We start from the raw sequence: 72,089 nt of genomic DNA on the forward strand, positions 1-72,089 counted from the left end.
TGTGACTTTGAGAAAGTTGCATAAAATTTGAGTCACACTCCTGCCATTTATCAAGTAGATATAACAGTGCTTAACTCAAGGGATATGGAAAGAGCACTGTGTTTTACAGAAAAGATACTTTAACCATGTTCAGCCTCATCTTCTGGCTCTGTACGGGCGTTTTATCTCTGTCCATTCTGGGTTGAGTAATTAACATGGAACCCAACTGGATGGGTGCACTTAGGCTGTCAAACATTGTGAGTTTGATTCCGTCCTTTACGCAACAACTCTATATTACTCTCCTATTGAGAAAAACTCTACTAGGAGTAGGTATTACTGTTCCTTTTTTGTACAGAGATGAAAATTCTCTATGCACCTGAAAAGCAGTTTGTTTCTGGCAAACTGCTCGTGAAACACCTGCATGCAAAATACATATGGGAAGTCTTTAATGGCTCATATATTGGCAGCATATTTTTCCTGGCAGTTTCTTTAGGGGTAATGAATTGGGAAAATGTGTCTCTTACAGAAACTTAATGACTATTCCATAGCACAAGTACATAGGAAAATTATGAGGAAACTGATAATTTTAAGACCTGTGTTTAATTCCAGCCAAAGCAACAACCTGATATATGTTTGTGAGAAAAGTAGAAACATTGGTTGACCAAAATTAATGGAAATATGCTTGATTGCAGATTTAAAATAATGTGCAGCAAGTTTTAAATCATGAAAATATTCCTCAAAGGCACTGAATGAATCCCAGACAATATCCCTCTATTAAACATTGACTTGGTGTAGACATTTTTTGGAGAATTTCTAAAATTTTCAATGCAGTTGATACCAGTCTATGGTACCTAATGAAACACTTTGGTGTTTGTGTGTCAAGATGAAGAATTCTGAATCTATATAAGAAAGAATGTGGCAGAAATAATTTAAGTTCTTTAATATATTCAAGAGTAGCTAATATTACATTATTCTTTTTAAATATTTTATTAAAGATTCATAGAGAATCCTGTGTGTTTAGGATCAGGAATACCTGGCTGAGCTGCTTATTAGGTATTTACAGCTTGACAAGTTATTTACCTTTTCCAAGCCTTATTTATTTTTTTAACAGCTTTGTTGAGATATGCTATATAAAAACTGCATATATTTGACATGTACATTTTTATAAGTTTGGACATATGCAAATTCTTTCATTCCTATAAGGGCAACTATTCTCAGCTCATGGTTTTGTGTGCACACATGTATGTGTATGAGGATAGGAAAAATATGTTTTAATATAAAAATGCATATGTAAGATATTCAAAAAGTAGCAGACATTTTATAGTGAATTTTTAAAAACCTGAAAAATAAACTTAGCTATTTAATTGGAGGAAACATAATATCAAATATCTTGAATAATAAACTTAATAACTGATTTTCTGGAAAATAATTTTATTTCACTTTCAAGTATTTTTACTAGTTATCTTTTAATCAACCAGTGAAATGACCTATTATGTGCCAGCTGGTGTAAGGGGTATGAAGTTTACATAAAATATGTTTTTACCTCTCAAGGAAATTATATTCTTGTTGAAAAGACGAGAATTAGACTCAAACAATGAAATAGCAAGACAATGGAATAAAGTGCAGGGCTGTTTGGAACAGAATATGCAGGCAATGTGAGCGAGAGACTAGCAAAATTAATGTAGTCCAGAGTCACAAAGGAAGGCTGCTTTCAACTAAAACTCTAATATTTTTAGCTTACCAATATACTCTATTAGTTTCTCTTTCCTCTTCACGTGCTTATCTTGTAAAAATACATTTATTTAAAAAATAAACATATAGGTTGCTGACCTTGGAATGGTTGTGTATGATTATTGATGAGACAACTGTCAATTAAATAAAGTAGTCTTATTAGGAAAGGGCAATTTTGACAGTGTGCTTGTAACTAGAGACATGTTTATGGATCCCAGTAGTTGATGTTCCCTAATAAAAGGGCAATGGTATATGAGCATACATAACTTATACAGATACATATTTCTAAGTGGGGTCACTATTTGCCACTTGCATGGGATAATTCTTGATTGTGAAGGACTGTCCATGTATCACAGATCTTTACCATCACTGGTTCACATTCACTGAATGACAGCAATGTACTCCATCACTGTCACAACCCAAGCCACCTAAGTTTCCAAATATCTGTATATTATCCAGTGATATATGAATGCTATAAGAGAAATCTGTCCACATACATTTTGAGGACAATTTTGGACACACACACACACTAACCTTGCTGCTTTTATGTGAAATTTTATCCATCATCTATGACTATATTTCCCTCTCCATAGCACCCACACATTAAAATAATATCTTTCAAACCGATAGAAAAGATTCAATCAAAATAACTAATCTAAAACATTCTTATCTCTTGTCAGCTTTACTTATAATACTTCAGGGCAATATTCTTTCATCTCCATGTTTTAACATAGAAAATCCCATTGAAGGGATACTGTTGACACAATATCTCCTATTTCATTTTCATAACTTACTTTTTTTCTGTATCACTCATGGTGCTGTGTTTGCTCATATGGTTTTAATTTTATTTTTTTGAGCTCATCATCAGAAAGTTTTCTATTTTGATGTTTGTGTTTCACACTATCAGACATACTAGAAAAAATGCTTAGAAGGCAATAGTGGAGGAGAAACTAGGAAAGACTGAGAATTTAGAACAGTCTTAATGTGGACCATGGGGTCTGGTTGCTGCTACAGTTTCATATAAGGTGAACCAAACTTATCAAAAACAGAGGTTCAAACCACCTCAGCTCAAAAACTGACAAATTAAAAGAAATAAGTTCCTCAGTGGTAACATCTGGTAAATTGGACATTGGACTAACCATACATCAACTCATTTAAATTAAATCTGTGGCATAGCCCCAGCTTAACTCCCCTTCAGGTGGATTCACAGTAATCAGCAACTCAACCTAGCTGCCGAAAAGAGGAAAGGACTGAATCCTCTATAACAAACAAGAACAAAAAGCTGCATTATCAGTTTCCATCACTCCTTCATACACATATATGAAATTTTTAAAAATATGGTACACACAAAGGAAACAGGAAAATGTGACACATAAAAGAAAACACAGTCAAAAGAGGCAGATAACCAACATATTGGAATTACCAGGTGATAACTGTAAAACAAATATTTAAATATATTAAATAATGTACTGGAGGGGATGGACATAAAGTGTGGAAGAATGGGAAAATTCAGAAGAAAAATGGTAACCACTAAAAATGAACCAAATAGGAATTTTTCTACTGAAAATTAAAATGCCTGAAATAAGAAATTTACCATATGGCTTAAAAATGGGTTAGACATTGCAAAAATAAGGAATAGAAAACTTGAAAAAAGGTCAACAAAAATTATCATCTATACAGCACAGAAAGAAAACACTTTAAAGAAGAGCCTCAGTCATCGATAATGTGACTAACCATCAACTGGTCTAACACAATAAAATCCAGAATAAACAGAGAGAGAAAAAGAAGAAGAAAAGTTTTGAAGCTATGATAGAAAAAAACATTTCCAGATTAGAGTAAAAACAACAATTTACATCTCCAAGAAGCTCAGTTCAGTGAACTCAATTCTGAATAAACATAACTGATACACTTTTAGCCAGACTCATCAAGAAAAAAAGGAAAAGTGCCCAAATCAATAAAATTAAAAATGAAAAAGGAGAAGTTACAAATGACACACCAGAAATATAAAGAATCATAAGTGACAACTACAAGCAACTATACCCCAATAAAATAGACAACCTAGAAGAAAGGGATAAATTCTTAGAAAGGTACAATCTCCCAACACTGAACCAGGAAGAAGTAGAAAACATGAACAGAAAAATTACCAGTACTGAAATTGAATCAGTAACTTTAAAAACTCCCAACAATCAAAAGTTCAGGGCCAGATGGCTTCAAAGGTAAATTATACAAAACATTTAGAGAAGAGTTATCATCTATCCTTCTGAAACTATTCAAAAAAATCACAGAGGAAGGAACACTTCTGAACTCATCCTATGAGGTCAACATCACCCTGATACCAAAATCAGACAAAGATACCACAAAAGAAGAAAACTACAGGCCAGTATCACTGATGAACATAGATGCAAAATTCCTCAATAAAATATTAGCTAACTGAATCCAACAATACATTAAAAGGATCACACACCATGATTGAGTGGGTTTATCCCAGGGATGCAAGGAGTTTTCAATATCCATAAATCAATCAGTGTGATACACCACATTAACAAACTGAAGAATAAAAACCATATGATCATCTCAATAAAGAAAAAGCTTTTGATAAAATTCAACATTCATGCATGATAAAAACTCCCCAGAAAGTGGGCATAGAGGAGACATACCTCAACATAATAAAGGCTGTATGTAACAACCCCACAGCTAACATCATACTCAATGGTGAAAAGCTGAAAACATTCCCTCTGAGATAACGAACAAGACAAGGATGTCCATATTTGTTTATTTATTTATTTACTTAAATAATATTTATTTATTTATTTAACATAGTTTTGGAAGTCCTACCCACAGTAATCAGAGAAGAAAAAGAAATTAAAGGAATCCAAATTGGAAAAGGAGAAGTAAAACTGTCACTGTTGGCAGATGACATGATACTATACATAGAAAATCTTAAAGATGCCACCAGAAAACTATTAGAACTCATCAATGAATTCTGTAAAGTTGCAGGATACAATATTGATGTACAGAAATATGTTGTATTTCTATACACTAACAATGTACTATCAGAAAGAGACACTAAGGGGAAAAATCCCATTTACCACTGCATCAAAAAGAATAAAATACCTAGGAATAAACCTACCTAAGGAGGAAAAAGACCTGTACTCTGAAAACTATAAGAAACTGATGAAAGAATTTTAAGACACACAAACACATGGAAAGCTATACTGTGTTCTTGTGTTAGAAGAATCAATATTGCTAAAATGACTGTACTACCCAAGGCAATCTACAGATTCAATGCAATTCCTATCAAATTAACCAATGGCATTTTTCACAGAACTAAAACAAAAACTCTTAAAATCTGTATAGAAGCACAAAATACCCCAAATAGCCAAAACAATCTTGAGAGAGAAGAACAGAGGTGGAGGAATCATACCCCCAGACTTCAGACTATACCACAAAGCTACATTAATCAGAACAGTATGGTACTGGCAGAAAAACAGACTTATAGATCAATGTAACAGGATAGAAAGCCCAGAAGTAAACCCATACACTTTTGGTCAATCAATCTATGACAAAGGAAGAAAGAATATACAATGGAGAAAAGACAGTCTCTTCGATAAGTGGTGCTGGGAAAAACTGGACAGCTACATGTAAAAGAATGAAATTAGAATATTCTCTAACACCACACACAAAAATAAATTCAGAATGGATTAAAGACCTAAATGTAAGACTGGATACTGTAAAACTTCTAGAGGAAAACATAGGCAGAACACTCTGACATAAATTGCAGCAATACTATTTTGGATCCCTCTCTTAAAGGAAATAAAAGCAAAAGTAAACAAATGGGACCTAATTAAACTTAAAAGTTTTTGTGCAGCAAGGAAAACCATTGACAAAATGAAAAGACAACCTACTGAATGGCAGAAAATATTTGCAAATAACATGACTGTTAAGGGATTAATATCCAACATATATAAACAGTTCAAACAACTCAATATCCAAAATCAAACAATCCAATTAAAAAATGGTCAGGACTAAATAGACATTCTTCCAAAGAGGAAATGCAGATGGCAAACAAGCATATGAAAGGATGCTCAACATCACTAATCATCAGGGAAATGCAAATAAAAACCACCATGAGGTATCACTTCACTCTTGTCAGAATGACTATCACCAAAAAGAACACAAATAACAAATGTTGGCTGGCAAGGATGTGGAGAAAAGGGAACACTTGTACACTGTTGGTGGAAATGTACATTGGTGTGGCCACTCTGGAAAACTGTATGGAGGTTTCTCAAATAACTAAAAATAGGACTACCATATGACCAAGTGATTTCACTCTTGGGTACATATCTGAATAAAACAAAAACACTAATTCTAAAAGATACATGCATTCCAATACTCATAGCTGCATTATTTACAGTTGCCAAGATGTTGAAGCAACCTAAGCGTCCATCAAGAGTTGAAAAGATAAAGAAGAGATGGTATATATGTATAAAACAGAATATTACTCAGCCATAAAAAATGAAATTTTGCCATTTGCAGCAACATGGATGGACTGGGAGGGTATAATGCTAAGTGAAATAAGTCAGGCAGAGAAAGACAAATACTGCATGATATAGCTTATATATGGAATCTAAAAAATACAAAACCACTAGTAAATATAACAAAAACATAGCAGATTTACAGAAACAGAAAACAACTAGTGATTATGATGGTGGGGGCAATATAGGGGTGCAGGCATGGGATGTGCAAACTTTTGGGTGTAAGATAGGCTCAATAATGAATTGTACAACACAGGGAATATAGCTAATATTTTGTAATAACTGTAAATTGAAAGTAACCTTTAAAAATTTTATAAAACATAGAAATAAATTTTAAAAATAAATTCTATATCCAGTAGAAAAAAAAAGTTTCACAATGAAGGCAAAATAAAGATACTTTCAGAAAAAAGACAAAGCTGAGGGAATTTTCCCCATAAGACTCCCCCTTCCACACATTCACAAAATATATTTAATGAACTACCAAAGAATGTTAGTGAGGATAGAGAAAAATTTTACAAGATATAAACTTGGATATATTTTAAGAAATGAAAAGCACTGGATAGACTATATATTTTAACAGATATAAAACAACAATAATAGTTTTATTACTTTTTTTTAAGTTTGTGGACTACTCAGGTAAAGATAATTAGAATTATATTATTTTAACTGCTCACTATATAAATATTTGTGGACTGCATCTAAAGCAATACTTAGAAATAAACAAATTCACATGCATATATTAGAAAAGAATATAGTTAAATTAAGTGCTCTCAGTTTCCACTTCAAGAAGGAATTAATGAAATGATAAAAATAAAAGTATAGAAAACTGAAATAACAGAAAAAAATAGAAATGAAAGAATATCAAGAAGCCAAAAAACTTTTCTTTGAAATGATCAATATAATTGATAAACGTGAGTAAAAAAATTTTTTAAATAGATAATAAATACTTGATTATCAGGAATAATAGAAGAGGTATCACTGAGAATGCTACTGATAATATATTATAAGAGCCTATAATGAAAATTTATGCTAATTAATTCAATAAACTTAGACAAAATAGACAACTTCAAAATCACTACTTAAAAAAAACTGTCAAGAAAAATTACAAAATGTACAATATCCTGTATATTTAAAAAACGAAATTCTCAAAATTTTCACAAACACAACTCTATATCCAGATTATTTCATTGATGAAATTTACAAAACACGTAAGGAAAACTACTAACAGTCTTACAGAAATTATTGAAAGAGGAGGAAGAAACATGCACAAAGGGAAAAAAGGGGGGAAAAAAGAAAAAAGAAACAATGGCACATTTCCTTCTCATTCACTTAAGTCTCTAATATAGTAAGAAATTTTACTTAGTGACACTGTGAAAGAGCTCATTCAATGATGGCTCTAGGTAAAAATTCCACCAAGTCAAAGACCTGCTCATAACTGACCCCTTTTACTGACATTATGCAGTGTGGTGGCCAGAAATAAATAGTAAGTGATCAGTTGGAATTAACACTCATTCTACTCTAGGACTTTATTGATTGACCTAGTAACAAAAGCAATTATCGATAATACAAGTAAAAGTTTAGGAAATTTTTTAAAAAAAGCAAAGGACATAAAAGCAAAAATAAACAAATGGGACCTAATTAAACTTAAAAGCTTTTGCACAGCAAAGGAAACCATCCACAAAATGAAGAAAACCTACTGATTGGGGGAAAGTATTTGCAAATTACATAACCGTTAAGGGATTAATATCCAACATATACAAACAGTCCATACAACACCATATTCAAAAACAAGCAACCTAATTAAAAAATGGACAGAAGACCTAGATAGATATTTTTCCAAAGAGGCAAAGCAGATGGCCAACAGGCACATGAAAAGATGCTCCACATGCTAATCATCAGGGAAATGCAAATCAAAGCCACCTGAGAGATCACCTCACACTTGTCAGAATGACTACCATCAAAAAGAACACAAATAACAAATGTTTTGGCTAGGATGTGGGCAAAAGGAACCTTTGTACTCTGTTGGTGGGAATGTAAATTGATGCAGCCAGTGTGGAAAACAGTATGGACGTTTCTCAAAAAACTAAAAATGTAATTACCATATGATACAGCAGTTTCACTCCTGGGTATATATTCATAAAAATTATAAACACCATTTCAAAAAGAAACATGCACACAAATGTTCATAACAGCATTATATGTAACTGCCAAAAACTGGAGGCAACCTATGTCCATCAGCAGATGAAAGGATAAAGAAGAGGTTGTACATACATTCAATGGAACAGCACTCAGCCATAAAAAAGAATGAAATCTTGCCTTTTACAGCAGCATGGATGGACTTGGAGGGTATTATGCTAAGTGAACCAATTCAGACAGAGAAGGACATATACTGTATGATATCACTTATGTGTGGAATCTAAAAAAATACAACAAACTAGTGAATATAGCAAAAAAAGAAGCAGGCTCACAGATATAGAGAACAAACTAGTGGTTACCAGTGGGGAGATGGAAGGGGGAGGGGAAATAGAGGGGTAAGGAATTAAGAGGTACAAACTATTACTTATAAAATAAGTTATAAAGATATATTGAACAACATGGGGAATACAGTCAATATTTTATAGTAAGTATAAATGGAGTATGACCTTTAGTAAGTGTGAATGACTATTGTACACCTGTAACTTATATAATAAATAAATAAACAATTAAATAAATGCTTCTGTTTACCAAGGTCCACGTTTTACTGCTGTTAGTGTTTAAAAATAAGCAAGGAAATATAATAATAATGTAGATAATACATCTACTAACCTCAGAGCTGTGGTTTCTGTACAAAATGAAATGAGTAATTTAAAATATCTGTTGCTGAAAGCAGGTGTTAAAAAGTATTCAACAGGCTAAGTCAAATAAAGAAACATGTTTTAATAAAAATATGACACACTGTAATGTGTGGTTGGGGTCCAGCTGGATAGATCTCTAGGACTGGGAAATTAAACTAACACAACATTGTTAATCAACTGTAGTCGAATATAAAATGAAAACTTTAAAAATAAAAAGAGAAAAGATGGCGGAAGAGTAAGACGCGGAGATCTCCTTCCTCCTCACAGAGACATCAGAAATACATCTACACGTGGAGCTTCTCCTGTAGAGCACCCACCGAACGCTGGCAGAGGACCTCGGACCTCCAAAAAGGCAAGAAACTCCCCACATATCTGGGTAGGGCAAAAGAAAAAAGAATAAACAGGGACAAAAGAATAGGGATGGGACCTACGCCAGTGGGAGGGAGCCGAGAAGGAGGAAAGACTCCCACACACTAGAGGCCCCTTCGCGGGCGGAGACTGCGGGCGCCGGAGGGGGAAGCTCCGGAGCCGCGGAGGACAGCTCAGCCACAGGGGTGCGGAGGGCAAAGCGGAGAGATTCCCGCAGAGGATCGGTGCCGACCGGCGCTCACCAGCCCGAGAGGCTTGTCTGCTCGCCCGCCGGGGCGGGCGGGGCCGGGAGCTGAGGCTCGGGCTTCAGTCGGATCCCGGGGAAAGGGCTGGAGTTGGCAGAGTGAAGACAGCTTGAAGGGGGCTAGTGCGCCACGGCTGGCCGGGAGGGAGTTCGGGAGAAGTCTGGAGCTGCCGAAGAGGCAAGAGACCTTTTCCTCCCTCTTTGCTGCCTGGGCGCGAGGAGAGGGGATTAAGTGCGCCGCTTAAAGGAGCCCTAGAACCGGGCGCGGAGCTGCCGAAGAGACAAGAGACTTTTTCTTGCCTCTTTGCTTCCTCGGGTGTGAGGTGAGGGGATTAAGAGCACCGCGTAGAGGAGCTCCAGAAACGGGCGCGAGCCGCGGCTGTCGGCACGGACAGTAGAGACGGGTGTCGGACGCTAAGGTTGCTGCTGCCACCACCAAGAGGCCTGTGTGTGAGCACAGGTCACTCTCCACACCGGCCCTCCTGGGAGCCCGTGCAGTCCGCCACTGCCGGGGTCCCGGGATCCAGGGACAGCTTTCCCGGGAGAACGCACGGCGCGCCTTGGGCCTGTGCAGCGTCACGTTGGCCTCTGACGTCGCGGACTCGCCCCGCCCCCGTGCCACTCCCTCCCCCCAGCCTGAGTGAGCTGGAGCCCCCGAATCAACTGCTCCTTTAACATCGTCCTGTCTGAGCGAAGGGCAGTCGCCCTCGGACAACCTACACGCAGAGGCGGGACCAAGTCCAAAGCTGAACCCCAGGAGCTGTGCGAACAGAGAGGAGAGGGAGAGATCTCTCCCAACAGCCTCAGAAGCGGCGGATTAAAGATCCACAATCAACTTGAAGTGCCCTGCATCTGTTGAAAACCTGAATAGACAACGAATCATCCCAAGTTGAGGAGGTGGACTTTGGGAGCAAGATATACTATTATTTCCCCCTTTTTTTTTCTTTTTGTGGGTGTGTATGTGTGTGCTGCTGTGTGAGATTTTGTCTGTATAGCTTTGCTTGCACCATTTGTCCTAGGGTTAGACTGACCCATTTTTCTGTTTTTTGTTTCTTTGTTTGTTTGTTTGTTTTTGTTTTGTTTTTTAAAAGGAAATTTTTCTTCTTAATAATTATTTTTTATTTTAATAACTATACTTTATACTACTCTGTCTTCTCCCTTTCTTTCTTCCTTTCTTCCCTCCTTCCCTCCTTTCTTCCTTCCTTCCCCCTTCTTTCCTCCCTTCCTCTCTTCCTTCCTCCCTTTCTTCCTCTGCACCTTCCGTCCTTGCTTTCTTGCTTCCTTCCTTCATTTCTTCCTTCCTTTCTTCCTTCCTTCCCTCCCTCCCTCCTTCCTTCCTTTTCTTTCCTCTCTATTTATTCTACCTTTTATTTTGAGCCGTGTGGATTAAAGGTTCTTGGCGCCCCAGCCAGGCACCAGGGCGGTGTCCCTGAGGTGGGAGAACCAACCTCAAGACACTAGTCCACAAGAGACCTCCGAGCTCCACGTAATATCAGACGGCGAAAATCTCCCAGAGACCTCCATCTCAACACCAAGACCCAGCTTCTCTCAAGGACCAGCAAAGAACAGTGCTGGACACCCTATCCCCAACAAAGAGCAAGACAGGTCTACAGCCCCATCCATTAGCAGAGAGGCTGCCTAAAATCATAATAAGGTTACCAACATCCCCAAACACACCACCAGACGAGGACCTGCCCACCAGAAGGACAAGATCCAGCCTCATCCACCAGAACAGAGGCACTAGTCCCCCCAACCAGGGAATCTACTCAACCCACTGAACCAACCTTAGCCACTGGGGACAGCCACCAAAAACAACAGGAACTACGAACCTGCAGCGTGCAAAAAGGAGACCTCAAACACAGTAAGATAAGCGAAATGAGAAGACAGAAAAACACACAACAGATGAAGGAGCAAGATAAAAACACACCAGACCTAACAGATGAAGAGGTAATAGCCAATCTACCTGAAAGAGAATTTAGAATAATGATGGTGAAGATGATGCAAAATCTTGGAAATAGAATAGACAATTTGCAAGAAACAGTTAACAGGGACCTAGAAGAAATAAAGAGGAAGCAAGCAACGATGAGCAACACAATAAATGAAATTAAAAATACTCTAGATGGGATCAATAGCAGAATAACTGAGGCAGAAGGACGGATAAGTGACCTGGAAGATAAAATAGTGGAAATAACTACTGCAGAGCAGAAGAAAGAAAAAAGAATGAAAAGAACTGAGGACAGTCTCAGAGACCTCTGGGACAACATTAAACGCACCAACATTCGAATTATAGGGGTCCCAGAAGAAGAAGAGAAAAAGAAAGGGACTGAGAAAATATTTGAAGAGATTATAGTTGAAAACTTCCCTAATATAGGAAAGGAAATAGTCAATCAAGTCCAGGAAGCACAGAGAGTTCCATACAGGATAAACCCAAAGAGAAACACGCCACGACACATAATAATCAAACTGTCAAAAATTAAATACAAAGAAAACATATTAAAAGCAGCAAGGGAAAAACAACAAATAACACACAAGGGAATCCCCATAAGATTAACATCTGATCTTTCAGCAGAAACTCTACAAGCCAGAAGGGAGTGGCAGGACATATTTAAAGTGATGAAGGAAAAAAACCTACAACCAAGATTACTCTACCCAGCAAGGATCGCATTCAGATTTGATGGAGAAATTAAAACCTTTACAGACAAGCAAAAACTGAGAGAGTTCAGCACCACCAAACCAGCTCTACAACAAATCCTAAAGGAACTTCTCTAGGCAAGAAACACAAGAGAAGGAAAAGACCTACAAGAACAACCCGAAACAAGTAAATGGTAATAGGAACATACATATCGATAATTACCTTAAATGTAAATGGATTAAATGCTCCCACCAAAAGACACAGGCTGGCTGAATGGATAAAAAAACAAGACCCATATATATGCTGTCTACAAGAGACCCACTTCAGACCTAGGGACACATACAGACTGAAAGTAAGGGGATGGAAAAAGATATTCCATGCAAATGGAAATCAGAAGAAAGCTGGAGTAGCAATTCTCATATCAGACAAAATAGACTTTAAAATAAAGACTATTACAAGAGACAAAGAAGGACACTACATAATGATCAAGGGATCGATCCATGAAGAAGATATAACAATTGTAAATATTTATGCACCCAACATAGGAGCACCTCAATACATAAGGCAAATACTAACAGCCTTAAAAGGGGAAATCGACAGCAACACAATTATAATGGGGGACTTTAACACCCCACTTTCACCAATGGACAGATCATCCAAAATGAAAATAAATAAGGAAACACAAGCTTTAAATGATACATTACACAAGATGGACTTAATTGATATTTATAGGACATTCCATCCAAAAACAACAGAATACACATTTTTCTCAAGTGCTCATGGAACATTCTCCAGGATTGATCATATATTGGGTCACAAATCTAGCCTTGGCAAATTTAAGAAAATTGAAATCGTATCAAGTATCTTTTCCGACCACAACGCTATGAGACTAAATATCAATTATAGGAAAAGATCTGTAAAAAATACAAACACATGGAGGCTAAACAATACACTACTTAATAACGAAGTGATCACTGAAGAAATCAAAGAGGAAATCAAAAAATACTTAGAAACAAATGACAATGGAGACACAACGACCCAAAACCTATGGGATACAGCAAAAGCAGTTCTAAGAGGCAAGTTTATAGCAATACAATCATACCTTAAGAAACAGGAAACATCTCGAATAAACAACCTAACTTTGCACTTAAAGCAATTAGAGAAAGAAGAACAAAAAACCCCCAAATTTAGCAGAAGGAAAGAAATCATAAAGATCAGATCAGAAATAAATGAAAAAGAAGTGAAGGAAACAATAGCAAAGATCAATAAAACTAAAAGCTGGTTCTTTGAGAAGATAAATAAAATTGATAAACCATTAGCCAGACTCATCAAGAATAAAAGGGAGAAGACTCAAATCAATAGAATTAGAAATGAAAAAGGAGATATAACAACTGACACTGCAGAAATACAAAAGATTATTAGAGATTACTACAAGCAACTGTATGCCAATAAAATGGACAACCTGGAAGAAATGGACAAATTCTTAGAAATGCACAACCTGCCGAGACTGAACCAGGAAGAAATAGAAAATATGAACAGACCAATCACAAGCACTGAAATTGAAACTGTGATTAAAAATCTTCCAGCAAACAAAAGTCCAGGACCAGATGGCTTCACAGGCGAATTCTATCAAACATTTAGAGAAGAGCTAACACCTATCCTTCTCAAACTCTTCCAACAGATAGCAGAGGGAGGAACACTCCCAAACTCATTCTATGAGTCCAACATCACCCTGATACCAAAACCAGACAAAGACGTCACAAAGAAAGAAAACTACAGGCCAATATCACTGATGAACATAGATGCAAAAATCCTCAACAAAATATTAGCAAACAGAATCCAAGAGCACATTAAAAGGATCATACACCATGATCAAGTGGGGTTTATCCCAGGAATGCAAGGATTCTTCAATATACGCTAATCAATCAATGTGATACACCATATCAACAAACTGAAGGAGAAAAACCATATGATCATCTCAATAGATGCAGAGAAAGCTTTTGACAAAATTCAACACTCATTTATGATAAAAACCTTGCAGAAAGTGGGCATAGAGGGAACTTTCCTCAACATAATAAAGGCCATATATGACAAACCCACAGCTAGCATCGTTCTCAATGGTGAAAAACTGAAACCATTTCCACTAAGATCAGGAACAAGACAAGGTTGCCCACTCTCACCACTCTTATTCAACATAGTTTTGGAAGTTCTAGCCACAGCAATCAGAGAAGAAAAAGAAATAAAAGGAATCCAAATAGGAAAAGAAGAAGTAAAGCTGTCACTGTTTGCAGATGACATGATACTATACATAGAGAATCCTAAGGATGCTACCAGAAAACTACTAGAGCTAATCAATGAATTTGGTAAAGTTGCAGGATACAAAATTAATGCACAGAAATCTCTGGCATTCTTATACACTAATGATGAAAAATCTGAGAGTGAAATTAAGAAAACGCTCCCATTTACGATTGCAACAAAAAGAATAAAATATCTAGGAATAAACCTACCTAAGGAGACAAAAGACTTGTATGCAGAAAACTATAAGACACTGATGAAAGAAATTAAAGATGATACAAATAGGTGGAGAAATATACCATGTTCTTGGATTGGAAGAATCAACATAGTGAAAATGACTATACTACCCAAAGCAATCTACAGATTCAATGCAATCCCTATCAAATTACCACTGGCATTTTTTACAGAACTAGAACAAAAAATTTCACAATTTGTATGGAAACACAAAAGACCCCGAATAGCCAAAGCAATCTTGAGAACGAGAAATGGAGCTGGAGGAATTAGGCTCCCTGACTTCAGACTCTACTACAAGGCTACAGTAATCAAGACAATATGGTACTGGCACAAAAACAGAAATATAGATCAATGGAACAGGATAGAGAGCCCAGAGATAAACCCACACACATATGGTCACCTTATCTTTGACAAAGGAGGGAAGGATATACAGTGGAGAAAAGACAGCCTCTTCAATAAGTGGTGCTGGGAAAACTGGACAGCTACATGTAAAAGTATGAAATTAGAACAATCCCTAACACCACACACAAAAATAAACTCAAAATGGGTTAAAGACCTAAATGTAAGGCCAGACACTATCAAACTCTTAGAGGAAAACATAGGCAGAACACTATACGACATAAATCACAGCAAGATCCTTTTTGACCCATCTCCTAGAGAAATGGAAATAAAAACACAAATAAACAAATGGGACCTAATGAAACTTAAAAGCTTTTGCACAGCAAAGGATACCATAAACAAGACCAAAAGACAACCCTCAGAATGGGAGAAAATATTTGCAAATGAAGCAACTGACAAAGGATTAATTTCCAAAATTTATAAGCAACTCATGCAGCTCAATAACAAAAAAACAAACAACCCAATCCAAAAATGGCCTGAAGACCTAAATAGACATTTCTCCAAAGAAGATATACAGATTGCTAACAAACACATGAAAGAATGCTCAACCTCATTAATCATTAGAGAAATGCAAATCAAAACTACAATGAGATATCATCTCACACCGGTCAGATTGGCCATCATCAAAAACTCTAGAAACAATAAATGCTGGAGAGGGTGTGGAGAAAAGGGAACCCTCTTGCACTGCTGGTGGGAATGTAAATTGATACAGCCGCTATGGAGAACAGTATGGAGGTTCCTTAAAAAACTACAAATAGAACTACCATACGACCCAGCAATCCCACTACTGGGAATATACCCTGAGAAAACTATAATTCAGAAAGACTCATGTACCAAAATGTTCATTGCAGCTCTATTTACAATAGCCAGGACATGGAAGCAACCTAAGTGTCCATCAACAGATGAATGGATAAAGAAGATGTGGCACATATATACAATGGAATATTACTCAGCCATAAAAAGAAATGAAACTGAGTTATTTATAATGAGGTGGATGGACCTGGAGTCTGTCATACAGAGTGAAGTAAGTCAGAAGGAGAAAAACAAATACCGTATGCTAACACATATATATGGACTCTAAGGGAAAAAAATGTCATGAAGAGGTTAGTGGTAGTACGGGAATAAAACACAGACTTACTCGCGCATGGACTTGAGGATATGGGGAGGGGGAGGGGTGGGCTGTGACGAAGTGGGGGAGTGGCAGGGACATATATACACTATCAAATGTAAATTAGATAGCTGGTGGGAAGCTGCTGCATAGCACAGGGAGATCACCTCTGTGCTTTGTGACCGCCTGGGGGGGTGGGATAGGGAGGGTGGGAGAGAGGGTGATGCAAGAGGGAGGAGATGTGGGAGCATGTGTGTATGTATAACTGATTCAGTTTGTTGTAGAGGGAAAACTAACACACTGTTGTAAAACAATTATACTCCAATAAAGATGTTAAAAAAAAATAAATAAATAAAATAAATAAATAAATAAATAAAAAAAATAAAAAAAAAAAGAAATTCGATATATACTAAAAAAAATAAATAAATAAATAAATAAAAAATAAAAAGAAAGGGAGTGATCGGAAAATTAGTTTTGTTTATACCTTTCCCATCTCACAAAGATTTTATTTATCTTGACTGATCTGGACGTCCCAGATTAAGGGTTGTACTGATGTGTGCAAATCAAAGGAGTCATCGATGAACTTAACATGGTATCTACAGAACTACATACAGCATGATGTATTCCTGAGGGGATCTTGGGTTGGGTCAAAACCTCACCTCATATATCCAGATTTGTACTAACAGTGAATGGATCCTGATTATCTAAAGGCAGGGGAAATCCTGTAATTCTTTACCCATCAAATCCTTCAATATCTTCCAGGGATGGATCAGAGAGAGAGAGGCCCACGTAATACTGATAATACTCCTCATTTTATGGATACACTGTATAGTCAAAACCAAACTCCATATCAAAGTAGGGAAAATATGATTTAAGAACGAACCTCAGTGGAAACCAAGAGAAATCATGGCAAATGGTAATGAAGCTTGTATGTGTGCTTAATTCATAGGAAGGATGCAATAATGAGAGCATTTAAAAGCAAAACTCAACGCACTGCATTTGCTAATACACATTACATTTGCTCAGATCTGCTGTTAATTTTTAGCTGATGCTAATAAAAACCACTACTGATTTTGTCCAAAAATTGGTAAACTGAACTATGCTGATTTGTGGTCACTGAGTAAAAACTCTGTCCAAATAATCTAGAGAAAAACATGACTTGCTAACCACAGATGACTTAGTTGACTAGTAGCCAGTTGCAGTGATAACTTGGTGCATGATTTTTGGTCTATGTTACTATCTTTTTTTCAAGTAACATGATGGAAATATGACGTTTGAATTATAAATTTTATTGTGGTTATAATGCTTTCAAATAAAGTAGAAATGTTACTCAGATGGTCCTATACCATTTACCAGTTTTGTTCCTTTGGGGGACACTTATGGAAAGTCTTTTGACACCCAGATTGTGGAATATGACAAATAGAGTTTCAAGGAATATAAAATTTTTAATCAATACTGTGAAAGTAAATTTGCCAGTGTCAAAATTACTACATTACAATGTAATATCATGAAGAGAAGAATTGTTAAACCAAATATGGATGATAAAAGAAGTATTTTTCCAGGAGACTTTGCAAGTGGAAGTCATTTCAGGAGGATAATGAAGGATTTGTGAATGGACCAGAGAAGCCACCTATTTGATGGAATATCACAGGCATTAACAAAGACAGGAGAGAAGGTTTGAGCCATTTCCCAAGGAAGGTGGTTGGATAATCTAATCACTGACCTTAAAGGTCAGTGGCCAGGAGCATTAGTGGTCTATGCCAGGGAGGTGCATTTATGAGGACAACATTACAAGTTTAAGCTGAAGCAGAATGACATCAGACAGTGTGGCCTTTACTCCTGTTCTCTGTGTACCCAAGTAATACATAGCAGCAGTGAAATTACCTCCGTTGTGGTTCAAATTGTCAGGATGAAAAGAATAATGTTAAAAATCAACACTGTGTCATTGCAATTGGGGAGGCAATGGGTAGTATTACATTATCTTACCTAAAGTCCTGTGTTAGTAGGAACATATGCCATGATATATGATTATGGTTATGTCCAAACCCCACGTGGAATCTGAAGGGTTTTCCAAAAAAAATGGCCCCTAGTAACTACCCCAGGTGTTACAATTATGGGTACATAGGTTAAGCACATGAAAAGAAAATGTATACTATAATTTTAACTTATGCATCATATGTCAAACATTATGTTGAAGTCCCTACTTTATTAACTTTAGTATTACATTAAAATCAACTTCTCAGGCTAATCAGAATTAGAAAATATTGGGAGATTTATCTGAAGTTCTTGATCAATGTCATGCATATCAATATATATAGATTGGTCAGAAGAAGGCTTAAGAAATATCAGACACACCTTCATTAACATACACAAAAAGTCCAAATAATCCTCGACGGCAGAGAAAGGGAATAATCAAGCTGATTAAAGTATCAAAATGCCTGTGAAGGGACAGAGTCATTACTAAAATGATTCATATAAAAAATAATTCCCATTTTCCATTAGATAGGTCAAACCCCAGGAGTCATTGGAGTGTTTACAGACTTGTTTGTATAAAATCTTGGGGGAAATGTTTTCAGGAGATACGTTTTAAGACAAATTATGAAAAGATACATAGAAATATTTGGCAAGACAATATTGATCAAGATCAGAGGGTGGATGGTGTAGTAAAGCTAACAGCCAGGCTTTGATTTATTTCCTCCTACTTGGGGACTGTTCAACATTTATAAATGGGAATATACGTGAGAGTTCTTTTAAATAAATGCATTTTGACAAGACATGACGTCTATCTGACTCTCTTATTGTAAATAAACCCATAATTTAAGGATTTATAGAACATGATCAGCTGGAGAATGAAAGTTTGTCAAACACAAGGGTAACAATGCTAAAAAAAAATACCCCTTTATCTAACAGTAATTTTATGGACACTTGGTTAGGTCTCCATGTTTTCATCATCCCAATGTGGGAAAAAGGAATACTTAGAAATTGCTTCTGATGGTTTTGGTCTCTCCAGAAAAAAGTTGGTGCTTCTATAATATTTGAATTCTCTGAATAGTTCCTAAAGTTTGGTGTTGGAGAAAAGCTATGATTTATGTGAGTCTGTTTTGACAATTCAATTATTTTATGGTAATGCAGCAATGTTGCTTCAACATTTTTAAAACTCAGTGTAAATTACCACATTAATAATGGAGAAATATATAATCAACTCAATAGAATCAGGAAAATCATTGACAATATTCAATACATATTTATGATAAATATACATATCAGAAATTTTGAAACAGAAAGACACTTTCTCAGTTCAATAAATATGTTTAAAAGGTCTAACATCACGGGGGGGAGCGAGAAGATGGCGGAAGAGTAAGACGCAGGGATCACCTTCCTCCCCACAGATACATCAGAAATACATCTACACGTGGAACTTCTCCTAGAGAACACCCACTGAACGCTGGCAGAAGACCTCAGACCTCCCAAAACGCAAGACACTCCCCACGCACCTGGGTAGGGCAAAAGAAAAAAAGAATAAACAGAGACAAAAGGATGGGGATGGGACCTGCACCAGTGGGAGGGAGCCATGAAGGAGGAAAGGTGTCCACACACTAGAAGCCCCTTCACGGGTGGAGACTGCGGGTGGCGGAGGGGGAAGCTCCGGAGCCGCGGAGGAGAGTGCAGCAACAGTGTGCAGAGGGCAAATCAGACAGATTCCGCAGAGGATTGGTGCTGACCAGCACTCACCAACCCGAGAGGCTGGTCTGCTCACCCGCCGGGGCAGGCGGGGGCTGGGAGCTGAGGCTCAGGCTTCAGGCAGATCCCAGGGAAAGGTCTGGAGTTGGCAGAGTGAAAACAGCCTGAAGGGGTTAGTGGACCACGGCTAGCCGGGAGGGAGTCACTCAAGGACCAGCAACGAACAGTGCTGGACATCCTATGCCCAACAAAGAGCAAGACAGGTCTACAGCCCCATCCATTAGCAGAGAGGTTGCCTAAAATCATAATAAGGCTACCGACATCCCAAAACACACCACCAGATGTGGACCTGCCCACCAGAAAGACAAGATCCAGCCTCATCCACCAGAACAGAGGCACTAGTCCCCCCAACCAGGAAACCTACTCAACCCACAGAGCCAACCTCAGCCATTGGGGACAGCCACCAAAAACAGAGGGAACTACAAACCTGCAGCCTGCAAAAGGGAGACCCCAAACACAGTAAGATAAGCAAAATGAGAAGACAGAAAAACACACAGCAGATGAAGGAGCAAGATAAAAACACACCAGACCTAACAAATGAAGAGGTAATAGGCAGTCTACCTGAAAAAAAAAACAGAATAATGATAGTAAAGATGATTCAAAATCTTGGAAATAGAATAGACAAATTGCAAGAAACAGTTAACAAGGACCTAGGAGAAATAAAGAGGAAGTAAGCAACGATGAGCAACACAATAAATGAAATGAAAAATACTCTAGATGGGATCAATAGCAGAATAACTGAGGCTGAAGGATGGATAAGTGACCTGGAAGATAAAATAGTGGAAATAACTACTGCAGAGCAGAATAAAGAAAAATGAAAAGAACTGAGGACAGTCTCAGAGACCTCTGGGACAACATTAAATGCACCAACATTCGAATTATAGGGGTCCCAGAGGAAGAAGAGAAAAAGAAAGGGACTGAGAAAAAATTTGAAGAGATTATAGTTGAAAACTTCCCTAATATAGGAAAGGAAATACGCAATCAAATCCAGGAAGCACAGAGAGTCCCATACAGGATAAACCCAAGGATAAACACGCCAAGACACATAATAAAAAAACTTTCAAAAATTAAATACAAAGAAAACATATTAAAAGCAGCAAGGGAAAAACAACAAATAACACACAAGAGAATACCCATAAGGTTAACATCTGATCTTTCAGCAGAAACTCTACAAGCCAGAAGGGAGTGGCAGGACATATTTAAAGTGATGAAGGAAAAAAACCTACAACCAAGATTACTCTACCCAGCAAAGATCTCATTTAGATCTGATGGAGAAATTAAAACCTTTACAGACAAGCAAAAGCTGAGAGAGTTCAGCACCACGAAACCAGCTTTACAACAAATGCTAAAGGAACTTCTCTAAGCAAGAAACACAAGAGAAGGAAAAGACCTACAAGAACAACCCGAAACAATTAAGTAAATGGTAATAGGAACACACATATCAATAATTACCTTAAATGTAAATGGATTAAATGCTCCCACCAAAAGACACAGACTGGCTGAATGGATACAAAAACAAGACCCATATATATGCTGTCTACAAGAGACCCACTTCAGACCTAGGGACACTTACAGACTGAAAGTGAGGGGATGGAAAAAGATATTCCATGCAAATGGAAATCAGAAGAAAGCTGGAGTAGCAATTCTCATATCAGACAAAATAGACTTTAAAATAAAAACTATTACAAGAGACAAAGAAGGTCACTAAATAATTATCAAGGGATCGATCAATGAAGAAGATATAACAATTGTAAATATTTATGCACCCAACATAGGAGCACCTCAATACATAAGGCAAATACTAACAGCCATAAAAGGGGAAATCGACAGTAACACAATCATAGTAGGGGACTTTAACACCCCACTTTCACCAATGGACAGATCATCCAAAATAAAAATAAATAAGGAAACACACGCTTTAAATGATACATTACACAAGATGGATTTACTTGATATTTATAGGACATTCCATCCAAAAACAACAGAATACACATTTTTCTCAAGTGCTCATGGAACATTCTCCAGGATAGATCATATCTTGGGTCACAAATCTAGCCTTGGCAAATTTAAGAAAATTGAAATCATATCAAGTATCCTTTCGGACCACAGCACTATGAGACTAGATATTAATTACAGGAAAAGATATGTAAAAAGTACAAACACATGAAGGCTAAATTATACACTACGTAAAAACGAAGTGATCACTGAAGAAATCAAAGAGGACATCAAAAAGTACTTAGAAACAAATGACAATGGAGACACGATGGCCCAAAACCTATGGGATACATCAAAAGCAGTTCTAAGAGGGAAGTTTATAGCAATACAATCATACCTTTAGAAAAAGGAAATATCTTGAATAAACAACCTAACTTTGCACCTAAAGCAATTAGAGAAAGAAGAACAAAAAACCCCAAAATTTAGCAGAAGGAAAGAAATCATAAAGATCAGATCAGAAATAAATGAAAAAGAAATGAAGGAAACCATAGCAAAGATCAATAAAAGGAAAAGCTGGTTCTTTGAGAAGATAAATAAAATTGATAAACCATTAGCCAGACTCATCAAGAAAAAAAGGGAGAAGACTCAAATCAATAGAATTAGAAATGAAAAAGGAGATGTAACAACTGACACTGCAGAAATACAAAAGATTATTAGAGATTACTACAAGCAACTCTATGCCAATAAAATGGACAACCTGGAAGAAATGGACAAATTCTTAGAAATGCACAACCTGCCGAGACTGAACCAGGAAGAAATAGAAAATATGAACAGACCAATCACAAGCACTGAAATTGAAACTGTGATTAAAAATCTTCCAACAAACAAAAGCCCAGGACCAGATGGCTTCACAGGCGAATTCTAACAAACATTTAGAGAAGAGCTAACACCTATCCTTCTCAAACTCTTCCAAAATATAGCAGAGGGAGGAACACTCCCAAACTCATTCTATGAGGCCACCATCACCCTGATACCAAAACCAGACAAAGACGTCACAAAGAAAGAAAACTAAAGGCCAATATTACTGATGAACATAGATGTAAAAATCCTCAACAAAATACTAGCAAACTGAATCCAACAGCACATTAAAAGGATCATACACCATGATAAGTGGGGTTTATTCCAGGAATGCAAGGATTCTTCAATATATGCAAATCAATCAACGTGATACACCATATCAACAAACTGAAGGACAAAAACCATATGATCATCTCAATAGATGCAGAGAAAGCTTTTGAGAAATTTCAACACCAATTTATGATAAAAACTCTACAGGAAGTAGGCATAGAGGGAACTTTCCTCAACATAATAAAGGCCATATATGACAAACCCACAGCCAGCATTGTTCTCAATGGTGAAAAACTGAAACCATTTCCACTAAGATCAGGAACAAGACAAGGTTGCCCACTCTCACCACTATTATTCAACATAGTTTTGGAAGTTCTAGCCACAGCAATCAGAGAAAAAAAAAGAAATTAGAGGAATCCAAATAGGAAAAGAAGTAAAGCTGTCACTGTTTGCAGATGATATGATACTATACATAGAGAATACTAAGGATGCTACCAGAAAACTACTAGAACTAATCAATGAATTTGGTAAAGTAGCAGGATACAAAATTAATGCACAGAAATCTCTTGCAATCTTATACACTAATGATGAAAAATCTGAGAGTGAAATTAAGAAAACACTCCCATTTACCATTGCAACAAAAAGAATAAAATATCTAGGAATAAACCTACCTAAGGAGACAAAAGACTTGTATGCAGAAAACTATAAGACACTGATGAAAGAAATTAAAGATGATACAAATAGGGGAAGAAATATACCATGTTCTTGGATTGGAAGAATCAACATTGTGAAAAGGACTGTATTACCCAAAGCAATCTACAGATTCAATGCAATCCCTATCAAATTACCACTGGCATTTTTTACAGAACTAGAACAAAAAATTTCACAATTTGTATGGAAACACAGAAGACCCTGAATAGCCAAGGCAATCTTGAGAACGAAAAATGGAGCTGGAGGAATCAGGCTCCCTGACGTCAGACTATACTACAAGGCCACAGTAATCAAGACAGTATGGTACTGGCACAAAAACAGAAACATAGATCAATGAAACGGGATAGAAAGCCCAGAGATAAACCCACACATGTATGGTCACCTTATCTTTGATAAAGGAGGGAAGGATATACAGTGCAGGAAAGACAGCCTCTTCAATAAGTGGTGCTGGGGAAAATGGACAGCTACCTGTAAAAGTATGAAATTAGAACACTCCCTAACACCACACACAAAAATAAACTCAAAATGGGTTAAAGACCTAAATGTAAGGCCAGACACTATCAAACTCTTAGAGGAAAACATAGGCAGAATACTCTATGACATAAGTCACAGCAAGATCCTTTTTGACCCATCTCCTAGAGAAATGGAAATAAAAACAAAAATAAACAAATGGGACGTAATGAAACTTAAAAGCTTTTGCACAGCAAAGGATACCATAAACAAGACCAAAAGACAACCCTCAGAATGAGAGAAAATAGTTGCAAATGAAGCAACTTACAAAGGATTAATATCCAAAATTTATAAGCAACTCAGGCAGCTCAATAACAAAAAAACAAACAACCCAATCCAAAAATGGCCTGAAGACCTAAATAGACATTTCTCCGAAGAAGATATACAGATTGCCAACAAACACATGAAAGAATGCTCAACATCATTTATCATTAGAGAAATGCAAATCAAAACTACAATGAGATATCATCTCACACTGGTCAGATTGGCCATCATCAAAAACTCTAGAAAAAATAAATTCTGGGAATGGTGTGGAGAAAAGGGAATACTCTTGCACTGCCGGTGGGAATGTAAATTGATACAGCTACTATGGAGAACAGTATGGAGGTTCCTTAAAAAAACTACAAATAGAACTACCATACGACCCCGCAACCCCGCTACTAGGCATATACCCTGAGAAAACCATAATTCAAAAAGAGTCATGTACCAAAATGTTTATTGCAGTTCTAGTTACAATAGCCAGGACATGGAAGCAACCTAAGTGTCCATCAACAGATGACTGGATAAAGAAAATGTGGCACATATATACAATGGAATATTACTCAGCCATAAAAAAAAATGAAACTGAGTTATTTGTAATGAGGTGGGTAGACCTGGAGTCTGTCATACAGAGTGAAGTAAGTCAGAAGGAGAAAAATAAATACCATATGCTAACACATGTATATGGAATCTAAGGGAAAAAAATGTCATGAAGAGATTAGTGGTAGGACGGGAATAAAACACAGACCTACTAGAGCATGGACTTGAGGATATGGGGAGGGGGAAGGGTAAGCTGTGACGAAGTGAGAGAGTGGCAGGGACATATACACACTACCAAATGTAAATTAGATAGCTAGTGGGAAGCTGGCCGCATAGTACAGGGAGTTCACCTCTGTGCTTTGTGACCACCTAGAGGTGTGGGATAGGGAGGGTCGGAGGGAGGGTGATGCAAGAGGGAAGAGATATGGGAACATATGTATATGTATAACTGATTCACTTTGTTGTAAAGGAGGAACTAACACACTATTGTAAAACAGTTATACTCAAATAAAGATGTTAAAAAAAAATGTCCAACATCATACTTAACTGTGATATTTTCCCCTACTATCAGGATGTCTAATCTCACCACCTCTTTTCAACATTATAGTAGACACCATAGCTACTGAACATAGTATGAGAAAATAACTCATAAAGGTTGGAAAGGATGATCATAAGGAGAAATCCTAAAATTATCTACAATAAAATTACTATGACTAATAAGTAAATTTACCAGTGTCATAGGATCAAATCTAATATACAGGAGAGAACTATATTTCCACATGCTAGCACCTAATCAGTGGGAAACAAAAAAGAAAATAATACCATTTAAAGTAACATTAAAACATTCAAAAATAAATTTAACAAATATTGTTTATGACATCTATTCTGATGATTATAAAATGTTTTAAGGGAAATTTAAGATAGGTGGATAAACATATCATTGTTCATGGAATTAAAGTCTCTCTCAATCTTTTAAAGATGTCAATTCTTACCAAATCAATATACAGAACTAGCACAATCATAATTATAACAAAATTTATAGATACAGTCTAATCATAAAATTATATGGAAATGCAAAGACTTTAAAAGAGTCAGTAGGGCTTCCCTGGTGGCGCAGTGGTTGAGAGTCCGCCTGCTGATGCAGGGGACACTGGTTCGTGCCCTGGTCTGGGAAGATTCCACATGCCGCGGAGCGGCTGGGCTCGTGAGCCATGGTCGCTGAACCTGAGCGTCCGGAGCCTGTGCTCCGCAACGGGAGAGGCCACAACAGTGAGAGGCCCGCATACCACAAAAAAATAAAAAATAAAAAAAATAAATAAAAGAGTTAGTAAAATCTTGGGTTTCAAGACTCACTTTATTTATTTTATTTATTTATTTATTTTTTTCCCATTGCAGAGCACAGGCTCCAGACGCACAGGCTCAGCGGCCATGGCTCATGGGTCCAGCCACTCCACGGAATGTGGGATCTTCCCAGACTGGGGCACAAACCTGTGTCCCCTGCATCAGCAGGCAGACTTGCAACCACTGCGCCACCAGGGAAGCCCCTCAAGACTCACTTTAAAACTACAGTAAATAGTATGGAATTGGTATAAATAATGATAATCAGATTAATATGAAATAAAATTAGATCAATGGAACAGAATAATCAGATATAGATTCATACACATGCTATCTTGACATTCAACAATGGTCTCAAAGAAATAAAATGGGGGGAGAAACAACTTTTCAATTAAGTTGTACCCAAAACATTAAAATATCTGTTGAGAAAACTAAATGAACCATGATCCTCTTCTCACACAACACATAAGAACTAATTCAAGAAGGATCATAAATCCAAACATAAAATATAATTATGTAAAGGATACTATAAAAATCATGAGAAAATATTTTCATCACCTGGAGATAAAGTATTTCTTACATAGAGAGGGCACAAAAAGCACTAAGACAAAACCACAAAACTAAACCAAAACAAACAAATATTCCATGAATTGGGCTCACTGAACAAAGTCATTAGGATTGAGTCAAAATATTGACTAGATAAGAATAAAGTATTTATTATGTATATCTGACAAATTACTTGTATCTAAACTACATAAAATAAGCCAAAATAGTGAAATAAAAAGATGCAAACCCAATTTCAAAAAGAATAGCCTAAGACGTTAAGCTTATAGTTCACAAAAATTATATACAAATGGCTTAAATGGGCATGGAAACATCATTGGTCCCCAGAAAAAGGCAACTTTAAGCTATAATGAGATATACATACCAATTATTACAGCTGAAATCTTTAAAATCTCACGACATTAATGTTTGTGAGACTGTGGGACAATTGCAACTTGCATACATTTTTATACAAGTCTTTTCAAAAAATATCTGACAGTTTCTTTTAGACTAAACATACACCTAACCTATGACCAAATTATTCCAACTCTAGGTATTTACCAAAAAACAACTTAAAACAAATGCCCATGAAAAAAAGAAATGAAAACATATGATCACAAAAATATATTCACAAGAAAGTTTTAGAGCTTTATTTATAATATACACAACATAAAAATGCTCTAAAAGTCCACTAATAGGAGACTGGGTAATCAAACTGTGACAGCATCACAAAATACAAGTCTAGACAACAACTACAAAACAAGCAAAACAAATAGCAATTGATTCATGAAGCAACATGGATGCTTCTAAAATACAAAGTAGTATATACTGAGTATTACTAACTTCACAAAATTTCAAAGAAGGCAAAATAATCCATGATGGAAACATAAAGTATAACCATGTTGCCTTGGAGGAGTATGGGTTATCTGGGAAGAGGCATGCAGGAAATTTCTGGGGTGATGTTATGCTATCTATCCTGATAGGAGTTTGGGTTAACAGATGCATACATCTGTCAAAATGCATTATGTGGTGTACATAAGTTTGCTGAATTTCACCCTATGTAAATTTTACCTGAGAAAACTGTAAACAAACATTAAATTCCTAGTGATGATATGTCTGTTAATATGTTTAGGGATGAAGTTTACTGATTTTTGTCACCCTATGTTGAAATGCATCTAAGTAGAAGAGGAATTGATGAATGTATGGATAAAGGACTGAATAGACAGATAGATATGTGAACTAAATATAGTAAAAATAGTTTTTGTAGAATCTTGGTAATAGGTATATGGGTGTTCATTGGGAAATTTTCAAATTTTTCTGATGTTTTAAAAGTTTTCATAATAAAATGCAAAAAACTGAAAAAGACCATTAAGAATTATCAATAAAAAATTAATCCCACATCAATCAACATAAGGAAAATACTGGAACATCAATTATTAATATTGTAATTAAGATATTTCAGACATTGTAGGTATTGCATTAAATATGGAAGTGCAAAGCCCTATATATATAAAATACATATATTTGAACATCACAAGGTAACATAATAGTTATTTGAATTAGTAAAATAATGTCCATACATAAAATAACTAGTGATACAATGTAAATGCTTTCCCAAAGATCAGTGAAACCTATTAGAAAGCCTAGCAATAAACCGTTGTGGGACTACAAGCTAACAATTCTGAGACCATTATACACAGATACTGGAACAGAACAATTAAGTAAATGGATGTTGGACAGTGCGTGCTAGATTCCTCACTGTTGGAGTGGAGTTATAGATAAGAAAGGGGAAGAGACCAAAATCATCAAGATGATAATGCATTAGAGTTGAGGACTTCTGTGTGAATTCATGTTAGCTTAATACAGACACAGATGGAAACACATAAAGCTATTTAGAGGTACATGTATAAACACAGGTGACTATACACATATATTCCTTTTTCTGTCCTTTGAGTAGGTCTAGAAGCAACAACACCTCAGTAGCAATGAGTTCCCAGATCCTGGGCATTTTAATCCATTTTCCAATGAAATTGCTGACTCGAGTGCCTTGAAATATAGAAGATGAGGCTGGAGCATCTTGTAGTGCCAAAAAGTAAGAAAGTACTTACAAACAAAAAATCTAAAACAAGAAACAACCCACAATGATAGGGGTATATCAAAGGCATACAAGGGGCATCTCAATAAGTAAAGCTGGAATACTTTGAGGAACAAAAGAGTATTGGATTATATCTCAAAATATAAATACATATGATGCATATAGGTATAAATAAGCAATTGAATAAATAGATGGGGTGAAGAGATAAGTGTTACCTACAGAAAAATTGTAAATCATTTATTAAGATACTCTATTCTCAAAAAGGGAGAGCATCATTCCCAACTCACTGAGTATGGACTATACCGTGACTTCCTTCCAAAGAGTATAGTATGGACAAGGAAAAAAGAATAACTCTCCAGTGGAGAAATCTGCCAAGTGCTACTTCATCCAGGTGGTTAAGATGAACACCAACAATGATAAGACATGGTGATAGCATGAATACTTAATACCAAATGAATGCTACACATTAAGATTACATTTTATTTTATTGATCAGAATTCATGTTTTGTAAGGACATGATTATTTTAAGGTATAGCATATGATCTGGAATGCTATAGTGACAAATAAGGTTTCCTTGGGAAACCTTGGGAGGGGATGTTGGATTGCCTGGTTGAAAATATTGCTTCTACCCTTTGGACATGTTGTTTTGGGCAAATTACATAAACTCTCCTTATTTCAATTTCCTTCTCTCTAAAATGGCAGTGTTCACAGGATCTACTCCATGAAATTTTGTGAGAATCAGTGTATACTATATGTAAAACACTTAGATCAAAGTCTAGTTATAACAGACACTTTATTCTACTGCTACTACTACCATTATTATTACAATATTGGGGCAGTCAAGTACCAATGTTTCTTTATTTACACTGTTTAGCTCTTTTACAAAATAATATATTTTTATATGTGTCATAAACAAAAATATGTTATGGACATCTATATTGATTTATTTCAGATGTTTACAAAATTTAAAGGAAATTGTATGTTTCACCAGAATTTAGACATTAATCTTGTGGAAAATTCAACTGATTTGTAAACACTATAATATTCTGGCTTTCATAGAGAATGAGACTATAATAAAAGATGTAAGGCTAAAAATGCTCTCCCTTTAATGTTAATCTCATCTTCACTTAGACAATCATTATTTATTTAGAATTTATTCACAAGTTCAGTCAGAATATAAATGCTATATTTTTAAAAAGCTATTAATTTAAAAAATTATATTTGAAAGTGCAGCATATGCACAAATATTGTAAACTGTTCTACAACTTTGCTGGAGCTTGCTCAGACACAGTTAAATTCATGATGTTTAAAGGCATTTGCTTCATAAAATTCTCCAAGTTTAATATCTACTGTATTAGCAAAACTTTGAAATCCACTCTATACATTTAGAGCCCTAAATAAACTTTATTGTATCTGCTATTAAAATATATATTCCAAAAGACATCAATACCAACCACAAAGTCAAAAGAAACTAATATAAAACATTCAGTGTGCATTTTGAATATCTTTTCCAAAGGTTTCTATTTTATATTCAATTTCATAGAGGATGGTTTCCTTAGCAACTAACACTCTGCCACATAGTTCTTTAATAGGACATTACTAAAAAAATAATGGTTTGGTATTATGTGACTGAAAATGTGAGATTTTTGCTACTTGTTAAAGTTATTATCCATTTTTTTAAATATCATTGAGGTACTGATAATTTAACACCTTTGGGCACTTAAACTTAGTGTGATGCAGCTGAAAAAACACATCTCCTAAAATCGTCACCTCTAAAAAGAATTCAGAGAACTTGCTAAAACTATGAATGTCAGTGTTCACTGACATTCATAATTTTATTGTCAGTGTTCACAACAAAATGTATTGTAAAGGCAATGAACCTGATGCTAGAACAGGCTTAAATTTTAATGATAAATAAGGTTTCTCTTAAAAGATGAATATTCTCATAAATATATCTTGACTGTGAATTAATATATCTATTGTCCTGAAACCAATTTTAATAGAATTGGAGATATAAATTTCTAGGTAGATCAAGTCATATATATATTCATATATATATATTTATTTTATTTACTTTGGAGTTTGTATAATATAATACTGTGTATTTACCTAAGTGTATAAATGTCTTCAGTGTAAACTACCTGCATCTCTTTCCTTACAATAAATGTACCTGCAGAAAAATGTTTCTTTGGAATGCTAAGAAAATGTTTTAAAACAAATTCACTTCAAGTCTTTAACTTATTGAGGGAAACACACCAATCACCTACTTGGAGTACTTTAAAGAGTGTTTTTAATATATGTGAATATATATATTTAAAATATATATGTTTTTCCCATTATTTTGGTTATCAGAGTTACCATGATAGAGATCATTAATATCAGAAATGAGGCATTTATTCCATAATAGGAATTATTATTATTTAATGGGAATTATTATTACTATTATTTTTGGCTACACATTAATACCACAAATATTTATTGAGCATTTTTTTAATTTGCATTGTTCTATAAATAGTGACAATGATTATTGTGGACTGATTGATTACCCTGGTTAGTTAATAAAATTTTGAAGGTGGTTTGTAAGAAAAATGATAAAAAAGCAAGTGAAACTTCACAAGAATAGAGAAACAAGAATATAAAGATGTAGAAATGAAGAAATTTAACAAGAATCCCCAAAAGAGTAGTTATTAGAAACTGATATGAGAATCCAGAGTACAGAATTAATTTATTGTTATAAAGTGATACATAAAAATACTGTGAATGAAATGATAACCACATTATATCCTCATCATAAATTGAGAAAAATTTTCCACATAAAGCAAATGACTGGATTATATACATTTTTCAAAATCTGTCAAATCAAGATACTAAAATATACAATACAGGTATAGACATATGACTCAGAGGTTACTATGAAATGCCATCTTGAATGGCATTCCAAATGACTGAAGGAAAGGAGTTGAGAAAAGTGACATGAAAATGTCATCTTTCCTTTACTTCTTATGTAAAAATATATATCATATTTAGAAAGTATTTATACCATGATGAAAATGAAAAATAATACCAAAAAAGTTACTGAAAGTACAATGGGTAAAACATTAAAACTTTGTATTAAGACATTTTTCTAAACATACTATATACATCAAAAGCCATAAGAACATGAATGGTTATTGAAAAGATATAATTATAAAATTGTAAGGAGTTCCTTGGGGGCCTAGTGGTTAGGATTCTGGGCTTTCATTGCAGTGGCCCAGGTTCAATCCTTAGTTGGGGAACTGAGATCCCACAAGCCACATGGTACAGCATGGCAAAAAAAAAAAAAAAAATTGTATAAAACAAGATACACCATTAGTGAAGTTGACAGAAAAATGAAATATTCAAAAATAAACACAACAATAATGACAAAGGGTTTCATTTTCCTTTTTATTAAAAAAAGATAAAAATTATAAAATAAAAGATAATTTCATTGAGAATTTTCCAAAGCAAATATTATAAACTTTTAAGGCAAGTCAAAAGAAGAAATGCAACTCATATCTATGAGAAAATGTATTTACATTCACTAATTAGCACATGATACAAATAAGATATTCCTCCTATAAAATAAGCCAAAATTTAAAATATTGCAAAATACCAGTATTTCCTGTGGAATGTTAGAAAGCTCACTCTTGGTAGGTGTGTAAATTTATCTTTTTTGAGCATCTTGGCATTATTTTTATTATGTGAAGGTGAAGGTAATGCTAGTAATTTTAGTGACAATGGTAAGAACGAAGTAATAACAACAACAAAAACTATAACTTATTTAAGACTTATGCACTAGTCAGTGTTCCCAGCACTTAAGCTCACTCAGAAATACTTAATATGATAGGCATTCTTAAATTCTCCATGTCAAACACTAGGCATCTAAGAAGAAATGTTTTAATATGTTTTCCTAAGGTCACATAACTAGTAAACGACAGAAATTAGATATTAGTCCAGGCATTTTGACTCCAAATCAAGTTCTATTAACCACCATACCACACTAAGAAAAAGTAAAAGTGAATTAAAAGTGCCAAAGGAGGTGATTCACCTATGTACAGTTATAGACGTAGATCTAGAGTGTATATATGAATAGAGAATATTCACCAAAGTTTAAAAAGTAATTATTTCTAGACATTTTAGGCTGAGTTTTTGGCATGAATTAGAATTCACCCTAAACATTTTAAATGATGAGACTTCAATGGCAAGTCTTCCTTCAAAAGTCTGAGCATACATTGTTAGGGGTAAAAACAAGAAATGAGAATATGCCTAGAAAAATACTACAATGCAAAACTACCACAGCCCTTTTGACAAAAAGATAAGGACAATAAATATTTTTACTGGAGCCGAGTATTTGCCACACAAAGATGGGACTCATGTACTGGGAGAGACATGGTCCTGAAGGAAATGCAGGAGAATTACTCCAGCTTATTTCAGTTTTACCTTTTTTTTTCTCCCATTGTACTAACCTAACCCAAAGTCCACAGCTGAATTATATTAGGGGTAGGAGCTAGCCATCAGGGACTAGTCTTCGTGAGTACAGAGCAGGGCAAATGGGGGCAGAAAATGTGTCTAAGTAGCTGGGTGGGAAAGGGTGTCTCAAACAGAAAAAAATCAGCACACTAGTAATTAAGAAATGTACTTTAAAATTTTCCTCTTCTTAAATTATCTATGAGATATTTATTTTAAAACTTCACAAGAGAGGACCTTCAAGATGGTGGAAGAGTAAGACATGGAGATCACCTTCCTCCCCACAAATACATCAAAAATACATCTACATGTGGAACAACTCTTACAGAACACCTACTGAACGCTGGCAGAAGAGCTCAGACTTCCCAAAAGTCAAGAAACTCCCCACGTACCTGGGTACAGCAAAGGAAAAAGGAAAAAACAGACAATAGAGAAAAGAAAAAACAGATACAAAAGAATAGGGATAGGACCTACACCTCTGGGAGGGAGCTGTGAAGGAGCAAAAGTTCCCACACACTAGGAGGCCCCTTCACTGGTGGAGATGGGGGTGGGTGGAGGGAAAGCTTTGGAGCCACAGAGGAGAGCACAGCATCAGGGATGTGGAGGACAAAGCGGAGAGATTCCTGACCAGAGGGTCAGTGCCAATCAGCACTCACCAGCCTGAGAGGCTTGTCTGCTCACCAGCCAGGACGGGTAGGGGCTGGGAGCTGAGGCTCGGGCTTCGAAGGTCAGATCCCAGGGAGAGGACTGGCGTTGGCTGTGTGAACACTGCCTGAAGGGGGTTAGTGAGCCACAGATAGCTGGGAGGGGGTCTGGGAAAACCTCAGGACCTGCCTAAGAGGCAAGAGGACGTTGTTTCGGGGTGCACTAGGAGAGGGAATTCAGAGCACTGCCTAAAGAAGCTTCAGAGATGGTCACAAGCCACGGCTATCAGCATGGACCACAGAGACAGGCATGAAATGCTAAGGCTGCTGCTGCAGCCACCAAGAATCCTGTGTGCAAGCACAGGTCACTATCCACATGTCCCCTCCCAGAAGTCTGTGCAACCCACCACTGCCAGGGTCCCATGATGCAGGGACAACTTGCATCATGTAAGAACACACAGTGTACCCCAGTCTGTTGCAATGTTCCACCGGCCTCGGCCCCCTCAGGCTCACCGTGCATTCCGTACCCCACCCTGCCCCCTGCCCGAGTGAGCCAGACCACCAAATCAGCCATTCCTTTAACCTCCTCCTGCCTGGGTGAAAAACAGACACCAGAGAGGGACCTACATGCAGAGGCTGGGCCAAATACAAAGCTGAACCCCAGGGACTGTGCAAACAAAGAAGAAACAGGGAAATATCTCCATGCAGCATCAGGAGGAGCAGATTAAATCTCAACAATCAACTTGATGTACCCTGCATCTGTGGAATACATGAAGAGACAACGAATCATCCAAAAATTGAGGCAGTGGACTTTGGGAACAACTATAGACTTAGGGTTTGCTGTATGCAACAGACTAGTTTCTGATTTTTATGTTTATCTTGTTTTAGATTTTAGCACTATTTATCATTAGTGGATTTGATTATTGGTTTTGTTGGTCTCTTCTTTTTATTAATTACTTTTTTATTTTAATAATATACTTTTAAAATTGTTTATTTTAATAACTTTGTTTTATATTATTTTATGTTAATTTTCCATTCTTTCTTTTTTTTCTCCCTTTTCTTCTGAGTCGTGTGGCTGACAGGGTCTTAGTGCTCCAGTCAAGTGTCAGGTCTGGGTCTCTGAGGTGGGAGAACTGAGTTCAGAACATTGGACCACCAGAGACCTCCCAGCTCCACATAATATCAATTGGTGAGAGCTCTCTCAGAGATCTCCATCTCAATGCTAAGTCCCAGCCCTACTCAATGACCAGTAAGCTCCAGTGCTGGACATGCCATGACAAACAACAAGCAAGACAGGAACACAACCCCACCCATTAGAAGAGAGGCTGCCTAAAATCATAATAAGTTCACAAACACCCCAAAACATACCACCAGACGTGGTCCTGCCCACCACAAAGACAAGATCCAGCCTCATCCATCAGAACACAGGCATGAGTGCCCTCCACCAGGAAGTCTGCACAATGCACTGAACCAACCTTACCTACTGGGGGCAGACACCAAAAACAATGGGAACTACGAACGTGCCATGTGCAAAAGGAGACGCCAAACACAGAAAGTTAACCAAATTGAGAAGACAGAGAAATATGCAGCAGATGAAGGAGCAAGGTAAAAACCCACCAGACCAAACAAATGAAGAGGAAATAGGCAGTCTATATGAATAATAATTCAGAGCAATGATAGTAAAGATGACACAAAATCTTGGAAATAGAACAGAGAAATTACAAGAAATGTTTAACAAGGACCTAGAAGAACTAAAGAGCAAACAAACAATGATGAAAAACACAATAAATTATATTAAAAATTCTCTAGAAGGAATCAATAGCAGAATAACTGAGGCAAAAGAATGGATAAGTGACCTGGAATATAAAATAGTGGAAATAACTACCGCAGAGCAGAATAAAGAAAAAACAATGAACAGAATTCATGACAGTCTTAGAGACATCTGGGACAACGTTAAACACAGCAACATTCGAATTATAGGGGTCCCAGAATAAGAAGAGAAAAAAAAAAACGGATTAAGAAATATTTGAAGAGATTATAGTTTAAAACTTCCCTAATATGGGGAAGGAAATAGTCAATCAAGTCCAGGAAGTCCAGAGAGTCCCATACGGGATAAATCCAAGGAGAAACACACCAAGACACATATTAATCAAACTATCAAAAATTATATACAAAGAAAAAAATATAAAAAGCAGCAAAGAAAAAGCAAAAAATAACATAAAAGGGAATCTCCATAAGATTAACAGCTGATATTTCCGCAAAAACTCTGCAAGCCAGAAGGGAATAGTGGGACATATTTAAAGTGATGAAAGGGAAAAACCTACAACCAAGATTACTCTACCCAGCAAGGATGTCATTGAGATCCAATGGAGAAATTAAAAAACTTTACAGACAAGCAAAAGCTAAGAGAATTCAGCACCATGAAACTAGCGTTAAAACAAATGCTAAAGGAACTTCTCTAGGTAGGAAACACAAGAGAAGGAAAAGACCTACAATAACAAACCCAAAACAATTAAGAAAATGTTAATAGGAACATACATAGCAATAATTACCTTAAAAGTAGATGGATTAATTGCTCCAACCAAAAGACATAGACTGGCTGAATGGATACAAAAACAAGACCCATATATATGCTGTCTACAAGAGACCCATGTCAGACCTCGGGACACATACAGACTGAAAGTGAGGGGATGGAAAAAGATATTCCATGCAAATGGAAATCAAAAAAAAAGCTGGTGTAGTGATACTCATATCAGACAAAATAGACTTTAAAGACTATTACAAGAGACACAGAAGGACACTACATCATGACTAAGGATCCATCCAAGAAGAAGATATAACAATTGTAAATATTTATGCACCCAACATAGGAGAACTTCAAAACATAAGGCAAATGCTATGAGCCATAAAAGGGGAAATCAACAGTAACACAATCATAGTAGGAGACTTTACACCCCACTTTCACCAATGGACAGATCAACAAAAATGAAAATAAATAAGGAAACACAAGCTTTAAATGACACAATAAACAAGATGGACTTAATTGATATTTATAGGACATTCCATCCAAAAACAACAGAATACACTTTCTTCTCAAGTGCTCATGGAACATTCTCCAGGATAGATTATATCTTGGGTCACAAATCAAGCCTTGGTAAATTTAAGAATATTGAAACCACATCAAGTATCTTTTCCAGCCACAATGCTATGAGACTAGATATCAATTACAGGAAAATAACTATGAAATACAAACACATGGAGACTAAACAATATGCTGCTAAATAACCAAGAAATCACTGAAGAAATCAGAGGGAATCATAAAATACCTAGAAACAAATGACAATGAAAACATGACAACCTAAAACCTATGGGATGCAGCAAAAGCAGTTCTAAGAGGGAAGTTTATAGCAATACAATCTCCTCAAGAAACAAGAAGAATCTCAAATAAAGAAACTAACCTTACACCTAAAACAATTAGAGAAAGAAGAACAAAAAAACCCCAAAGTTAGCCGAAGGAAAGAAATCTTAAAGATCTGATGAGAATAAGTGAAAAAGAGATGAAGGAGATGATAGCAAAGATCAATAAAAGTAAAAGCTGTTTCTTTGGGAAGATAAACAAAATTGATAAACCATTAGTCAGACTACTCAAGAAAAAAAGGAGAAGACTCAAATCAACAGAAATAGAAATGAAAAAGCAGAAGTTACAACTGACACTGCAGAAATACAAAGAATCATGAGAGATTACCACAGGGAACTATATGCCAATAAAATAGACAACCCAGAAGAAATGCACAAATTCTTAGAAAAGCAAAACCTTCTGAGACTGAACCAGGAAGAAATGGAAAAAATAAAGAGACCAATCACTAGAACTGGAATTGAGACTGTGATTAAAAATCTTCCAACAAAAAAAAACCCAGGACCAGATGACTTCACAGGCGAATTCTATCAAACATTTAGAAAAGAGCTAACAAGTATCCTTCTCAAACTCTTCCAAAATATAGCAGAGGGAGGAACACTCTCAAACTCATTCTACGAGATCACCATCACCCTGATACCAAAACCACATGAAGATGTCACAAAAAAAGAAAACTAGAGACGAATATCACTGATGAACATAAATGCAAAAATCCTCAACAAAATATTAGCAAACAGAATGCAATAGCACATTAAAAGGATGATACACCATAATGAAATGGGGTGTATCCCAGGAATGCAAGGATTCTTCAATATATGGGAGTCAATCAATGAGATACACCATATTAACAAATTGAACAATAAGAACCATATGATCATCTCAATAGAGTCAGAATAAGCTATCGACAAAATTCTACATCCATTTATGATAAAAACCCTCCAGAAAGTAGGCATAGTGGGAACGTACCTCAACCTAATAAAGGCCATCCATGACAAACCCACAGCCAACAGTGTTCTTAATGGTAAAAAACTAAAACCATTGCCACTAAGATCAGGAACAAGACAAGGTTGCCCACTCTCACCACTATTATTCAACATAGTTTTGGAAGTTTTAGCCAAAGCACTCAGAGAAGAAAAAGAAATAAAAGGAATTCAAATCAGTAAAGAAGAAGTAAAGCTGTCAGTGTTTGCAGATGACAGGATAGTATACATAGAGAAGCCTAAAGATGCTACCAGAAAACTACTGGAGCTAATCAATGACTTTGGTAAAGTAGCAGGATACAAAATTAATGCACAGAAATCTCTTGCAGTCCTATACACTACTGATGAAAAATCTGAAAGAGAAATTAAGGAAACACTTCCATTTACCACTGCAACATAAAGAATTAAATACCTAGGAATAAACCTACCTAAGGAGACAAAAGCCCTGTTTGCAGAAAACTATAAGACACTGATGAAAGAAATTAAAGATGATACAAACAGATGCAGAGATATACCATGTTCTTGGATTGGAAGAAGCAACATTGTGAAAATGACTCTACTACCCAAATCAATCTACAGATACAGTGTAATCCCTATCAAACTACCAATGGCATTTTTCACAGAACTAGAACAAAACAATTTCACAATTTGTATGGAAACACAAAAGATCCTGAATAAATCTTGAGAAAGAAAAACAGAGCTGGAGGAATCAGGATACCTGGTTTCAGACTATAGTACAAAGCTACAGTAATCAAGACAGTATGGTACTGGCACAAAAACAGAAATATAGATCAATGGAACAGGATAAAAAGCACAGAGGTAAGCCCACACACATATGGCCACCTTATTTTTGACAAAGGAGGCAAGAATATACAATGGAGAAAAGACAGCCTATTCAATAAGTCATGCTGGGAAAACTGGACAGCTACATGTAATAGAATGAAATTAGAACTCTCCTTAACACCATACACAAAAATAAACTCAAAATAGTTTAAAGACCTAAATGTAAGGCCAGACACTATAAAACTCTCAGAGGAAAACATAGAACACTCTAAGACATAAAACACAGCAAGATTCTTTTTGACCCCCCTCCTAGAGAATTGGAAATAAAAACAAAAATAAACAATGGCACCTAATGAAACTTAAAAGCTTTTCCACAGTAAAGGAAACCATAAACAAGACAAAAAGAATAGGAGAGGGGCTTCCCTGGTGGCGCAGTTGTTGAGAGTCCGCCTGCTGATGCAGGGGACGCGGGTTCGTGCCCCGGTCCAGGGAGATCCCACATGCCGCAGAGCGGCTGGGCCCGTGAGCCATGGCCACTGAGCCAGCACGTCCGGAGCCTGTGCTCTGCAACGGGAGAGGCTACAACAGTGAGAGGCCTGCCGACTGCAAAAAAAAAAAAAAAAAAAAAAGAATAGGAGAAAATATTTGCAAATGAAACAACTGGCAAAGGGTTAATCTCCAAAATATACCAGCAGCTCATGTAGCTCAATATCAAGAAAAACCAACCAACCCAATCCAAAAATGGGCAGAAGACCTAAAAAGACTTTTATGCAAAGAAGACAAACAGATGGCCAAGAGGCACATGAAAAGATGTTTGCTATCACTAATTATTAGAGAACAGAAAATCAAAACTACACACTGGTCCGAATGGCCATCATCAAAGAATTTACAAACAATAAATGCTGGAGAGGGTGTGGAGAAAAGGGAATCCTCCTGCACTGTTGGTGGAAATGTAAATTGATACAGCCACTATGGAGAACAGTATGGAGGTTCCTTAAAAAACTAAAAATAGGGCTTCCCTGGTGGCGCAGTGGTTGAGGGTCCGCCTGCTGGTGCAGGGGGCGCGGGTTCGTGCCCTGGTCCAGGGGGAATCCCACATGCCGCGGAGCGGCTGGGCCCGTGGGCCATGGCTGCTGGGCCTGCGCGTCCGGGGCCTGTGCTCCGCAGCGGGAGGGGCTGCAGCGGTGGGAGGCCCGCGTATCACAAACAAAAACAAAAACAAAAACAAACTAAAATTAGAACAACCATATGATCCAGCAATCCCACTACTGGGCATAAACCCTGAGAAAACCATAATTCAAAAAGAGTCATGTATCACAATGTTCACTGCAGCACTATTTGCAATAGCCAGGACATGGAAGCAAGCTAAGTGTCCATCAACAGATGAGTGGAGAAAGAAGATGTGGCACATGTATGCAATGGAATATTACTCAACCAACAAATAAACGAAATTGAATTATTTGTAGTGTGGTGGATGGACCTAGAGTGTGTCATACAGAGTGAAGTAAGTCAGAAAGAGAAAAACAAATACCATATGCTAACACATATATATGGAATAAAAAAAAAAGGCTCTGAAGAACCTAGGGGCAGGAATAAAGATGCAGACATAGAGAATGGACTTGGGGACATGGGGAGGTGGAAGGGTAAGCTGGGAAGAAGTGAGAGAGTGGCATTAACATATATACACTACCAAATGTAAAATAGATAGCTAGCGGAAGAACATATATACACTACCAAATGTAAAATAGATAGCTAGCGGAAGCTGCTGCATAGCACAGGGAGATCAGCTCGGTGCTTTGTGATCACTTAGAGTGATGCGGTAGGGTGGGTGTGAGGGAGGTGCAAGAAGGAGAGGTTATGGGGATATATGAATACGTATAGCTGATTCACTTTGTTACACAGCAGAAACTAACACAACAATGTAAAGCAATTATACTCCAATAAAGATGTTTAAAAAAAAGAAAATCCTGCACAAGCCACGTAGACCAGCCTCACCCACCAGTGGACAAACACCAGAAGCAAGAGGAACTGCAATCCTGCAGCCTGTGCAAAAGAGACCACAAATACAGAAATTTAAACAATATGATGGCAGAGGAATATTTTCCTGACAAAGCAACAAGATAAAACCCCAGAAAAACAATTAAGTAAAGTGGACATAGGCAATCTACCTGAAAAAGAATTCAGAGTAATGATAGTAAAGATGATCTAAGATTTCAGAAAATGAATGGAGGCACAGACCAAGGGGATACAAGAATTGTTTAACTAAAAGCTAGAAGATATAAAGAATAAACAAACAGATTTGAACAATAAAGTAACTGAAATGAAAAGTACACTGGAAGGAATCAATAGCAGAATAACTGGGGCAGAAGAACAAATAGATGAGCTGGTAGACAGAATGTTGGAAATAAGGCCACGGAACAGAAGAAAGAAGAAAGAATACAAAGAAATGAGGACAGTTTAAGAGACCACAGGGACAATATTAAATGCACCATTCACATTACATGGGTCCCAGAAGGAGATGATAGAAGGAAAGACCTGAGGAAATATTTGAAGAGATAATAGCTGAAAACTTCCCTAACATGGGGAAGGAAATATTCACCCAAGTCCAAGAAGCACAGAGAGTCCCAAACAGGACAAACTCAAGGATGAACATGCTGAGACACATATTAATCAAATTCACAAAAATTAAAGACAAAAAGAAAATATCAAAAGCAACAAGTGAAAAGCAACAAATAATATACAAGAGAATCCCCATAAGTTTATCAGCTGACTTATCAGCAGAAACTTGAGGCCAGAAGGGAGTGGCACAATATATTTAAAGTGATAAAAGGGAAAAACATAAAACCAAGAATACTCTACCCATCAAGGACCTCATTCAGATTCGATGGAGAAATCAAAAGCTTTACAGAGAAGCAAAAGCTAAGAGAATTCAGCACCACCAAACCAGCTTTGCAACAAATACTAAAGGAACTTCTCCAGGCAGAAAAGAAATGCCCAAAAGTAGAAACAAGAAAATTACGAATGGGAAAGCTCACTGGTAAAGGCAAACATACAGTAAAGGTAGGACATCATCTACACACAAATATGATATCAAAGCCAGCAATCATAAGAGGACAGTACAAATGCAGGAAATGGGAAATGCATTTGAAATTAAGAGACCAGCAACTTAAAACAATCTTGTATATATATAGACTGCTATATGAAAAACCTCATTGGAAAAACCCAAAAAAGAAAATCTACAATAGATACACACACACACACACACACACACACACACACAAGGAATCCGAACAACACTAAAGAGTGTCATCACAAGTCACAAGAGAAGAAAAAAGGAAGGGAAGAAAAAACACATACAAAAACAAATCCAAAACAATTAATGAAATGGCAATAAGAACACACATATTGATAATTACCTTAAATATAAATGGACTAAATGCTCCAACCAATAGACATAGACTGGCTGAAAGGATACAAAAACAATAACCGTATATATGCTGTCTACAAGAAACCCACTTCAGATCTAGGAATACAAAGAGACTGAAAGGGAGGGGATGGAAAGAGGTATTCTATGCAAATGGAAATAAAAAGAAAGCTGGAGTAGCGATACTCATATCAGACAAAATAGACTTTAAAATAAAGACTATTACAAGAGACAAAGAAGGACACTACATCATGACTAAGGATCAATCCAAGAAGAAGATATAACAATTGTAAATACCCAACATAAGAGCACCTCAATATCTAAGGCCAATGTTGAGACATCAAGGAAGAAATCATCAGTAAACAATAATTGTGAGGTGCTTTAACACCTCACATACATCCATGGGCGATCATCCAGATAGAAAATGAGTAAGGAAACACAGGCCTTAAATGACACATTACACCAGATGGACTTAATTGATGCTTATAGAGCATTCCATCTGAAAGCAGCAGAATATACATTCTTTTCAAGTGCACATGGAACATTATCCAGGGTAGATCACATGCTGGGCCATAAAGCAAGCCTCAGTAAATTTAAGAAAACTAAAACCATATCAAGCATCTTTTCCAACCTTAATGCTATGAAACTCAAAATCAACTGCAAGAAAAAAAACTGCCCAAAACACAAACACATGGAGGCTAAACAATATGCTACTAAACAAACAATGGATCACTGAAGAAATGAAACAGGAAATCAAAAAGTACCTAGACACAATTGAAAACAAAAGCATGATAATCCAAAACATTTGGAATGCAGCAAAAGCAGTTTTAAAAGGGAAGTTAGCAAGAAAATCTTACCTAAGGAAACAATGAAAATCCCAAATAAACAACCTAACCTTAAACTTAAAGCAAATAGAGGAAGAACAATACCCAAAGTTAGTAGAAGGAAAGAAATCATAAAGTTCAGAGCAAAAATAAATGAAATAGAGATGAAGAAAACAATAGAAAACATCAATGAAAATAAAAGTTGGTTCTTTGAAAAGATAAAACTGATAAACCTTTATCCAGACTCATCAAGGATAAAATGAGAGGGATCAATTCAGTAAAATTAGAAATGGAGAAGTTATGATGGACACCACAGAAATACAAAGGATCATGAGAGACTACTACAAGCAGATATATGTCAATAAAATTGACAACCTAGAAGTGGACAAATTCTTAGAAAGTTACAATCTCCCAACACTGAACCAGGAAGAAATAGAAAATATGAACAGACCAATCACAAGTACTTAAATTGAAACTGTGATTTAAAAACTCCCAACAAAAAAAAAGTCCAGGACCAAATGGCTTCACAGACAAATTCTATCAAACATTTAGAGAAGAGTTAACACCTATCCTTCTGAAACTATTCCAAAAATTGCAGAGGAAGGAGCACTCACAAACACACTCTATGAGGCCACCATCACCCTGATACCACCAAAAAAAAAAAAAAAAAAAAGGAAAGGAAAGAGAAAAGGAAATTAACAGCCAATATCACTGATAAACATAGACACAAAAATCCTCAACAAAATACTATCAAACTGATTCCAAAATACATTAAAAAGCTCACACACCATAAACAAGTGGGGTTTATCCCAGAGATGCAAAGATTTTTTCAATATATGCAAATCAATGTGATATACCACATTAACAGATTGAAGAATAAAAACTATATGATCATATCAATAGATGTAGAAAAATCTTTTGACAAAATTCAAAACTTACCATTTATGATAAAAATTCTCCAGAATGTGGGCATCAAGGGAATATACCTCAACATAATAAAAGCCATATGTTAGAAACTTACAGGTAACATCATACTCAATGGTGAAAAGCTGAAACCTTTTCCTCTAAGATCAGGAACAAGACAAGCATGTCCACTCTCATCACTTTCATTCAACATAGTTTTGGAAGCCTAGCCATGGAAATCAGAGAAGAGAAAGAAATAAAAGGAATCCAAATTGGGAAAGAAGAAATAAAACTGCCACTGGTTGCAGAAGACATGATACTATACATAGAAAATGCTAAAGATGCTACCATAAAACTGCTAGAGCTCAACAATAAATTTGGTAAAGTTGCAGGATAAAATATTAATACACAGAAATTTTTTGCATTTCTACACACTAAGATCAGAAAGAGAAATTAAGGAAACAATCCCATTTATCATTGCAACAAAAAGAATAAAATACCTAAGAATAAACTTACCTAAGGAGGCCAAAGACCTGTATGTCACTGAAAACTGTAAGATGCTGATGAAATAAATCAAAGATGACACAAACAGATGGAAAAATATACCATGATATTGGATTGGAAGAAAAAAACTGTCAAAATGAATATAGTACCCAAGGTAATTTACATATTTAATGCAATCCCTATCAAATTACCAATGTCATTTTTTACAGATCTAGAACAAAAATCTTAAAATTTGTACGAAAACATGAAAGAACATGAATAGCCAAAGCAATCTTGAGAAAGAAGAGCGGAGCTGGAGGAATCAGTCTCCCTGACTCCAGACTATACTATAAAGCTACAGTAATCAAAACACTATTGTACTGGCATAAAGACAGACTTATATATGAATGAAACAGGATAGAAAGCCCAGAAATGAACCTACACACCTATGGTCAATTAATTTATGACAAAGGAGGCAAGAATAAACAATGGAGAAAACACTGTCTCTTCAATACGTGGTGTTGTGATAATTGGACAGCTACAGGTAAAAGAATTAAATTAGAACATTCTCTAACACCATACACAAAAAGAAACTCAAAATGGATTAAAGTCCTAAATGTTAGACAAGATATATAAAACTCTTAGAGGAAAACAAAGGCAGAACACTCTTTTACATAAATTGCAGCAGTATCCTTTTGGACCCACTTCCTAGAGTAATAAAAATAAAAATAATCAAATGGGACCTAATTAAACTTAAAAGCTTTTGCACAGCAAAGAAAACCATAAACAAAATTAAAAGACAACCTACAGAATGTGAGGAATATTTGCAAACAATACAACCAACAAGGTTGCAATCTCTAAAATATACAGCTTATGCAGCTCAATATCAAAAAGACAAACAACCCAAGCAAAAACTAGGCATAGACCTAAATAGACATTTCTCTAAAGAAGACATACAGATGGCCAAAAGGCACATGAAAATATGCTCAACATAGCTAATAATTAGAGAAGTGAAAATCAAAACTACAATGAGATATCATCTCATACCAGTCAGAATGGCCATCCTCAAAAGATCTAAAAACAATAAATGCTGGAGAGGATGTGGAGAAAAGGGAACCCTCCTACACTGTTGGTGGGAATGTAAATTGGTACAGTCACTATGGAGAACAAGAAGGAGGTTCCTTTAAAAACTAAAAATAGGGCTTCCCTGGTGGCGCAGTGGTTGAGAATCTGCCTGCGGATGCAGGGGACACGAGTTCGTGCCCCGGTCCGGGAAGATCCCACATGCCGCGGAGTGGCTGGGCCCATGAGCCATGGCCGCTGTGCCTGTGCGTCTGGAGCCTGTGCTCCGCAATGGGAGAGGCCACAGCAGTGAGAGGCCCACGTACCACCAAAAAAAAAAAAAAACTAAAAATAGAGCTACCATATGATGCAGCAATCCCACTCCTGGGCATATACCTGGAGAAAACCATAATTCAAAAAGATACATGCAGCCCTATGTTCATTACAGAACTATTTACAATAGCCAAGACATGGAAGCATCCTAAATGTCCATTGACAGAGCAATGTATAAAGATGTAGTACATATATACAATGGAGTATTACTCAGCCATAGAAAAGAATAAAATAATGTCATTTACAGCAATAGGGATGGACCTAGAGATTATCATATCATACTAAGTGAAGTAAGTCAGACAGAGAAAGACAAATTTCACATTATATCACATATGTGGAATCTAAAAAATGATACAAATGAACTTATTTCCAAAACAGAAAGAGACTCAACTTAGAAAATGAATTTATGGTTACTAAAGGTGAAAACCAGTGGGGAGGGATAAATTAGGAGGTTAAGATTAGCATATACACACTACTATATATAAAATAGATAATCAACATGTACCTACTGTATAGCACAGGGAACTCATCTCAATACTCTGTGAAAACCTATATGGGAAGAGAATCTGATAAAGAATATATATATATATATATATATATATATATATATATATATATAAAACTGAATCAATTTGCTGTACAACTGAAACTAACACAACCTTGTAAATCAACTACTCTCCAGTATAAAATAAAAGAAAAAACTTAAAGTATTAAAAAAATGGACTATAATCAGTAGAAAACTAAAATTATTTGGTTCAGAAAAGACCTCAGAGAATAGCCTAGTTCTAGAGCATATATTTCCTGTAACAATAAGGAAACTTGAGTCCAAATAACAGAGAAATGTTTATTAAACAACTATGAAGGAGTTGTTAATAAAGCACAGATATTCTGATTTACAGTCTAGTCCCAATATATCATACAAAGCAGTGAAATCATGTCACTGCTACCTTTACTAGAAAACTAGAATATTCAACTCTATTATACTATTATTCTTGGAGGTGACATGGCAAAGTTTATAAAGAAGTGCACATACACACAAACATATATATACTTATGTGTATATATATATATATATATACTTATGTATATATATACACATACACATACATATATATGTTTATAAATAATATATACAAATAAAAATAAACACAAACCCTGAACCATTTTTAAAGAAAATGACAATAAAACATTAACCATCGTGTGTGATGTATATGTGTATGTGTATGTTTTCCCAATCGTCTTTTCTTTAAAGCAATTATAAGATCATGCCAATAATTGTTCAAACCCAGTAAAAAAGTAGTTTTTCACTTTTTTTCATGATAAAATATTTTAATTGTCAAATACATCAAATTGTTTTAAAAGTAAACCACTCTGACTAAAGAGTATTAATAGTGCTTTGCATGCGGTAGTATAACACACCGTTAAGATTTCCAACTTTAAAATTTGTCAAGATTCACATGTATACTTTGCCATGATGCTGAAAAATATCAGGCATTCATAAAAGAAAAAGAGAGTTTTTCTTTCACTGACAGTTTGAAGCTCTCAAGATTAGAGAAGTACCATTATAAATCATCACTAGGATCAGCACCAATTTGAGCTCTCTGGATGAACTGTGTTATGTTTTTACAAATTACATCTCAGAAACTTCAAATACCCACATCAGTGAATCACAGTTGCATGAAACATCCACCCTGATAAAATGTGAAAGTATATTGTGACTATCCATCCCATGTCCACAGTATGGTTACCATGAATAGATAAAATAATGAATGGTACCTATTTTGGTGATTAAATTTTTCCCCTTAAGATGATTTTAAATATCTTTTATTTTGTTAAAATTCTGGCATAATTAGGACTATCTCCACGTAATATATTGAATTTAAAAGTCAAAGAGGCAAAAAAAAAAAAAAGTCAAAGAGGCATATAGTGCTAAAAGTACATTGATGATTTCTTTCTAATTTCCATCAAGAGTTCTTAGAGCTTATCACAGGGTCTGCCATATTGCACGCCTTCTATAAATTAATTTATCCTGGAATAACTTCACAGTGAATTTCTTTTAAACTAAATCTTGAAGCATCAATTGAAGCATGCTTAATAGCTCTGGCTTTGGAAATCAAAAGAGTCAGCAAAGCCCAATTTTCAAAATTCGTTAACTAGATAAGGATAATGCAGTTTCTTAAACGTATTAAGTCTGTTTACTCAGTTGCCAGAAGCATCCTACCTAGGAGGCAGAGTCAGCCAGATGTTCATCAACCCTATTTCTTCCTACTATGGGCTGCATGTCACAGCACAAGGTAAACTTGAAATCCACTTGTAAAGTGTAAAAGGCATACTCTTCAAATGCTTTTTATCCCTGAATAACTGTGTGAATGACCACCTTATGTAACCGGCAGACAGAAATTTTGAATCACTTTGGTCTATGTTACAGGAACAAGAAACATATTTCTTTTCTGTTGGAATCACTATTCATTTTTGGTTGTTTTCATTACGTTGTTGTACAGTAAATAAAACCAATATGTGAAAGATATTTTGAGGATTGAAAAAGAAAACACAATTAAAGATTTTAGCCCAGGAACTGGCACTAGATTTCTATCAATGATAACAGGGTCTGAGCAAGCACACACACCTGTAGGTAAATACAAAAATAACTATGTTTGGACAGAAAAACTGCCTATCTGGATAAACAAATTAGAAAAGTTTCCCTTCCTTCATACTAATCCAACCTTTGGTTAACATACTTGGTTTAGCAAAAGGAGCTAACTTTCATTACGCCTATGCTAGGTGTCTATTGGAAGTGCAAAAACTGTACAACCATTTGGAGTTGCTGTTAAAGAGCAATGAAAACAATTGAGGGAGGATTGGGTATGGGAACAGGAGATGTGAAAATGTAGATTTTGAAAAAGAAAAGTGATGAGAGAAGTCTGAGGGATGGTGAGAGTGACGAGAGAAGACAAACAGATCAGCAACATCAATGGTCCTAGAGAGTATCATATTAAGTAAGTCAGAGAAAGACAAATATCATATGATATCGCGTATGTGTGGAATCTAAATTATGCCACAAATGAACTTAAACAGACTCACAGACATAGAAAACAAACGTATTGTTACCAAAGGGGATGGGTGGGAGGGATAAATTAGGAGTTTGGGATTAACATATACACACTACTATATATTGATATAAAATAGATAAATAACAAGAACCTACTGTAAACCACAGGAACTATATTCAATACCTTGTAATAACATAAAGGAAGAGAATCTGAAAAATTATATGTATATATATTTATATATGTACATATATAAAAATATGTATGTAACTGAATCAATTTGCTCTACACCTGAACCTAACACAACACTGCAATTAAACTATACTTCAATTTTTAAAAAATTTAAAAATTAAATATTGGGTAAAATTAAAAATTAAAGAAACAATTTAGCGTCTTTGAATGAAAGCAATAAAGAAGGTATACTATTTTTAAAAAGAAAACATCAAATATTTCAAATTGTGGTAGAGATGACATATTAAACATAAATAATACTACATTAACATTCAAGTTATTAATAGTCTAGTGCTCAATGTCCGGGAATGTGTTTGATGATTTAGGAATCAAACTACAAATAGAATGCACAAGAATTATTGAGGAACTTCTTAAAAATAACTGGTCTTTCTCCACAAAATGAGACTTTGCTATAGAAAGCGGTTATTTTGAAATTCTTAGTGTGTTCAGCAAACTAAATGTACTCTGGTCCTGCTTGTCTCACAAACACCAGGAAGGTAATGTAGAATATTGTTTTTAAAAAGGAATGAATTTTAAATATGTAATTTGATTTCTTGATGACACAGTACTGTACCAAAGAAATAATAGTACTTTAGCACTTTGATCATGAATGTACTTCTCAGAACAGAGGAAAATAAGTTTTCATACAATCTTCACTATTACATTGGTTGCAAGGTTTCAAACTCAGCAGTCTGACTCATGTCATTTATGTCACTTAAGTCACATACATCATCTTCACCCTACAAATTTTAAGCCATGTCTTAGTTTCCTTGTCTGCAAAATGAAGGATGAGAATAATGTCTACTCCACCGAACTGTGCTGAGGGGTAAGTGGAAAAAATAAAATCATGAAACATGCTTGGAATCATGGCTGCCACCGAGTATAAATGCCCTCATCAACATTTCTGTTTGAGATTGTTGTATTCGTGATTGAAAGCTGATACTAAGTATATAGACTGATAGAATGTTGGAGCTTTGAAATGTGGACACCACCTATTTTAGGATCTGAAAAATGATGTAACAGGAACACATCCTTTTGAGCACACTGTGAGGTTTCCTAGTTGATCTCGGCATTCTCTAAGTATGATCTCAGAATTTGTCCCACAACGGTTCTCTGGCTGCCACAATTTGTTAATTAAGTCAACAAAAGACCATAATTTGTTTGTTGCCCATGTTTAGTAAAACTATTTTTCTCATGTGAGGAGACCAACAATAACACTATTTTACTTACATATATATAAGAGCAGGCCTTTCCTTAGAATGACAAAAAAATTATCTGTTACAGTATAAGGGTATAAGAGAAATCAAGGAAGAAAAGGGGATTAACTGAAAGAAGTTAGCATCATATTCATAACCCAGATCTATGTCGTTGTTGATGTTTACTTCTAGATTTTTGAAACAGTTTTTTTTTAAACATCTTTATTGGAGTATAGTTGCTCTACAGTGGTGTGTTAGCTTCTGCTTTATAACAAAGTGAATCAGCCATACATATACATATGTTCCCATATCTCCTTTGTCCTGTGTCTCTCTCCCACCCTCCCTATCCCACCCCTGTAGGTGGTCACAAAGCATCGAGCTGATCTCCCTGTGCTATGTGGCTGCTTCCCAATAGCTATCTATTTTACATTTGGTAGTGTACATATGTCCATGTCATGCTCTCACTTCATCCCAGCTTACCCTTCCCCCTCCTCATGTCCTCAAGTCCATTCTCTATATCTGCGTCTTTATTTCTGTCCTGGCCCTAGATTCTTCAGAACCATTTTTTAAATTTTAATTTATTTTTTTAGATTCCATATATATGTGTTAGCATATGGTATTTTTCACTTTCTGACTTACTTCACTCTGTATGACAGACTCTAGGTCCATCCACCTAACTACAAATAACTCAATTTCATTTCTTTTTATGGCCAAGTAATATTCCATTGTATATATGTGCCACATCTTCTTTATCCATTCATCTTTCAATGGACACTTAGCTTGCTTCCATGTCCTGGCTATTGTAAATAGTGCTGCAATGAATATTGTGGTACATGACTCTTTTTGGATAATGGTTTTCTCAGGGTTTATGTCCAGTAGAAGGATTGCTGGGTTGTATGGTTCTATTTTTAGTTTTTTAAGGAACCTCCATACTGTTCTCCATAGTGGCTGTATCAATTTACATTCGCACCAACAGTGCAAGAGGGTTCCCTTTTCTCCACACCCTCTCCAGCATTTATTGTTTGTAGATTCTTTGATGATGGCCATTCGGACAGTTGTGAGGTGATACCTCATTGTAGCTTTGATTTTCTATTCTCTAATAATTAATGATGTCAAGCATCTTTTCATGTGCCTCTTGGCCATCTGCTTTTCTCCTTTGGAGAAACGTCTTTTAAGGTCTCCTGCACATTTTTGGATTGGGTTTTTTTTTTTTTTTTTTGATATTGAACTGCATGAGCTGCTTGTATATTTTGAAGATTAATCCTGTCAGTTGCTTCATTTGCAAATATTTTCTCCCATTCTGAGGGTTGTCTCTTCATCTTGTTTATGGTTTCCTTTCCTGTGCAAAAGCTTTTAAGTTTCATTAGGTCCCATTTGTTTATTTTTGTTTTTATTTCCATTTCTCTAGGAGGTGGGTCAAAAAGGATCTTGCTGTGATTTATGTCATAGAGTGTTCTGCCTATGTTTTCCTCTAAGAGTTTGATAGTGTCTGACTTTACATTTAGGTCTTTAACCCATTTTGAGATTTTTGTGTGTGTATGGTGTTAGGGAGTGTTCTAATTTCATACTTTTACATGTACCAGTCCAGTTTTCCCAGCACCACTTATTGAAGAGTCTGTCTTTTCTCCACTATATATTCTTGCCTCCTTTATCAAAGATAAGGTGACCATATGTGTGTAGGTTTATCTCTGGGCTTTCTATCCTGTTCTACTGATCTATATTTTTGTTTTTGTGCCAATACCATACTGTCTTGATTACTGTAGCTTTGTGGTATAGTCTGAAGTCTGGGAGCCGGATTCCTCCAGCTCTGTGAAACAGTTTATATTGGGTTAGTCAAAAAGTTCATTCCGATTTTTCTGTAAGATGTTTTTCTGTAACATATTACAGAAAAACCGGAATGAACTTTTTGGCCCACCCAATATTTCTTTTCATCTAAGTTAATATAATTATTTTGTATGCTACAGTAAAAACAATTCCACCCATATTATTTTTAGTCAAATAATAGAACAAATTACAGAAATGTGAGACTTTAAGCTAAGTAGAAAAATTAACTTCAATGTAGATTTTTTAAAAGTGTAAAATGTCAGTGTACAAAAATCTAGCATCTATAAACAAATTGCAATATGCCAAATATAAAACATTTAGATATAGAAATATTAATATTTTCATGCTTTCTTAAATGATATTTTAGATTTCTAGATATAAGGCATCTGTATTTTGACAGGATAGACACCGTTAATTCTTTTATTTCTTTACAGACAACAAAATATTGGCAAACTAAATCCAATAGCTATAAAAATAATTATACACCATGATCAAGTGGAATTTATTCCAGGTATTCAAGGCTGGTTCAACATTCAAAAATTAATTAACATAATCCATTGCATCAACAGACTAAAGAAAAATATCGTATGGTCACATCAATAGATGCAGGAAATGCATTTGACCTATTGATTATAAAACCTCTCAGAAAAATAGGAACAGAATGTAATTTCCTGAACTTGATAAAAGACAACTCAAAAATCTACAAAGAACATCATACTTAATGGTGACAAACTAGATACTTTCCCATTAAAATTAGGAACAAGGCAAACAGTTCTCTCTCACTACTCCTATACAACATAGAAGGAAGACAGTTCAGTGGAGAAAGGACAGTCTTTTCAACAAACAAATGGAGCTGGAACAAATGGGCATCCACATGCAAAATAATGAATCTAGACATATACATGATATCTTTCAGAAAAATTAACTCAAATGGATAATGGATATAAAAGTAAAATGTAAGCCCATAAAACTTGTAGGAGAAAATATTTCTATTTCTTCTCTAACTCTCTTCCTTTCTTTATGTAGGAGTATAACTTTATACCTGGCACTCTGTATCTAAGGTTACATCCTCAGGATCATGTAGAATGGTGGTATGTATTTATCCTGCAGTTCTTCAGCTGTGTTCACTGTTATCACACAGAAGCTCTATTGTGGTGGTTAAAAAAAAAAAAATAGAGGGAGGGGGCACATTGCAGAGTCTTATGATTAGACTTCGTTGTGAGCTGCAACTTTCATAGGTGTTTCTCATAGCAGAGTTCCCACTCCCCCACTCTTAGGTCACAAAGGAAGGCTAGAAGGAGCTGGAGTTATGGAGGTGGAGCTGGAGTTCCTTACTCCGAGGTCTGTTAGGCTCTGGTAAAACTCCACTGGGTTAGGCTCTGGAAGAATAATTCCCCTGAGGCAATTATTGTTAAGAGGACAAGATGCTCTGGGTGTATTTCAGATTGACTAATGTCTTCCTCTCCCTGCCAGAAGCGGAAACATGAAACAAGAGGAGATTTCTCTGAGATCTTTACTTTGAGAACCTGGTAGGGCTCCTGGGGGTAAAACTCACAAACATATGTGTGTGTGGGGGGGGGATGAGAGGGGGAGACCACTTTGACTGGCTTCCCCTTATAGTTTTTAACTCTCAAATCTGTCCACACTGAGCCTCCCAAAATTTCATCAAATATAGTTTAAGTGTTCCCATCCTGGCACTAGTTCCTGCAGACGATTTTGCTCCTGGGCTTCTGCTCTGATAACTGTCTGTCTCTCCAATTTTGAAGACAACAGTGTGCCCTGCCACCTCAATTTTCTGCTAAAAAAAAAAAAAGTAGTATTCAGTTTGTTCTTGTGAGGATGAGAGTTATGGCTTCCAAACTGCTTCCATTCTGGTTTGGAAACTAGGAGGGTTTTCCCCTTTACTTTTAAACCAAACAAAACCTAACAACCCAACAAGCAGGACATTTCTTTGGCTCTGTATATTCACTCCAAATGTTCTGTTTTCTACATTTACTTCCTCATTTGATTCACCATCTTCTGCCTGTTATTGGCTGCCATATGGCCTCAATCTCCACCCTAAAGTTCAACTGTTCTTGCCAAAGTCACACTTTCCTGATTGCTAAACCTATTACAAAGGTTTTTAAGGTCTTGTATTAGTCAACTTACACATACCATTTTAAAATATGGACTGTTTTCCTGAAATACGCTTTCTTTGGTTTCTCAAATACCATTTACTTTTCTTCTCCTCTACCTTTTCTCCATCCCTTTTATCAGGTCTTAGTTTTAGTTTGCTTATCTCATAATTTGTCACCAGTCCTGGAGGCTTTGTTCTAAGATGTTTTATTTTGCACATTTACTGTAGGTGACCTCACACCCTCCTAAAGGATTATTTACTAAAACTTCCTCTTCCAAATTGCAAATCAGTTTCTCCACTTGTGTTTCTTATCACAGAGAACATTACCAGCCACTCATTTGCCTTAGCTGATAATATAAAATTAATTCATCCTTTTTAAGTGTCACAAGAATTTACACATATATAAGTAAAAATAAATATATATTTTATAAGATATGTATATTTTATTATATAAATATCGTATAGATGCAGCTTATCATAGGTGCAATGATACATACAATATACAAAAAGCTATAACATATTCAAGTTTTTGATTGCCAAATTCACTTAAATACTTCAGATCCTCCAAATAATGTGCATACATGGGCATAAATATCACGTCTTTCTTTATATGTATTATGTTATAGAATGTATTGCCAATAATTTACATAAGTAATAACATATGGACACAAAGAATGGAACAGCAAAAAGTAAAATTCAGAGAAAAGTAATAACAGAACTGCATAAATGAAACTTTTAATGTTAAACCAAACCTCTACTGTAATAAATCACAAATCATGCACATATTCTTCATGATATACACTTCCTTAGAGAAGTAAAGCCCAATTTTGCCTTTGCAGGCATAATTCAAATATTAAAATCTAGTTTCTATTTTTCTGTAGGGAAAAATCCTTTTATAAATCTGAGAGATGTTTTTGCATAGAATATAAAATGGGACCCTAATGTAGCATGCAACCTGGTGGATTTGACATACTTTTATCAACAAAATTTGCATTCTTTATTTCTAGAAAATGATAAGTGTCATAGTCTTTTCCTACAGGTTATATTTGAATTCATCCTGGCTTGAAATAATCCAAGACAGAGAGACTAACAACAGAAACAAAGTTACCAGTTATATATTTCATTGTGAAAATATTTACTGTAAGTGTAAATTATAAAAGTAATCATGTTAATTACCTTAGTTTATCCCTCTAGCAAGCCTGATGATTTGATTTTCCCTTGTATGAGTATGCCTACTTGAATGTTCTTTTTCTTCATTCTAACTCAAGAAGAAGAAAATTTGAAGATCTGTGACAGGTCTTTTGCCTTGAAGAGTTTCTGAACACTACAGGTCTCATGAGTCAGATCCTCCATATGATGATGCCATATTTTCCCAGGAAACACACAAACACTTTAAAACTCTATTAAAGTATTCAATATTACCTTGAAGACACTTTGAGCAGAAACATAGTTGGGTTTTGGTGGTGAGTAGGGATAGAGAACATTGAAATCTTTCCTGCAGTAAATGCAGAAATCATTTTTAGAAGTCCACTGACAGTGGTGGGGAGAACAGTTTCAGGAAGAAGCTATTGAAATCAGGATTCCAGGAAGAGACTATTGAAATCATAGCAGTGTAAATGGGAAACATCCTTTAGAAATATTCTTAAGGGATAGCAATGTGGTGACTTTACAAAGCAGAATTTGGAGGTGCGAGAAAGAGAGGAATCAAGAATGACTCACAGCCTCTTTTCCAGCTGGAAACATAGAGTGAGTTAAAGAGAGTTAAAGGAAGATCCTAGCTGTGCCAGTTACAGTGAAGTTAAAAACAATTTAATTTTACAAATAGCTCACACAGCTCAGTATCAGAAAAACAAACAAACAACCTAATCAAAAAATGGGCAGAAGACCTAAAAAGACGTTTCTCCAAAGAAGACATACAGATGGCCAAGAGGCACATGAAAAGATGCTTGACATCACTAATTATTAGAGAACATAAAATCAAAACTACTGGCCATATATCCAGAGAAAAGTTCAAAAGCATACATGCACCCCAATGTTCATTGCAGCTCTGTTTACAATAGCCAGGACATGGAAGCAACTTAACTGTCCATTGACAGATGAATGGATAAAGAAGATGTGGTACATACATGCATTGGAATATTACTCAGTCATTAAAAAGAATGAAATAATGCCATTTGCAGCAACATGGATGTACTTGGAGATTATCATACTAAGTGAAGTAAGTCAGACAGAGAAAGACAAATATATGATACAACTTATATGTGGAATCTAAAAAAATGATACAAATGAACATTTACAGAAACAGACTCACAGACTTAGGGAATGAACTTATGGTTACCAGGGGGGTAGGGAGGGATAGATTGGGAGTTTGGGATTGACACGTACACACTGTTATATTTAAAATAGATAACCAACAAGGACCTACTGTATAGCACAGGGAACTCTGCTCAATACTCTAATAACCTAAAAGAATTTGAAAAAGAAGAGATACATATATATGTACAACTGAATCACTTTGCTGTACACCTGAACCTAACACAACATTGTTAATCAACCGTACTCTAATATAAAATAAATTTTTTTAAAAAAAACTTAATTTTGTACAACTGAAGGCTGACCTAGTAGAAATTTGCCCAGAAGGTAATTTTTTAAAAATAGGTGGATTTATGTGACAAAGAAAAGATAAGCACTATTCTGAGGAATATTGGTAAATGTTCTGAAATGGATCAGATGGCTAGAATGGGAACTTATGAAACTTAGCAACTTTGGTGGACTTGCGGAATACACGCTGACATTTATCACAAGGATTCAAGTATGTGTGGTGTGAGCTGAAAGGTCTAAATGTTGCTGCAACACCTTTGTTTCATCAAATAGTCAACGACATGTTGTTAAGGTCAACAAAGCTTCAGCTGGGCATTGTGAAATCACAAATTTCATGGAGCTACCCAAAGCTGAGGTCAGCAAATTAACTGATCTACAAGTGTGGTTATGGGAAAATCAATTAAAAGAAAATTAGCCTGAAATTAATTTTAAGTGTGCCACCCAAGACTCTCTCAGTAGACCAACAGAAAAATCTGATTTATTTTTTATTTTATCTTTATAACTTGAGCATTTTTATTTGATATGATTATATGTTAAATAAAATTAGTATAATTATTTTTATGTTATAATGCCTATTGCCTAAGACAATGAGCTATTCTGTAACCATGACTTCATTACATTAATTAAACATTTTATTTCAAATATATATTGTAAAAAGTTATTTTCATTGGCATTTTCAAAAGATGTTACTTTCTAAAGCATTTGGCTACTAGCATTTGGTAATATGAAAATGGCATTCATATCTTCCTCTTTTATTTTTAATTAGATTTTAAAATTTTTAAATTACATAAGTTTTAAAATGAAATTATTTGTAACCTCTTACCCTAGGAATTAGGCTCTTTACAAAGACATATTTCTATTCCATAGATTGCTGTAATAGATTTTTTAGTCTCTGCCTTACTTAAAAAAAAAATGCTTATAAAGGAAAGATGTGAGACCATGTGTTTAACTACACAAATATAAAGGACATATCACTGAACATCAGCAAGCCGTCATTCTAGAGAATAATAAAATAAACAAGTGAGACTCCTAAGTTAATAAAAATGTCACATTATTAAGTTTGATGGCAGTGTAGATAAGTACACATGATCAATTTCTATTTTAGTCTCATTATTGTTTATTAAGGTGTCAAATCAACATGTTTCTTGTTTGCTTTGCATGCAACTTATGAGTATTGACAGTTTTAAAATGCCCTAAAGGACTGAGCAAGTTACTGAAATAATTTTCTTATGATATGTTAATATAACTGATAAAATTTTCAGAGGATTTTTGGTGATCTGACTCTACTGATACTTCACCTTCCTAAAGTTGAAGATATGGCTTTGCTAGGACCAGGCCTGTGCTTCAAGAATTTGTTATCTACAGCCATCCAAATGGGATTTCACAAATTACTGGAAACTCAGAAGGTCATTCCAGCCTTACACTGTGAATGGCTTAATAATCTTGCCTTTTCAAATGAGTAAGAAAATCAAAGCTTGCCAACCCTCAAATATGTTTAATGGCCTGGAGCAAATAATCTATATTAATGGTATTTAACATTTCTTTTGTAAATATTGACTCATTCATTTATTATATAAATTTTAAAACATTAATTGAGCTCCTAGTACACATACTGTGGCTCATGCTGGCACACTTTCCTCTAGGAGAGAATTTCAATGTGGAAGCAGTCACGTAATGGTATACACATTATAATAGAGGCAGTTATTGAGAAAAAGAAAGAGGAACCCTTAAATTTCTAGGAGATCATAAGGGAGTTCTTCCAAGAAAATGACATCTATATTGGATAATAAAATACAGCTAAACTGTTTATTTTAATTATAATTCAATATTTTTTCCTATTTATATGTTTTTAAAGGTATAAATGGCTTTATTAATTTCCATTTTTGATTACTCAGGAGATGATTACTCATGGAACATGAATGCAGATTGTGAGAGTGGATTAAACTTCTCCAAAACATGGGCTTCACAGGGATGATGTCCTATCAAGGGCAAGAACTTCTAGAAAATGGGTGAGAAAACAGAGGGCCTCTGAGTAAGAGGAAACACCAAATGTCAGAAAGATGGCAAGAACAATGTGTGTGTCATATTGAACATATCCTTTCAATCAAAACTATACCCTATATCTTCATCAAATTCATATCTACAGTGGGATTATATTTCCTGGTCAAAAAATGACAAAGTTTCATATCTGGGTCTGTTGAGTTGTAGACTCAAAAAGAGCTGTCCAATAAGCACCACATTTTTCTGAAACTTTGAGAAGAGTAAAAGCCTTATCCACATTGTGAAATCATTGATTTGGAATAAGTTTACCTAATTATGAGGGAGCATAAAATTTCTAAATGATGTGTTTTCAGTTGGGTTACCTTGTCACATCCTTTGACATAAGGTTCTTATCATATAAAGCCATTATCATTGAAGTGAATCAACAGTGCATTTCCCCACTGATTTCCAAACCACTAGACTCAATCTAACCATAGCATAAGAACTAGGGAGCAGATGCTCAGATAGAAGTCCATTGTACGCAGTGTAATGTGTCTTAACTAGAGAGAACAAGATTTTGTAAATTATCTCTTGATTGTGCATTGTAGACATAATTACTGAACCTAGTGTTTTAAGAAATTGTGGTTCTTTCTGGAAGGGAAAAGAGGTAATAATATAATTAGCTACTTAATTCAGAATAGATTATTGAGCTCTTAGTATGTACCAGCTACTCTTCTACATGCTAGGAATACGTTGCTGAATGAAACAGGCAAAAATCCCTATCTGTTTACATGGAGCTAATATTTCAGTAGGAGGAAACAGAAAATAAAAAGTGATGCCCTGGAAGCCAAGTGATCTACGTTTCTAGGAAGAACCACTTGCCTACCATGTTAAATGAGGTTAATGGCTCAAGCAAGACTAAGACTGAAAGTTCACCATTCATAGCTTCATGGTGGTCATAGTGACCATGGAAATACCATTTTCAGAGGACGGTTTAGAAAAATCTCAAGAGAAGATTTAATAAAGAACGGAAGAAGAAAGTTTGATGACAGAGTGACTGAGCAATGCCTTAGGAGCATTACTGAAAAAGGGAGCAAACAAATAAATCAAAAGCCTGCGGGTCAACGGAGGTAAAAAAAAAAAAAAAAAAAGCATTTTTCTTGTACTAAGAGAGAAAATACATTATTTCTATGCTGATTCACATGGTCAAGTAGAGAAGGAAAAAATGACGAAGGAAAAGGGGAGAACTACTTGAGGAACGTCCTTAACTTGGCATCACTGGATAAGACTCATTCACAAGTAAAAGGGATGGTCATACATTAGAAGTAGCAACATTTCAACTATAGTCATAAGAGGAAAGGTAGGTGGGTAGTTTTGTAAGGTGACTAATGGAAATGCTCTTTTAATGGTGTCGATTTTCTCCTTGAAGTAGAAAGCAAGGTCATCAGTTGAGAGCAATGATTGGGGAGTGATGTACAGGTTTTAGAAGAGAGGAGAAGAGTATGATAATCCATTAGGAGAGTGGAGAGGCAAAGGATTAGAAAATTAAGCCATGGTTGCCTTGCAATGCCAATGATTCTGAGATGTTCATGGTAACATATTTAAATAGAAAGAACTCTGATTTTTTTTCAAGTTATTGTTCAGCCAAACTCAGCTGCATGGGCACAGGTGTGGGCTAGGCAGAACACTGGACTTATCCAAAGTTGTCATTTTGTTGAGGGAGTGCAATGAAGTCAGATTGGAGGAGGGAATGAAGAGTAGATTCCAGAAAAATGGTTTTAACAATTGATCATTCTTAGCATATAGTCTGTATCCAGAATGCTCAAGCTGTTCCATCATCTCCTAGCACCATTACCCAACTGATACAACAGGCTGATACAACACCATTCCCTAATGATAAATAAAGACCAGGTAAGGAAGAGTAAAAGTCTTCAATTTGTAAATGATCATTAATACAATATGATTAACCATAGAGGAACTAGGATCTATACAAGTACATATTCATGTAAGGGTATAAAATTTGTTTTTTTGTTTTGTTTTTGGTATTCATTCACATCAGCTTTATTTTTAGACAAGAAACAGTCTGAATTCTATCATTTTTCCAGAAAAGCAACTTCCCTTCCAAATTCAGTTTGTATAGTGTTATAGGCAAAGGTCAGATATTATGTCTCCTCCAATCTACTGCAATATACGGTCTACTGTAATTCTATATTTCTAATGTAAATATCATCAATTTAAATAATTACATAATTTTAATTTTCACAAATCTTTCTGTCATTGATATTATGCTGTATTGGCAAAACTAAGTAGTTCTATCTTGGCAATATATAGTGTATCTTGAAGATTAGGACATGTTAAACTAGAAGACAGCTCAACATATCACCTTAACCAGCTCTGGGCTTTGAGGCAGTGGAAGTGAACATTGTAGTTGATCCCCTAAATTCAAACCATTCTAAATGGTTGTAAAAAAAAAATTTAGGGTACCCCTGTTCTGTCTGAACCTTGATTATTGAGAGTCATTTATCATTATCTGATTCTGATGTCCCTTGATAGGTTTTTGTTTTTGTTTCTTTGTTTTCTTTTCTGCTTTGTTTTGTATTTGGTGGAGAATGAGGGCCTAATATTATCCTTTAATGATAATATTAAAGGATATTAATATTATTCTTCTGTCAGCCGAACCTGGTCCAGGAATAGACACACAGTCCAACCCAGTAAATGAGGTATAAAACTGTCCTCAGTACAAAAATATTATAGTGTTAGGGTCTGAGTGTTTATGTACCCCTAAAATTCATAGGATAAAATCTTACCACCAAGGTCATAATATTAGGAGGTAAAGCCTTTGGAAAGTGATTAAGGCATTAGGGTGATGTCCTTATAAAAAGGCTCAAGAGCACTCCCTTCCCCCTTCTACCATGTGAAGATACAGCAAGAAGGTGCCATGCATATAGGAACCAGGAAATGGACTTCACTAGGCACCCAATCTGCCCATCTTCATCTTGGACTTCCCTGCTTCCAGAATTCTGAGAAATAAATTTGTGTTGTTTATAATCCACTCAGCTTATGATATTTTGTTATAGCAGGTCTAAATGGACTAAGGCAAAGAGTCTTAAAAACCATGAACAAGAAACTTGGGCCTGTCTCATCCCAGTAAACCTCCCATAACCATGAGGAGAAGGAGACTTGGCACAAAGACAGCACTGTAGATGGCAACACAGAAATATGCCAAGAGCTGGATCCCTAAATATGTAACATGGACTAGTAGTAGAGTCAGTCAGCACGCAAGATTTTCTCTCTTGTGAGACAAAACATGCTTAGTTTTTAAGATAATTTTTTGCTGTTTTCTGTTCCATTTAGTTAAAATAATCCTAACGGATATAGAAGTTCACAACTTTAGAAGAGATACTGCAGGGAACAACTTGAGAACACATGCTAGTTCATGAAAATGTGACAGATTGAAAATATCAAATTTTCAAATTTATAGTATTGATATTTGTGACATGCTTCCTATGGGATATAAAAAGAGGAGGGTACAGATGCCTAGGAGTAACTGTGAAAATCTGAAGCTGATAGGGTTGAGGTGAAAAGCAGGAGAAGGCAGGATTGGGATGAGAAGTGAAGCACTGTAAGATTTCAGGATGCAATGGAGCACATGTCAAGTACAGAAAAGACAGTGGAACAAAATGTAAGCACAGAAAACAATCATGAGAAATTGCCCCTAGCACTGAGATCATGGATACTGATGGAATGTACTATATATTTTAGAATACATTATATATTTTCCCCCCAAATCAGCATTTACATAAATAATGTGGATATAATCCAAATATTACAATATACATTATTTTTATTCTATGCTTATATGTAATGCAGTAGTGTCCTCAGTCCTTATATTGAGATATAGAAATTATTTATCCATTTTGTGTTCTTTGATTTGCACACAAAATATCTGAGGACTCAAAATTTACTTACTTCTGATGAAAAGGAGAATCATGTACTTTTTTTATATCCACATGTACAGTTCAAAACGTAAAATACCCATAAGACACAGAATGAAAATCACCAGAAATAATTCTAAGATAAAGATATTATTTTTAATTACAAGTTATTGTAAGAAATATAGTTCATGAAATGTTTTGCTTTTCATTATATATCTTTTTGTCCTCTTATACTTAACCATTTAATATTATATTGTACTCTGTATTATCCTCAACAATTTGAAGGGAAAAATTAAGTGAAATTATACCAAGGATCTCAAAATAAAAATAAAAAAGTAAAAGAGGAATCTTTTGCTTGGATGGAAAGGAAGTCAGAATTACGCCTACAGATAACACACACTAATGAGCTCCTACTCTGTTTGTCACTGTCCAAGCCTGCCACTCGATTATGGCTCCACAGACACATAATTGCAGTAATTCTCTGGCAAATCCTGATGAGGAAGTTATCTTTATCCAGAGCTCTAGTGAGCATATCATATTAGAATTAATGCAGACAATGACCTTTATGTCTCAGTTCTCACTTCTCTGATAATTACCATTCTGAGTTTGTATTTCAAGTAACAGATAAATAAGGTTAATTTAGGAGGACATAAAGAATCATTCTGAAGTGTTCTTTTTTCCCCTGATAATAACTAATATTACTACCTATACAGTTCTGGTTAACTAGCATCCCTATTATTTCTCTTTACAATCACTAGCAATGGTCCACTTTGATTCTCTCTAGTGAGTTTCTTTTCTTACAAACTTAATCCTATTTGTATCTCTGTACTTCTTAATATGCCACTGCCTACAAGGACCTTCCAATAACTCAACAGTCACCTTTCGAATACTCTATTAATCAGCATTGCTTTAAACATCAGGCTATGTCAAGTGCTGATCTGTGCTCCCACAGAATACTGTATGTGTGTGTATGTATATATATATATATATATATATATATATATATATATATATATATATATATATGCATTGCTCACTGTATTATATTGGAAATAATCCCTTTGTGTCTTTTTCCCCTATTACATTTGAATTTTTTTAATAATAGAGATTATATATGATTAAATTCTGTATTTTTCAAACTTGTCCTCAACAGTTTGGCTACCTTAGGAAAATGGCAAGCAATATGTTGGGATACCTGAAAATACGCCTGGAGAGATAAACAAGACAACAATACTGGGACTTCAAATTTCAAATTATGGAATTCCTTAGATGTTAAGTAAACATCCTCTTTTTTTATACTTATCACTTTATTTTAATTATCTAGACTTTGGCAAAGAATGTGAAACTAATTTAACCTTTATAAAAATTCTGTCCGGTGTTGAACACAGAACAGATCTTTGCTCAAGTGAAAATGGGAGGTTATAAATATATTGTTCCAGAAACAATTCAAATGTACCACAATGTTCACTGTAGCTCTATCTACAATAGCCAAGACATGGAAGCAACCTAAATGCCCACCAACAGATGAATGGATAAAGATGTGGTACATATATACAATGGAATATTTTTTTAACACCTTTATTGGAGAATAATTGCTTTACAATGGTGTGTTAGTTTCTGCTTTATAACAAAGTGAATCAGTTATACATATACATATATCCCCATATCTCCTCCCTCTTGCATCTCTCTCCCTCCCACCCTCCCTATCCCACCCCTCTAGGTGGTCACAAAACACCGAGATGATCTCCCTGTGCTATGCGGCTGCTTCCCACTAGCTAGCTATTTTACGTTTGGTAGTGTATATATGTCCATGCCACTCTCTCACTTTGTCCCAGTTTACCCTTCGTCCTCCCCGTATCCTCAAGTCCATTCTCTAGTAGGTCTGCATCTTTATTCTCATCTTGCCCCTAGGTTCTTCATGACCATTTTCGTTTTGTTTTTGTTTTTTAGATTCCATATATATGTGTTAGCATACGGTATTTGTTTTTCTCTTTCTGACTTACTTCACTCTGTATGACACACTCTAGGTCCATCCACCTCACTGCAAATAACTCAATTTCGTTTCTTTTTAGGGCTGAGTAATATTCCATTGTATATATTGCCACATCTTCTTTATCTATTCATCCGATGATGGACACTTAGGTTGCTTCCACATCCTGGCTATTGTAAATAGAGTTGCAATGAACATTGTGGTGCATGACTCTTTTTGAATTATGGTTTTCTCGGGGTATATGCCCAGTAGTGGGATTGCTGGGTTGTATGGTAGTTCTATTTTTAGTTTTATAAGGAACCCCCATACTGTTCTCAATAGTGGCTGTATCAATTTACATTCCCACCAGCAGTGCAAGAGGGTTCCCTTTTCTCCACATCCTCTCCAGCATTTACTGTTTGTAGATTTTTTGATGATCAAAGGCCATTCTGACCGGTGTGAGATGATATCTCATTTATACAATGGAATATTACTCAGCCATAAAAAAGAACAAAATACTGCCATTAGCAGTGACATATATGGACCTAGAGGTTGTCATAACAGAGTGAAGTAAGTCAGACAGAGAAAGACAAATATCATATGATATCATTTATATATGGAATGTAAAAAAATGGTACAAATGAACTTATTTACAAAACAGAGTCACAGATGTAGAAAACAAACTTATGGGAAGGGGGAAGGGATTAATTGGGAGACTGGGATTGACAGATACACACTACTATGTATAATATAGTGTATATAATAAGTGTATAATATATAATAATAAATGTATAATATATAATACATATATAATATATATAATATATAATATATAATAAATGTATAATATATAATAAGTGTATAATATATAATATATAATATATAATAAGTGTATAATAATAAGAACTTACTCTATAGCACAGGGAACTCTACTCAATACTCTGTAATGACCTACTTGGGAAAAGAATCTAAAAAAGAGTGTGTATATGGATACCATATGACTGATTCACTTTGCTGTACAGCAGAAACAAACACAACATTGTAGATCAACTATGCTGTAATAACAATAATAAAAAATGATATAATTTGACCTTGTATTTAGTTTCTTTGAAATATATAATTACCTTCATGAAATGGGGCTAAGTAAAATATTTCTCTAGGACTGCATTAGGAAATGTTGAAGACTGAGAAAAAAAACCATAGAGACAAAGACACACACCCCCACATAGATATTAGGGAATTTATTAGCATTTCCTTCAAATAGTATTAGATATATTTTTAATACTAAAAGTATGCTAGTAGTTTGTATTTGATGTCAGTGAACATGGTACAGTAGGTAGTTCCAACGGGCTGTCCATCTAAAAACACAGTAGACTCTTGAAAAAAGTCAAAGGCTTACAGCAACAATGTAAACACCGAATCAAGAAGGAACGTAAAAACAGATGGAGAGCTCTGAAGTATTTTTACTTGCCTTTGTCCTACCTCCCTCTGGCTCAACAATGGTCTTGAAATGACAACCCATGTTCCCAGTATAGAATTCTGGTCCCTGGCTCCAGAGAGAGCAAAGCTGACCTTGTTCTCTAATAGTTATTTTTGTCTGTTTTAATCTGTCTAATGGCTAGCTGAAGGACTGACAAAAGCACTTGCCTCTGTTGCCTCTGTCTCACCTAATCCAGAACTTTCTCAGGGTAGAAGGGTGGCTACACAGAGGGCATTACTCAAAAACTTTAAAAGGCAAATTAAAACCCATTGCTGTCTAGAGCAAATTCAGTTTGAGGGAAAATAATAGACTGCCAGAAGCTTGAGAGAAAATTTTGTGGAGAAAAAGTATTTGAAGAATTATGGCATTGAAAATCTCACATGAATATTGGGGAATACAGAAAGTAATGTACATGCCCAGAGCAGGATGTGTGTTCAAAAAAACAACGGGGAAGACCCTAAGCTTTTACCTTAGACTGGTCTTTAACCTCTGCACAGCAGGAAGTAAAGACTAAGGAAGGTTTGCAACTACTCAGCTAAGTGTTAAAAAAGGGTTAAAACATAGCCAATGTGCAAAGACTCATAATTTTTGGTTCTGATTTTGGCTTCAAGAATTCAAAGAAATCTGTCAATATTACCTAATCAAAAGATAAAAGAGAGACTGCAGAGACCACACATATCAGTTAATACAGAATAGTTTTAGATTTCAGAATATTGAATTGTTTAGAATAGCCACTAAACAACCAACCAATTACAAAGCAGAGAAAGAAACAAGAACAAATTTCAAGGTGGCAGAAGAATCTGATTCCCAGAATTAAGAAGTCATAATATTCAAAATGTCCAAGTTTCAACAAAAAGTTATGAATCATGTAAAAAAAAAAGTATGCCCCACTCATAGGAAAATTAACCAAAACTGTCTCTGAGGAAGTACGGACATTGTACTTACTAGAAAAAGAGTTTAAATTTACTGTTTTATATTCAAAGAGGTAAAGGAAATTATGGACAAACTAAAGGACACCATAAAAATAATGTCTCAAGAGACATAGGGTATCAGTAAAGACATAGAAATTATAAATAGGAACTAAAAAAATATTCTGGAGCTAGAAAGTACAAAATGTCCAAAGGGCTGTCCCTCTACCAACACAGTAAAAGTAAACAAAAACTCTCAGAATTAATTGTTTTAACTCTTGAAAAACATCAAAGACATAGCAACCAAATAAACACTGAATCAGGAAGGCAACTTAAAAATAGTTGGAGAGCTTTGAAGTACTTTTTAGTGAAATGAAAAATTCACTAGAGTTTCAACAGGATATTCAAGCAAGTTAGAAGAAAGAATCAGTGTATGTAAAGAGAGATCAATTGCAGCTATCCAGTTTGAGGAACAGAAAGAAAAACTAATAAACATAGAAAACAGTTAAGAGGCCTGTAAGACAGCATCAAGTGTACTAACGTATGCAGAGTATAAGTCCCAGTGGGAGAGGAGAAAGTGAGAAAATGACAGAGTATTTGAAGATATGATGGCTAAATCTTCCCAAATTTGATGGAAGACATGACTCTACACAAACAGGAAATTCAATGAACTCCAAGAAGAATGAACACAATAGTATCCACACTGAGACACACTATAATCGAACTGTCAAAAGCCAGAGACAAAGAGAGCACCCTGAAAGCAGCAGGAGAGGAGGTACTTATCACGAACAAGTTACTGACAACATTAAGTGTAAAATTCTCAGCAAAAATGATGGTGGCCAGACAGCTGTGGAGTTGCATTCTTCGTTGAATAATAATAATAATAAAAATAACCTATTGAATTCCATATGTGACAAACTAAATTTCAAAATCAACACGAAATTAAAACAGTTTATAGCACATGGAACTCCACTCAATATCTTTTAATAACTTATAATGGAAAAAATCTGAAAAAAATATGTATATACACACATATGTATATATATGTGTGTGTGTGTGTATATATATATATACATATATATATATACACACACACACACAACTGAATCACTTTGCTGTGCACCTAATTCGAACACAACATTGTAAGTCAACTATGCTTCAATTAAAAAAAAATTCCAGATAAACAAAAATTGAAGGAGTTTGTTGTTTGTAGACCTACCCTATAATAAATGCAAAAAGGTGTCTTTCAGGTGGAAATACAAGGATAATATACAGTAACTTGAAACCATACAAAGAAATAAAGAAGACTAGTAGAGATAACTATGTAGGTTAATGCAAAATCAATTATTATTATTTTTTTTTAAATCCCACCACTTATTCTTTTATGACTTAAAGGACAGATGTATAAAAATAGATATAAACTTATGCTAATGGGTACATAATGTATAAATATGTAATTTGTGATGACAACAAAAATATCAAGAGAGAAATATGGAGCTGTATGAGAGCTGAGTATTTGTATACTACTGAAGCTAAGGTGGTATTAATCCAAATAACTTGTTATAAATTTAAGAAGTTAATTGTAATCTCTAAGATAGCCACTAGAAAATACTTTTAAAATACATATGAAAGGAATGAGAAAAAATAAATGTATACTATACAAATCAATTAAAAAGGAGGCAGTAATTAAGGAATTGGAAAACAACAAAAAATATGATATATACAAAATAGCAAAATGGCAGAAGTATTTCCTTATCAGTGATTAGTTTAAATGTAGAGAATTAAGGGCTTCCCTGGTGGCGCAGTGGTTGAGAGTCCGCCTGCCGATGCAGGGGACACGGGTTTGTGCCCCGGTCCGGGGAGATCCCACATGTTGCAGAGCATCTGGGCCTGTGAGCCATGGCCACTGAGCCTGCGCATCCGGAGCCTGTACTCCGCAAAAGGAGAGGCCACAACAGTGAGAGGCCCGCGTACCGAAAAAAAAAAAAAAAAAAAAAATTAAATGTAGAGGATCAAAATCTCCAATATAAGGCAGAGTTTGTTGAAATGAATTTAAAAAGACACATGGTCTAACTACTTGCTGTCTACAAGGGACATACTTTATCTGAAGACACAAATAGTTTGAAAGCAAAAAGTTGGAAAACAATATTCCATACAAAGTTTTAGTAACTAAAAGACAGGTGGATGGGCTATACCAATATCATAAGAAATAGAATTTAACTCAAACACTGTTACAAGGGACAAAGAAGGACATCATATAATATATGGATAAAAGTGTCAATTTATCAAGAAGATAGAGCAATTACATATATGCACCTGACAACAAATAGATACCCAAGAATAGCAACTTTTCATTTCTGAATTTTGAAATTCTGAATTTTAGGCAACACTTCTTTATATTTTGCCCATAATCCACTTATCTGAAAATAGAAATCTTATCTTTTTCTGAATGATAAAAATCAATGTTTTTTTCTGTTACATTTCTTAGTACTTTAAATATGATCAAACCGTATCAAGAAAAAGTGGTGTGGTTGAGCATTTTTACAGAAAATGTGCACCTGATACAAATTCATATGTTGAAGCCCTGTCTCCCATTGTGACTGTATTTGGATATGCGACCTTTAAGGAGGTAATTAAAGTGCAATGAGGTCAAAAGGGCCCTAATCTAATAGTATTGATGTTCATATAAGAAGAGGAAGACACCACCAGGAGCACGCACGTACAGAGAAAAGGCCATGTGTCAACACAGTAAGAAGGATCTGTAAGCCAAGGGGAGAGGTCATACCAGAAATCAACCCTGCCATCATTTTGGTCTTGGATTTCCAGCCTCCAGAATTACGAGAAATAGAGTTCTCTTGTGTAAGTCCCACAGTCTGTGGTATTTTGTTATAGGAGCCTTAGCAGATAAACACATGCATTCTGTCCTTAGTTCTCATATGGATAATATGTATCTCTTTATGGAAATATGTATCTCATACATAACTTCTTTATTAATATAATTAAGAATTTTTAAGAGGTTGACTGCCTAATTTAATTCAATGAAATTTTGTGTGTGATTTTCAGTCTGAATGTATAGCTTTGACATACTGTAATCATGTATGGTATTGACAGAAAATTTATTCCTTTCTAAAGAAAAATTTGGATGTAGATCATAATTCTCTTATGGCCATCTGAAACATGCTTACTAATATTTTGTAAGAAAATATCTATCTTCATTCATAAATATGACTTATCTTAATTATTTTGGAGTGACTGAGATTGGACTCAAGATTTCTTAAACTTAATGAAAGCCTTTTTCCATGCTCTGTAACTATTTTATAAAATGAGAATTGCTGTTTGTCATAGAAATAAGGAATTGTCCCAGAAACTTAATTTGAACTTGACTTAGAGGCAGTTATTTGGCGCTTTTTTATTTTTAATTTGGTAACTATTTACTCTGAATATTGAGTAATTAAGTTATCTGTACTTCCTTGGATTGATTTTATGAATTTTTGGCTTTGCCTGAGTATAATTTGTTACAAGATTTTCGACTTCATTGACTTACCATTGCACATCTAAGTCATACACACACAAAAACATACACACACACAGACACATTTCTAGCTATCCCATTTTAGCTATTCTTTTTCTTTCTTTTTTCATCTTTGTTTAGATTTATCAGAGACCATTTTATCTTTTTTAAAGCTATCAGTTCCTGAACTGTTTAATCAGTTTTACAGATTTCATTTCTTTTGTTTTTGGTGTATTAATTTCTATGACTTTATTTTTCATCTCATTAATTTAACTACATTTCTTTTAATTATTTGAAGTAAATCATTAGTTAACCATTTTTTAAAAAATATTTTGTTTAATGTTTAACATACTTGGTCTCTATCTCTAGCTGAGCATAGTTTTAGTTCTATCACTTAGGTTTCAATTTTGATTTAATTATTATTTGGTATATAAATGATTTTGTAGAGTTTTTTATTACCTTATTATTGGGGCTTATATTTTACACTTTTATTATTAAATTATTATATTTTTATTTATGTATGTTTGTGTATTTGGGATGTACTGATATAATAGACAAATAATATTGCCTGAACAATGTACTTTATAGGAGCTGTTTTCAGGTTTTCTCACTAACCTAAAATATAAAATTATACAAACATACTCATAGATAGAACACCGGCACATATTTTATCACTAGTTTTGTTTGTTATTTTGGTAGCTAAATATTGGAAATAGATGTCAGGGACCCATTTAGTTTCTGGAGACAATGTTTACAAGGCATCACAGTCACAGAGTTTGAAGCAATCCTTGGGTGG

Source organism: Kogia breviceps, chromosome 1, assembly GCF_026419965.1.
Source record: "Kogia breviceps isolate mKogBre1 chromosome 1, mKogBre1 haplotype 1, whole genome shotgun sequence".
NCBI classification, from domain to species: Eukaryota; Metazoa; Chordata; class Mammalia; order Artiodactyla; family Physeteridae; genus Kogia; species Kogia breviceps.